Genomic DNA, 65364 nt, shown 5'->3' on the forward strand with positions numbered 1-65364 from the left:
AGGGACGAGGGCGGGCCAGAGCAGGGGGCTGGGAGCCAGGACGCCTGGGTTCTGTGCCCCGTCTCTGGCTGCCCTGTGCAGTGCAGCTCACCCTGTTGAACTCTCCCCTCTCTCAGGGCGTCGATGGGATTCGGGGGCTGAAGGGTCACAAGGGCGAGAAGGTGAGTTCTGCTTCCTGACCCTGCACCACACGCCAGCCGTGACCTGGCAGCGCCGGCTGGGAATGGGGTGCAGCGCGTCCTGCCTGTGGGCTCCTGCCCAGGATTTCCCTCCCGCCAACGTAGTCTGGGGTTTTTGTTGTAAATCTCCTTCCTCTGCCTCCTGCTTCCTCTCTCCTCTTCCAGGGACGCCCCTGGCTGGAGATGGACCCCTGAGCGGGGCCGTGAGGGGGCACCCAGCATCCTCCCGCTGACCCGCGTGGCCGGCTGCGTCTTCCTCATCTCGCAGGGGCTAGCTCTGGGGTGGCCAAACGTCCCGGCTCTCCGCGCCGCGTGCAGCACCCCAGACGCTAGAGCGCTGGGGCGCACCTGTCATGCCTCGGGTCTTCAGCCCTGCAGCAGGGCGGCGGGGCCTGGCGCTTCTGCCCCACGCCTGCTGACGTCCCGAGCCCCCGGCAGGTGCCTCCCGCGGGGCAGAAGCCCTGAGCTCCCCACCTCAGTCCGGCAGGCAGAGAATCGGGGGGTGCTTAGGGGGCTCCGCGAGCTGCACTTTAACTGGCCTGGCTGATCGCCGTATGGGGGGCGGGGAAGGAACCCCCCAGATCAGACTGGCCGTGACTTGGGGGCTTTCACCTGCCCCTGCGGTGTGGGGTGAGGGTCACTGGCCAGGATTTCCTGGGCGTACTCACTTAACCCTTTCCCTGCCATTGCGGGGGCCTCGGGCTCTGGTGCCCCTCGGTCCCACCTGTTCTCGGCCCGTGACAGTTCAGCCGGGACCCCGCGATATCAGCCAGTCTGACCTGTATCTGACCCCTTCCGGCCTTAAACTCTCTGACTAGCACCTGTCTGTCTGCCTGTCTGTCTGTCTGTCTCTGTGCAGGGTGAGGACGGATTCCCTGGGTTCAAGGGCGACATGGGGGTGAAAGGAGACAGGGTAAGTTTGTGCCCAGAGCCCCCCGCCCCTCGCTGCCCACCTGCTCCTGGCGGTGCCAGTCTCACCCTCCGTTCTCTCTGCCCCGCAGGGCGAGCTGGGCGTGCCGGGATCCAGAGGAGAGGATGGGCCGGAAGGTCCCAAGGCCGGACCGGACCCTCGGGCGACCCGGGCCCCCTCGGGCTGGTGGGAGAGAAGGTGAGGATGTGGGGCAGCGTGGGGCAGGGCTGGGCCATGCCCGGGGGCAGGGACTGGACCCTGCTAATGTGTCCTGTTCCCGCCCCCGCCAGGGATGGATCAGCGCCAGCCCCCAGCGGGGAACGGCCCCGTATCCTGTTCCCCTAACCCCACCTCTCTTGCTCTCCTGCAGGGGAAGCTGGGCGTACCAGGTCTTCCCGGATACCCCGGACGGCAAGGACCGAAGGTGAGAGCTGGGAACCGTGGGTCTGCCCCCTCTGCCCCGCCTCTGCCCCTCAGCACAAACCCCCTGACCCCCATCTCTCCTCTCCCCCCAGGGATCTCTGGGCTTCCCTGGATTCCCTGGCAGCAATGGCGAGAAAGGCACTCGGGTGAGTAACCCCCCACCCCCGCCCTGGCAGGGCTCCCCCACCCCCGCCCCGGCTGGGCTCCTCCCAATGCCCCCCAGGGGAGCGGGGTCCGTGTCTCCCCCTGCAGGAGGCGTCCCCAGAGGGGAAACCGTTGGGGGACCTCGGGGGAGGTAGGTTCTGCTGGGTGGGGCTGACACTCATTTCCACCCCCCGCGCACCCCAGGGACGGACTGGAACTGGGAGGCCCTGGTGGGGCTGAGTGAAGGGCGGGAAGCCTGTTGGGGGGTGGGGGAGGGTCTGCCAGGGACTGGCTGGGGGGGTTTCTAGGTGGGGGTGTCTGCAAAGCCCTGGATGGGGTTGGGGAGTCCCCGCAGAGCTGGGAGGCGAGTATCTGGGGGATTCCCATAGGTGGGGGGTCTCTGCAGAGCCCTGCACTGGGGGGTCCCTGTGCAGGCTCTGTGGGTTTGGGGCCCCTGCAGAGCCATGGGTGGGGGGCGTCTTTGTGGGGGCTGGGTGGGGGGTCCCTGCAGGGCCCTGGCTGGCTGAGGGGTTCCCCGACGGGCACCCAGCCCTGACTGGGGCTCACTGATTGTCTGTTGCAGGGTCTATCGGGGAAGCCGGGACCCAGGGGAGAGCGTGGCCCCACGGTGAGTGTGGGGGGGAGGCAGGGGGTTAGTGCAGCATCCAACCATCCCTCTCCTCTCCGTCCGTCCGTCCGTCCGTCCATCCACCCATCCATCCATCCCTCTGTGCCCAGCGCAGGCGTCCCCATCCCAGCCACTCTTCAGCATCCCCCGGACCCCGGTGACTGGAGGTCGTGCCCAGGACCCTGGGGGCAGCCGTGCCCTCTGCCAGGGGCTCACCCCCCACCTGGACTAATACATGACATGTCCCCTCTGGCCCCCACCCCCGATTGCCACGGGGCCTTGGGGAACTGGGACCCTCTCTGGTGCGGGGGGCAGAATATTGCCTCTTAGCCTGCCCATTCCCCGGGGGTCCTTCCCCCCCCCCCCGTCCCATCCGGCATTGGGGGTCCGGCGTTCCCTTACCAGAGCTGGGGGTCATGTGCCCATCCCCGTCCTATGGGGCTGGTGGGTCCCCCTCGTCTGCCACCTCCTCCCCTCAGATCTTCATGAACACCACTGGGGCACTGTCTGGGTCGCTCAGGTTCTGCCCCCCGGGACTGGGGGGACTGGGCAGTGGGAGGGGGCAGTGCTGGGGGCGCGGGAATTCACCCGCCTCTGTCTCATTCCTCCAGGGTCCCAGGGGCCAGCGGGGGCCGCGTGGAGCCACCGGAAAGCTGGGGGCAAAGGTCAGTCTTAGTGGAGGGGTGGGGCTCGGGGTCTGTCCGTCCGTCTGTCTGTGTCGGGGTCAGTGTGTCGCAGGGTGAGGTCTGGGCAGAGGTCAATGCGTGTGAGCAGGCCCTGGGGGGTGCAAACGTGCAAGTCTGAGTGTGTTCCTTTGTCTGTGTGTCCGTGTGTCGGGGGGTGTGTGTTGGTGTTTCTGTATGTATCCCCCTCTGTGCATCCACGTGTGTGTGTGTGAGAACAGGGGTGGGTGTGCGTGCGTGCATAGGTGTGAACGTACACGTCTGTGCACGCGCGTCTGTGTGTGTGGGAATGGGGCGTGTCACATCTGTCTCTCCCCGCAGGGCACCTCTGGCGGTGACGGCCCCCACGGCCCTCCAGGGGAAAGGGTGAGTGTGAGCACAGCGTGAGCGGGACCTGGGTGTGCCACACCAACACAGAGCCCGGGCACCGGGCCCTACCCTTCGCTGCACTAGCCGGGCCTGGAACACCCCTGCCGGGCGTTGTACAGCCTGCCATGCCTTGTGCCCGTTCCTTTACTCCTCTCCACGGCCTATGTGACAGCCGTGCCAGGCATGGCTCACGTTAGTGCAACACTCGCACTAGGCTGCAGAGATTCACTAGTGCGAGGGTCGGCTCACTGCAGTGTGACGCTTGCACGGACCCAGCCACGGCTGCTGGGCCTGGCACGGTGCGAGGGGTGGCTCACCGCAGGGCGGCATGGCTGGCTTTGTGCAGTCGGCCCCCCAATACCACGTTAGCCCGGCCCCTGCTCTCGGTGGTTGGCCCTGGCTGTGCGGTGTCCCTGAGGCCGGGCATCTGGGAGGCAGAGTGTAGCCAGGCATCTGTCTTCCTCCCCCAGGTCCCCCTAACCTCCGTTCTGGTCTCTGCAGGGACTCCCAGGCCCCCAGGGGCCAAACGGCTTCCCCGGACCCAAAGGACCACCGGTGAGTAAGAGAAGCTACCCCCCGCCTCCCAGCTCCCTCCTGCCATTCCCGCTCCCCTGCCCCCCAGCTGGTTCCTCAGTCCCCTCACACTGCGATCTCCCCTGCCCCACTGACCTCTCCATTTTTCTCCCTACAGGGTCCCCCTGGCAAGGACGGGCTTCCCGGGCACCCCGGTCAGCGAGGAGAAGTCGTACGTGTCTGTTCCTGCGCCATTGGGTTGCAGATACTTATCTGACCCCGTGTTACTCTGTGGTTACTGCCATGCTGCACTCTGGTTCCTCCTAGGTTACACCTACGTTACTTCCCTGCTACCCCTTGCCTACTCCCATGTCACACTCTGGAGACGCCTTCATTGCTCCTCACATACTCCCGTTACTCTCTGATTACTCTCATACTATACTTGACATACTCCCTCTTTACTCCCTGGTTACTCCCATGTTGCCCCAAATTACTCCCACGTTACTCTATGGATACTGCTGGTTACCCCTCACATGCTCCTGTGTTATGCTTTGGATACTCCCCTTATTCCTCTCTCACTCCTGCATTGCATTCAAGTTGCTCACGTTACTCTTTGGATACTCCTGCATTACTCCTCACTCACTCCTGTGTTGCACGCTGGTTACTCCCATGTTACTCCTCTCTCCCACATTGCTCTCTCTTCACTCCACTGTTATTCTTGGTTACTCCCTTCTTACTCCCATGTTACTCTCTGGGTACTTCCATGGTTCTCCCTGTATACTGTTGTGTTACACTCTAGATACTCCAAGGTTACTCCTCACGTACTCTGATGTTAGTCTCTGAGTACTCCTGCATTACTCCTCATATACTCACTTGTTACACTCTGGATGCTCCTGTGTTACTCCTCGCTCACACCTGTGTGGCACTCTGCTTACATGGCGGGGTTGGGGACAGAGCCATCTGCCTGGGCTTGTGCTAATCCCCCATCTCTCTCTGTCTTCCAGGGTTTCCAAGGCAAGACGGGCCCCTCTGGCCCCCCAGGAGTGGTGGGACCTCAGGTAAGGAGCCCCTCCCTGTAGGGATGCCCGGGTGGGCTGGGGGCGGCTGGTGGAAGAGGCTGAGGTCCATGGGTCTGGGGTGCCCATTCCCGGAAGGGCTCATGTCGTCTCTTGTCTCCCCCGACGCTAGGGTGCTCCTGGGGAGTCTGGGCCGATGGGGGAGCGAGGTCACCCGGGCCCCCCCGGCCCCCCGGGAGAGCAGGGCTTGCCAGGACCCTCTGGGAAAGAAGGAACCAAGGTAAGGCGCTGGCATGGGCCGGTGCGGTGCTGGGGGCGCTGTGCTGCGGGGAGCAGGGTGGGACACCCGCCTCATTCTCCTCCTTCTCCCCCCGCCTCAGGGAGACCCCGGCCCCCCGGGAGCCCTCGGGAAGGATGGCCCGGCTGGACTGCGGGGTTTCCCCGGTGAGCGCGGGCTGCCTGGCACCCCGGTGAGTACCGGCCCCCCCACGATGCCCCCAGGTCCCCCCACGGTGACGGCAGGCCCTGACCTGTGCTTCTCCCCCGCAGGGCGGCTCTGGGCTGAAAGGCAACGAGGGGCCGGCTGGACCCCCAGGACCTGCAGTGAGTATGGGGGGGGGGCCCCACGACAGCCTAACTCTTCCCCTCAGTTATCACCATAGCCCCCCATCCTTCCTCTGCCCCCTCCTGACCTCCCTTCCCTCACCCCCATCAAAACTGCCAGAGCCCTCCATTCGCTGACCCCCCGATCCGCCCCCTCCCACCCCCTGGCTGTGATCCTCGTCCCCCCACGTGCGACTCATCTTTTCTCTCCCCCCAGGGCTCCCCCGGCGAGAGAGGCGGCCCCGGACAGGGCGGCCCCATTGGACCCCCAGGCAGACCAGGCCCCCAAGGGCCACCGGGTCCCGCTGGAGAGAAAGGTGTTCCCGTGAGTAGGGGGCGCAGGGGCCTGGGGGGAGCGGGTGCTAGTAGGATGCAGGGGGGCTGGGAGCCAGAACTCCTGGGTTCTATTCCTGGCTCTGGGAGGGCAGTGGGGTCTGGTGGTTAGAGCTGGGGGGCTGGGAGCCAGGACTCCTGGGTTCTATTCCCGGCTCTGGGAGGGCAGGGGGGGCTGGTGGTTAGAGCTGGGTGGGGGCTGGGAGCCAGGACTCCTGGGTTCTATTCCTGGCTCTGGGAGGGGAATGGGGGCTGGTGGTTAGAGCTGGGTGGGGGCTGGGAGCCAGGACTCCTGGGTTCTATTCCCGGCTCGGGGGGGCAGTGGGGTCTAGTGGTTAGAGCTGGGGGGGCTGGGAGCCAGGACTCCTGGGTTCTGTGCACCTCACTCCTCTGTTTCCCCGCAGGGCGAGAAAGGCCCCATAGGCCCCGCTGGCCGGGATGGCGTCCAGGGCCCTGTCGGGCTGCCCGGCCCCGCGGGGCCCCCCGGGGGCGCTGGTGAGGATGGCGACAAGGTGAGGCCCCGTCTGTGCCCGTGTCCTGCACCACCCACGCGGCGAGGGGCTAAACCCTTCTCCTCTCTCCTCTCCGCAGGGCGAGGTGGGCGAGCCGGGCCAGAAGGGCGGCAAAGGCAACAAGGGGGAGCACGTGAGTATGAGAGGGGGCTCCCCGACCCCCCCCACTTCCCGCCCTCTGTGTCTGACCCCCATCTCCTTCCTTCCAGGGTCCCCCAGGACCCCCAGGGCCCATGGGTCCAGTCGGGCAGCCTGGAGCAGCGGTGAGTACCTGGCACCCTCAGACAGCCTCCTGCCGCACAGGGCGGGGGTCCCTGCGGCTGGTAGCCTGGGCAGTGCCAGTTCTGGGCGGGGCAGCGCGACGGAGCTGGGTCGGCTCTGGATGGGGGGGGGGGCGATGGAGCCGGGTCAGCTCCGTGGGGGGGGGATGGAGCCGGTCGGCTCCGTGCGGGGGGGGATGGAGCCGGTCGGCTCCGTGCGGGGGGGGATGGAGCCGGGTCGGCTCCGTGCGGGGGGGGGTCCCTGTCCCCAGGCCGTGCAGTGTCACGGCCCCCAACTCATGCAGTGGGGCGAGGTGCTGGATTGCAGATCGCGCAGTGGCCCCTGCATTGCACTGATGGAGGAGGGGTCCGGGGGGGTCCCATCAACAGGAGGGTGGCCAGGGGGGTCCTGCTGCTCCCAGAGCGCCGAGACTCCCCCCGCCACCAGCTCAGTGAGCCCCGGGGTCGCCCCAGGCCCATCTCTGATGCTCTCGTGTGTGTCCAGGGGGCCGACGGGGAGCCGGGCGCTCGGGGCCCCCAGGGGCATTTCGGGGCGAAGGGCGACGAAGGAACCCGCGGATTCAACGGGCCGCCCGGCCCGATCGGGCTGCAGGTGAGTGGGGCCCCTCGCTGCCAGTGCAGGGCGGCCCCCCCGTCCCCCATGGAGCCACTCCAGTGCCCTGGCCCTGCCCCCCACGCCCTGCCCCTTCCTCTTGTCTCCGTCCCTGGACCCGGACCTGACCCGAGCTCCCCTGCCCCAGCCCAAGCCGCCCAGTCTGGCCTCCCTAAATAACCCCGCCCCACGATGCAGTTCTAGCTGGGGGCAGGATTCCCCTTCATTCCTGTCCCAAACGGCTGGGCAGGTAACTGCCCCCACGGGCCACTAGTTGCTGTGTCCCACCCCAGAGCCAGCTGTTCCGGGGGGGGGAACTATCCCTGTGTGCCCTCCTCCCCACCTACCTGGATCCAGATGTGCCCCTCTGGCTGGGTCCCCTCTCCCCAGCCGCACTCCAGATGTGCCCCTCCACCTGGGCCACCACCCCATCCCGAATCCAGATGTGCCCTTCCATCTCTGCCCCTCCATCCCCCAGATCCAGATGTGTCCTATGCCTGGGACCCTCCATCCCCCAGATCCAGAGGTGCCCTGCTGCCTGCTTCCCCCATCTGCCTGGATCCAGCTGTTCTCCTTCATCTGCCCCCTCCCTCCCAGATCCAGATGTGCCCCCCACTGATGCACTTTCTCTCCTTAGGGTCTGCCGGGCCCGGCGGGGGAGAAGGGCGAGACAGGTGACGTGGGCCCCATGGTAAGTGACCCCGGCTGCCCCCCGTTCCCAGTCCCCCCTGCAGGTGGGCAGGTCCAAGAACCCCCCTCACCTTGTGCTTTCTCCCCACAGGGCCCCCCGGACCCCCAGGCCCACGTGGGCCAGCCGGACCCTCTGGAGCGGACGTAAGTGCCTCCCCTGCCCCCCAGCCCTGTCAGCCACGCTCAGGGCACCCCGAGGTAACTCGCTCTGCTCTCTCCCCCCTGCAGGGACCCCAAGGCGGCCCCGGAGGCATTGGCAACCTGGGACCCCCTGGAGAGAAGGTAAGTGGAGCCAGGACGCCTGGGTTCTCTGCCAGCTCACGGGGGGATTGTGGGGTTGGTGGATTTCATGAACACCCCCCCAGGCTCCCTGCCAGTCTGTCCTGGGAGAGATTCCATCCCTGCCCCAATCTGGCGACCCCCAGCATGTGAGCCAGACCCAGCAGCCAGGCCAAGGAGTCTCTGGAGCCGCTCAGAGCACCAGGCGCCTGTGTGGTGCCCCGTCTCCAGCTGGGCCGAGCCCTGATGCTTCTGAGAAAAACCCCAGACACATCCGGCCAACGGAGCATCGGGGAGAGCCGTCCTTCCTGACCCCGCAGCCCTGGAGCCTGCGATTAGCTGGGTCATTGTCTTAGCACAGAGCAGGCTGAGGGCGGGGCAGGAAGGGAGGGGACAGACGGGGGGAGGCTCAGAGCCACAGGCTGCAAGGGTGGAAGGCCCAGGGGCGTGGGGACTGTCTTGGATCTGAGCAGGGGGTGCTGGGAGCCAGGACTCCTGGGTTCTCTCCCTGCTCTAGGAGGGGAGGGGGCAGGCTCTAGAAGACAGTGGCGGTCGGGTGCTGCTGTGCTTGGTCCCTGGGTGTTTGTGAGCCGTGGCCCACGGGGACCCTCCAACGGGGGGCCCGGCCGGAGCGCGAGCGCTGACGTCTCTCTCGTTTCAGGGTGAGCCTGGCGAGTCGGGGGCCCCGGGCATCCCCGGGGAGCCAGGAGTCAAGGTGAGTCCTTGGGCGCCCCCTGCCCCTGCTCCCTTCCCCCACCCCGGCAACATGGCCACTGACCCCCCAGAAACCTCCCAGCCCTTTGTCCCTTTTCTACCCCCCAGGCCTCCCACAAGTCCTTGCCCCCACCTGGCGGCACCGCTGCTCTCCCGGGGGACCCACCCCTCACCAAGGGCCCCCCCAAGCCCTCCTTTGCCCCACCAGTGGAGACCCTGGCCCCCACCGTTTTCCCTTTCTTATTAAACCCCCCAGAGCCATCAGCCTCCAGCCAGGGACCCCCTCCTCGGTGGGTGTCTCCCCCCAGGGGCCCATCCAGCCCCACCCCTTGCAGGGGAGACACCCAGGGCCTAGCCTGGTCCCCACCTAGTGAGAACTCGCCCAGGGCCCCTTTCCTCCACCAGGAACACTGGGGCTGGGACCCCTCCCCAAGGGCTGACCCCCTGGAGGTTCCCCAGGGCTCTGCCCCCTGCCAGGCCCCTATTCCTGTCCTCCCATGGACCCCACACTGACCCCCCCCCCCGGCTCTCTCTGCACCCCAGGGCCCGCGAGGAGAGCGAGGGGAGAAGGGAGAAACCGGAGCCGCTGGCACGGCCGGACCCCCTGGAGGGAAAGGCCCCCCTGGAGACGATGGGCCCAAGGGCAACCCTGTGAGTGACGTGGCGCGGAAGCCGGGGGAGGGGTGGGGGGGGTCAGGATGCCTGGGTTTGATCCCTGGCTCTGCGAGGGGAGTGCAGTCTAGTGGGCGAGCAGGGGGCTGGGAACCAGGACTCCTGGGTTCTGTGCCTGGCTCTGGGAGGGCAGTGGGGTCTAGTGGTTAGAGCGGGGGGCTGGGAGCCAGGACTCCTGGGTTCTGTCCCCAACTCTGGGAGAGGAGTGGGGGCTAGTGGGCCGAGCAGGGGGCTGGGAGCCAGGACTCCTGGGTTCTGTGCCCGGCTGGAGGAGGGGCTCCGGCTAATCAATTCCTTTCTCTTCCAGGGTCCTGTTGGTTTCCCAGGGGATCCAGGCCCCCCAGGTGAAATGGGCCCCAGGGTGAGTATTGGCCCCACTCCTGGCCCTGCGAGGCTGCGGGACGGGGTCCCTGCGGTCTGGGGCAGGGGAGGTGCTCTGCAGTCTGGGTGGGGGCGGGTGGGAAGCGGCAGGGCTGCTCTTTGGGCCTGGCTGGGGTCTGGGGTCCCTGCCCTGACCCACGGCTTGTTCTCTCCAGGGCCAGGACGGTGCGAAGGGCGAGCGTGGCGAGGACGGGGAGCCTGGGCAGCTGGTGAGTGAGGGGGGCTCTGGAGCGGAAAAGATCTGCCCTGACGTCGGGACTGGACACCCCGGCGCTCTCCCCCGAGTCCCCTCTGAGTCTCCCTCCCCCCCGCTCCATCAGTCGCCGTGCACCCCTGACGTTCCAGATCGGATCTCGTTCTGGATTCCTTCCTTGCTGACTGCCGGCCTGAGTGACCCCTCTGGGGTTCCGGATCCTGCGCCCAGACGTTCTAGATTTACCCGCCTCCAGCCTTCTCTGAGTTCCCCCCTCCCTGACGTTCTGGATCGGACCCCCCGCCTCTCCGGGTTCCCCGCCCCTGACGTTCCGGATCGGACCCCCCGCCTCTCCGGGTTCCCTGCTCCCCGATGTTCCGGGTTAGATCAGTTCTCCTGATTCCAGCTCTCTGTCTCTCTCCAGGGCTCACCGGGTCCGACAGGAGAGAATGGCCCGCCTGGCCCCCCAGGGAAGAGGGTAAGTGTGGGTCTGTCTGGTTTCCCCTGCCCAGGTCACCCCCTCCTCTGGGAGCCAGGCAGAGGCATCTCACTGCGCTGGGGGGTGTCAGACACACCTGCTATCCCAGCCGCTGTGTGCGACGGGGACTGCGACCGACACAGCACGAATCCCCCCCCCCCTACACCGACCCCCCCACTGCCTGGAGCCCTCACCCCATCTGCGGTCAGGTCACCCCGCCAGCAGGGGGCACAGACGTGCACACACACAAATCAGCTCCCCGGAATCTCGTGGGGGGAGGGGGGGAGGCCTGGGATTCACGCAGCCGCCCCTGGCACCGCGGGCAGGAAATTCCTTCCCCTCGCAGCCGCGCGAAATGCCCAGCCCAGAGCGCGGCTGCTAATGACCGGGGAGCCGCTTCGCCCCAGGGACCCTCCGCCCCGCGCGGAGCCAGCCAGGGCCGGTTCCCCTCGGGGAAAGGCCCCGCGTCACACCCTGCCTCACCCTCCCGTCCCGTCTCGTCTCTCCGCAGGGCCCTGCGGGTTCCCCGGGCCCTGAGGGGCGTCAGGGCGAGAAGGGCACCAAGGTAAGTGACTCAGGCTCCGCGGGCCCGTCCCCTGGGGGGCGTCTTGGGGGGATGTGCCATGTCCCGGATCCCCCGGGGTCAGAGCCGGCTCAGAGACCCAGCCACAGCCAGCCAGGCCGCGGCCCGGCCACGCCAAGGGGTCCTGTCCCATAATGCACGGGGCTGGGGTGAGGGTGGGGTCCCCGGGGTGATCTTGGACCCCGCCGGGGCGCGGTGACTCCCAGGAGCTCCCGTCACTGCTGTGACCGTGTCACCCACCACCGAGCTCACCCTGCCCCTCTGCCCCCAGGGCGAGCCAGGCGCGGTGGGCGCTCCTGGCAAGACCGGCCCCGTGGGGCCCCAGGGACCGGCCGGCAAGCAGGGGCCTGACGGGCTGAGAGGTATCCCGGGCTCCGTGGTAAGTGCCAGCCAGTCTGCATGCCGCAGGATGCCTGGGTTCTGTCCCCGGCTCTGGGTGGGCAGGGAGGTCTAGTGGTTAGAGCAAGGGGGGCGGGCTGGGGGCCAGGACTCCTGGGTTCCATCCCAGCTCTGGGAGGGGCGTGGGTCTATCCCCAGCTCAGCGATCCAGGCCTGTATCTCCCTCCCAGCTGATGGGTCCTTGAGCCCCCGACATATGGGGCTGGGCTGGGTCTTAACTCCCCCACTGTAAATCCAGAACAGCCTTTCCCCCATGCCAGTGGGCTGAGAGGAGAACTCTGCCCCCCAGCAGGCCTGGCCAGAGCCATCAGCGCATGGGACCCCCGGCCCCGGGCAGGGGGGAGCCCCAGAGCTGGGTGGGGCGTGGGGGTGGAGCAGTGGCTGGCCGTGGGGCTCCTGCCCTGGCAGCTGCTGTGCGCATTGCTGTCCAGCAGGGGGAGCCGGTGGCGGGGTCCCCGGTATCTCTGGGCCGTGGGGGGCGGCTCGGGGGATGTTCGGGGCAGTGATCAGCTGTAACCTCTGCCCTCTGTCCCGCGCAGGGAGAACAAGGCAAGCCGGGCGCGACGGGCCAGACGGGCCCCCCGGGACCCGTGGTGAGTGTGGCCCCTCCCTCCCCTGTGTCAATGCCCCCGGCTGGGGAGCCCCCATCCCCTCCCCGGCTAACCCGTCCGCTTGTGTCTCCCCGCAGGGCCCCCCGGGGCTGCCCGGCCTCAAAGGGGACTCGGGACCCAAAGGCGAGAAGGTGAGAGGGGGGCACACGAGGGGCGTGCGGCTGGTGTGTGGACACGCACAGCAGGCCAGCGGGTGGGGGGATGATACAGGACCAGTGCACCCGCGTGTGCCAGGACGTGCCAGGCCCCACGGGCGCACAAGCACACTTGACTGCACAGAGAGACGGGAACGCCCACGCCATGTGCGTCACGGGTGTGGCACCAGCGCGACACAAGCGTGTGCGAGCGAGACCTGTCAGCACGAGGGCCCGCGAGTGCAGCTGGCATGCACGTCCCACAGCCTGCACGCGGGGCACGAGGGGGTGTGAGAGCCGGGCGTGGACCTCGCACGCCGTCTGTGCCGACACGCCCAGCACGCAGCCTGCCTGTCTGTCTGACACACCGCCACCATCTGTCTGTCCGGCACTGATCGCTGTCTGTCTGTCCCCAGGGCCACCCCGGTCTGATTGGTCTGATCGGGCCCCCGGGCGAGCAGGGGGAGAAAGGAGACCGGGGGCTGCCCGGCCCGCAGGGCTCCCTGGGGTCGAAAGGAGAAACCGTGAGTATGGGGGGCTGGGTGGGGGGGCAGACTTCTCCATCTTGCCAAAGAGAGCCCTGTCGCGTGGGGGGGAGTGGGGTCTAGTGGTTAGAGCGGGGGAGGGGGGGCTGGGAGCCAGGACGCCTGGTGACACGTCTCTACGGGTGTGGGTGGGTGCGAGGAGCTGGGGGGAGGAGGAGGCGGCTGTGTTGGACCCAGGGTGGGCGGGGGGTGAACGGGGGAGCCCCTGTGTGGTCCGGGGTACGAGGGGTTAATTGGGGGGCACCCCCCCCGCCCTCGCTCTGATTCCGCTCTCTCTCTCTCTTCTGGCTCCTGCAGGGGATCCCTGGTACTGCCGGCCCCCTCGGCCCTGCCGGGCCCCGGGACTTCCTGTGAGTGACCTCTGACCTGCCCCCCCCCCCGCTGCGTGGGTCCGGGCCGCCCCCCGAGTGTCACCTGTAATGGGCCCATCTCATCACCGCCCCTCGCCCCATGTCTGGCATCACTCGGGGGTGCAGTCCGGACCGGGGGGGCTCGGTCACTGCCTGCCCCCTGCAGTCTGGAGTCCCATGCCTGGCCCTGCCCGCAGCCAGCCCCCCCCAGGCAGGTCCCCCCCGAGGGCTGGGTGCAGCTGGGGGTAGCACCGCGAGGTGACCCCAGCACACACCCCGTCCTGCCCCGGCCTGCCCCCCGAGACGTGAGCCCTGCACAGCCAGCCCTCTCCTGGACAGAGCCGCTGCCCCTCCAGGGCTCAGCGTCGGGGGCTGCCCCAGCGGGAGTCACCCCTCGCCACGGGGCCAGGGTCCGTCGCAGCGAAGCCCAGGAGCCGAGGGGCCGAGGTCAGCCCCGGGCACAGGGAGGGTGAAGAGAAAACGCTGCCTCGGCGGGACCCTCGCCAGCTGGGCCTAGTTCCTGGCGCGGGCCCTACCCGCTGGTCCGGGCAGCATTGCCGGCCACGCGCCGGCTCCGGGTCTGCCCCAGGGCTGGTTCCTTGCGGTCCCCTAGGTGAGAGAGAGCGGGGCAGGGAGTGAGAACGGGGGGCGTTCGCCCCGCACGGGGGTAGCTCCGTCCCCCTGGGAAACGCCTGCTCCTGGGAGCCCCTGGGTATCGTGCTGCCCCACGGAGCCAGGAGACGCGGCCTCGGGGCAGAGCTGTCCTGCTGTCCTGTGCTAAGCACCCGTCTGTCCCTGCCCCGTCCGTGCCAGTCTGGCCCCTTGTCTCTGAGAAACAGCTTCTGCCCCCCGGGCAGATCAGGCCAGCGCCGGTCGCGATTTCGGCCCGGACCCCGCGCCATGCATGTGGGGCGTGACTGCAGGGGTGTGTCCTGGCACGCCACCCCTCCCCCTGCTGGAGGGCCATCAGTGCCCCCCACTCCCTCCCCCTGCCCAGCCCCCCCGCCCCCCGGCCCCGCTGATTGTCCTGTTGTTGCTTTCAGGGCCCAGCTGGTCCCAAGGGCGCGAAGGGAGCCACGGTGAGTCCTGTCCCCGGCGGGCCCAGCCCCGTCCCCCCCCCCAGGTCAGCCCCGCAGCCGGCTGACATCTCTGTTCTCTCCCCCTAGGGACAAGCCGGCCCCAAGGGTGAGCGCGGCGTTCCAGGCCCCCCCGGACACCCGGTGAGTGACCCCTCCTCCCCTGCTTCCCTTCGACCTGCCGCTGCCCCCCCCAGCCGTGCGCTGCGCGCCTCCCCCACCCCTGCCCCTCTCAGTGACCTGCCCTGCCCCTTGCCTGCCCCACTGACGCTCCGTGCCCGCGCAGGGCCCCCCCGGGGAGGTCATCCAGCCGCTGCCCATCCAGCTGCCCAAGAAGAGCAGGCGGTCGCTGGACGCCAGCCGGCTGCTGGAGGAGCAGGACGAGGGGCTGGTGTCGGACGGGGCGGCCCCCGGCGCCCACGCGGGCGGCACGGAGGAGATCCTGGGCTCCCTCCACGCCCTCAAGCGGGAGATCGAGCAGATGAGGCACCCGATGGGCACCCAGGACAACCCGGCCCGCACCTGCCAGGACCTGCGGCTCTGCCACCCCGACCTGCCCGACGGTGAGCGCCGGGGACCGCGCCGGGATCCAGGGGGATGGGGCAGAGCTGGGGGGCTGCGCTGCAGGGAGCGGGGTGGGGTGGCCGCTGTGGGGCGCTGTCCCTGTGCAGTCAGATGCTAGGGGCAGGTGCTGCTGGGATGGCTCGGGGGCGGGGGGGGGGATGAAGGGGATCCTTTGTGCCCTGACCCCCTTGCACATGCTCCCCGCAGGCGAGTACTGGATCGACCCCAACGAGGGCTGCTCCCGGGACTCCTTCAAGGTGCGCTGCGACTTCACGGCCGGCGGGGAGACCTGCCTCCTCCCCACCAAAGAGACGCAGCAGGTGAGTGGGGGCTGGGGCCAGGACTCTGGGTTCCACCCTGGCTCTGGGTGGGGAGTGGGGCTGGTGGGGCAGAGTGGGGGGTCGGGGGGGCTGGGGCCAGGACTCCGGGTTCTGTTCTGTTGTAACCAGCCCAGGACGCTGCTGTCTGATTTCGGAGCAGCTGTGCCTGGCTGACGGGAGAATTTAGCCCCCGCTCTGCCCCCGGCTCCCATCCAGTCTGTGTGTGGGGCACCACCCCCCGTGCAGTGTGTGGGGCACCCCCCCGTGCAGCGCCCCCCCTGAGCCCGTCTCTCTGCTCTGCCTGTCCAGGTCCCGATGTCTGCGTGGGAGCAGGAGACGCCCGGCAGCTGGTTCAGCGAGTTCCGGGAAGGCAGCAGGGTGAGAGCCGGGCCGGGCCGGGCCGGGGAGGCTGTGCTGGGCTCAGGGACAGCGCCAGGGTCGCCCCGAGCGATGCTGCTCCCAGGGATCCTGCACCCCGATAATGCAGTTCGTGCCCCCCCCCCATGGACCCGAACCCCTCGGAATGAGCCCCCGAGACAGGGCCCAGCCTGAGTGCGCATGGGAGCAAACCCCTCCCTGAACCTGCCCTCGGCTCCACCACCGACCCCCCCACCGGCACCTGGGGCCGCAGGGGACTCCGGTGACCGCACAGTCCCCCAGCTAGTGTCCGTCTGTCCGTCCTTCAAACTCATTTGTCATTGTATCATCCCCCCCCCCCAACCCAGAATCTCCTGCCCTGCCCAGCCCCCTGGGGTGTATCTCTCCCCCCTAGATCCTCGCGCCCCCACCCCTGGCCTGGCCTCTGTCTATCTGAGCCGTCAGTCCGTCCATCCGTCCGCCCATCCCGGACCCCCATCCACCCCGTGAGTGGCCCGTGTAATCAGTCTGTCCATCTCCGAGTCTGTCTGTCTGAGGAGAGACAGAGCTGTACCAGGGTCTGTGGATGGAAAGGGAAACTGTCTGTCCCTCTGTCTGTCCTCGGACATGGCCAGCTGTCTGTCCTACCTCTGGTGCCCCTCACCGTGGAGCGTAGCCCCTGGGCCCCACTGAGCCCCCCCCGTGGACGAAGCCCCTCCTGGGAGCAGCAGGGTGCGCCCCACGCCCTCCCCGAGCAGGGGCTGGCTGCACGTGGGTCTCCCCCCAACCGTGTCCCCCCCCCAGTTCTCCTACGTGGCGGCGGACGGGAGCCCGGTGGGCGCGGTGCAGCTGACCTTCCTGCGGCTGCTCAGCGTGGGCGCCCGGCAGAACTTCACCTACCACTGCCAGCGCTCGGTGGCCTGGCGCAGCGCCGCCTCCGGGGACACCAGCGCGCCCTGCGCCTGCGGGGCGCCAGCGAGGAGGAGATGAGCTTCGACAGCAGCCCCTACATCACGGCCCTGAGCGACGGCTGCGCGGTGAGCGGGCAGGGCCCCACGGGAGGGAGGGAGGGAGGGACGGACAGTTGGAGGATGGACAGGTACATCAGGAGCTGGAGAGGGGCTGGATGGACGGACGGATGGGTAGAGACTGAAGACTGACAGAGGGACGGCTGGGTAAACAGACAGACAGACGAGGGAGGGTCGAGAGAAGAAAGGATGGATGGACAAACAGACCAGGTCCTGGAACAGACGGACAGCTGGACACAGCAGGTTTAGGAGGAGACAGAAGGGCCAGGGCTAGGCAGACAGCCTGGCTGGGGAAGGCGGCTGGTGGCCGGGCGGGGCCGGGCAGGCTGAGGCGGGGCGGGGGCTGCCCGGGGAGCCGCAAGGAGAGGGGTCCCCCCAGGGCGCCTGTGACCCTGCGGGTGGTTTGACCCCCCCACTCCCCGCAGGCGCGGCAGGGCCCGGCCCGGACAGTGCTGGAGGTGAGGACGCCCCACGTGGAGCAGCTCCCCTTGCTGGACGCCCGCTTCACGGACTTTGGCCAGCCCGACCAGAAGTTCGGGTTCGAGGTGGGGCCCGTCTGTTTCCTGGGCTAGGACTGACCCCCGGAGCCCCGCCCTGGTCCCAGCCTGGCCCAGGCCCCACCCCCGAGCGGTGAAGCTGCGGGACCCACCGCCCCCCCAGGGGATGGACACAGCACGACCATCCTGCCGCCGTCTCCAGCTGGGACCAGGGACCGGAGAGAGACACCAAAGAGACGCCACCGCTTGGAATCCACCGAGGTGTTCATGTGGGTCCCTGAGTCAGAGCCACACTCCACCCCTCCCCAAATGCCCCAGCTATCTCCCTCAGAGCCCGGGGGTTCCCAAAACCCCCCGGTGTGCACCCTCCCTATCCCCCAGAGCTCCTCAATGCTAACCCCAGCCGGGAGTCACCCTGAAACAATGGAATCGATCCCCCTATTCCCCCGCTGATGGGGGAGCAAAGTCGTTAATGGCTAATTAACGTTGTGAACCAACCAGAGCTAATCAACGCAGCAGGGCACCCATCTTCCCTGTGCCAGTCAACAGCGTGGACAGACGATGTGGGTCAATGTGTGGGAGTGGGCGTCCAGCTCCATCCCCGCAGGGCTACCACAGGTCACAGTGATGACAACTCTCATGCTTCAGGGCACCAGCCGGCCTCAGGGGATGGGGGTCAGGAGGAAACCTCCTCATTGCAGAGGGCTCATTTAATTTCCGGTTTTGTCACGCTCCATGCAGGAGTCTACCTCCATCGCAGGCTTCCTGCCCTTTCCTCCCAAAGCAGCTACAGCCAGGAGGCCAGGCTAGAGGGGCCCATTGGTCCCATCCAGACTAGGGGATTCCTGTACCTCATTCAGTCACAGCAGGGGGCTCCGGACCCCTCCCCGCCGGGTTAATTCCTGTCAAAGGAAGAGGAGATGTTAATAGCACTGCGGTTCTCAGCCCCCATCTCCACTATGTCATTAGTGTTAATTTCCCTTCCCCCACCGGACTAATTACCACCAGCGGAACCAGCCTTGTGAACACCGAAGCCTTCGCCAGACGCCCCGTGGCAGAGGGGGCGGCGCCGAGACGGACGCTGGGTTTTATTGTCTTCGTTTTAAATTAATTCTGTTATTTAAGGGCTGGCTACAGAGACGGGTCTGGGCCCCGCCGCGGCGCGGAGTCGCAATCCCAAACCAGCACGTGCCAGCCGGGTGGGGGGGAGCAGATTCATTCCCTGGGCGCCGTCGGCCCTGCGTTGACCGGGGCGCCTGGCCGTGCTCTTTGGTGGCTGACGAGCCGCGGGCGCCCGGGGCCGGGCCGGCGGCTGTGATGGTGTGTAAGTAATTGTCGAGTTGTGCTGTAATATATCAGCTGTCATTTTGCTGCTTGGCGGGGGTCGTTATTTCTGTCGCCCGGCCCCTCGGCTCGCCCCAACCCTCTCCCGGCCGCGCCCGTCTCATGCGCTGTTCTCCACCAGGGGGCTGGGATTTTTCACCCCCCCGTGACAATACAGGGTATAAATAACCCCCCCTCGCACCGGGCAAGGCCAGGCTGGGACCTGCACCGGCCCCTGCCCGCTTGCTGGGATCGCGAGCCCAGCCGGTGCTGCACGCAGACAGTGGCGGGGGGACGGAGGGTTTGGTGCCCGTGACCACGGTGCAGAGCGGGAATGCTGCGGCTGGTTCTGGCCCCCCCCCAGGCGTGGAGAAGCGCTGCGAGGGGGGGCTGGAGAGCTGACCTAAGGAGAGGAGCCACAGACCCGGGCTCAGCGGTGTCCGGCGGGTGCGCCGCCCTGGCTGTGGGGGAGCCTGGGGTGGGCGTTTTTCGGGGTTGTCTGGTCTCCAGCCAGCGTGGAAGGCGAATGGTGACGGTCGCTGTGTTGGGGGGTTTCGGGCGTGTGGACTGGGGCACCCCAGATCGGCACGAGCCAGGGCTCTGGGGGGTGCAGTTCTGGGATTCCGCCATGCCCCCTGGGCGCACAGAGCCGCAGCGGGCCCGGTTCCGATCAGTGGGTCTGGCCCCCCCCTTTCAACCGGGATCCCTGCGTCCGGCCTGGCGTTGGACCAGCGCACAGCTTGTCCTGGCCTGGCTGTACGTCTGTCTGGCTGCACCCCCGGCTGTCCTGTTTCTGCCCCCTGCTCTGCTGGCAGGCCGGGGGGGGGGGGTCAGCAGGGGGCCCAAAGCCGGATGTTTGGCCTGGCTCCTGCTGGCGTTTGCACAGACCCGGTCTCGGGGGGCAGGGGTTACTGTCAGTGCGGTGCCCCTGGGATGCTGGAGGGAGGCGGGGCTGCGGAGGGCAGGCGGGGGGGCACGGTCACAATCAGGCTGGGCGCGTGCAGGGTGGGAGGCGCTGCCACCCGAATGAACGAGCCCCGGCAATGGCCCCTCGGCCCCTGCCAGCCCATCCCAGCTCCGGGGCACCCCCGTGTCTGAGGGCCTGAGCCGGGCGCCCTGCAGAGCCGTGGTGTCCAGAGAGCTAGTCTCTGGGGGGCCCCCGGTGCCGCCAGGCACTGCTGAAATCTCAGCCGGGTCTGTGATGCTGGGAGGGCCCTGCCTGGCGTCCCCCGCCATTGAGGGGGTTCAGGGGGGATTGCAGGGGGCAGAGGCTGTTCTGAGGGAGTCAGGGCTGGTATTTCCCTGTGGGGGAGGTGGGTCCCCCAGGCCAAGCCCCAGGGAGCCCCAGAGCCAACCAGGAGCTGGTAAAGCTGTGGAGACCCCCTGGGTTTGACCAATCACCTGGGGAGAGCGGGTTTCCCCCCCCCCCCAGCCAAATTCACCAGGTGTTGCTCTGACCCTCTTGAAATCTGGGGGGAGTTCTGTCAGTGGGGCCAGGCCTTCCCCCGCCCCCAGCTGTGTGGACAGACGGACCCGCAGGTGCAGGGAATCGGCGTTGCAGTCAATCGGTGCTGAGTGAGCCCAGCTGGGCTCTGGCCCTGCAGCGCCGTGCACTATAGCCGGCTGCCTAGTGCTGCCCTGTGCCCCACAGCCTGCCCCCTGCCGAGCCTGGAGACCGCCGGAGCCTGCCCCGGACTTGGGGAGCATCTCCCGCCCGCTGGGACAGGTGTGTAGGTGGGGGGAGCCCAACCTTGCTCCCTGCCCCATATCTCCTGCCCCCGGTATGGGGGGTCTGTGCCCTTGCGAACACCCCGCTATAAAGACAAGCCGTGTAGTGGTGGTGGTCGTTGCAGGGTGTGCGTGAGCCGGGGGGCAGGGGAGAGGGATCCCAACCCCCCAGCCCTATGGGAGCAGCTGGTATTTGCAGAGCCCCCGATTCACCCCACTGCTGCTAACCGCGTGTCCTGCTCTCTGACCCCCCCCCCAATGCTGCAGGCTGTGTGGGCCTGGGGCTGGGATCCTCTATGGGGTGCAGCATCTGCCAATAGGGCTGGGGTGGGACAGAGGAGAGGGCTCCCTGGGGCCGGGCTGGGAGCCTGGGGAGAAGCAGCGTTTGGTAAAGGCGGGGAGATGGGGAGAGGTCCGTGTGTCTGTCTCTGTGAGAGGCACCGGGGCCCCCCGTTGCACACACACACTCCCCCCCACACACACACACACACCCAGCAGGAAAGCCGGCCCGGCTCCATAGGGATGCTTGGACAGGGGTGTCTGTATCCCTGCCCTGCCGCCTTCCCCTCCGTCTGCACCCTGAGTCTGAGCCCCCCAAACCTCCAGCCTCTCCCAGGAACCCCTCAATCTGCCCTGGCCCCACTCCTCTGACTGAGCACCCAGATGGACAGACAGCCCCTCCCCCCCCCCCCCGCGGTGCTTGGCTGTAGTGTGCAGGGGGGCTGGGAGCCAGGACTCCTGGGTTCTATCCTGGCTCTGGGGGGGAGTGGGGTGCAATGGTTAGAGCTGGGCGCCCGGACTCCTGGGTTTTATCAGTTCGATGGCTTCTGACAAATCCCTGCCTTAGTTTCCCTCTGTGCGACGGGGCGAGGACACCACCAGGGGGTGCATTTCACTAGGTGTTTGTTCCTCTCCAGCGCAGGGCGTCTCTCCTGGGAGCGTGGGGGCTGGGCGGAGCCCGGGTGCCAGCCTGCAGGCTCGGGTGGAAAGTCCCTGGCACCCTAAATATCGCCCGCCCGCCCACGTGACCCTGGGGTCTCTCTGACGCCCGGACAGGAGCCCCCTGGGCCGGGGTTAGCATCTTCCAAGGCCCTGCCAGCGGCAGCCGGGGACCAACCGGGCCTCACGGGGCAGCGTCCGGCCAGGCGGGCTGGGCAGCAGAGTGTGTTGGTGATGCTGGGCCCCGGGGCAAGGGCGGGGGGCTGAGAATCACCCCTGAGAGGGGGGAAGTGAAACCATGTGAGGGGAAAAGCAGACGTCAGTCCCGTCCGTCTGTCCGTCCATCCACCCACAGGCCGACCCGACGGGGTGTGACACGCCCAGGGGAATTGAACGCTTTCCGGAGTGCCGGGAACTGGCTCCGCTGGGCACGTGGGCGATTGCACGTGGGCGTTGAACCGGATCGCTGGCCCCGGATTGCAAAGGACCCCTGTGACCCCTCCCGCCCCCGCCCCGCTGGGCCCTGATCTGGGTGAGCCAGCCCGGAGCGCGTGAGCGGACGCGCCCATCCAGGGATCCGTCGTGACACCCCTCTGCAGCAGGTGATGGAGGGAGGGGCCCCAGGCCGTGGCTGTACCTGTCCGCAGAGAGCCCGGAGGCTTGCACTGGCCGGGCTGGGCTGGGCTGGGCTCTGCACGTGGGCTGGGTTTTCTGGGCGTTTTCTGACGTCGGGGCCGGAGGCTGCCCACGGCTGTGTTATTGTAGGGTCAGCGCTGGGCGCGGGGGCTGGGCTCACGCTGGCTGGCGTCGTTCCCAGGTCAGATTTGCGCTGGTTGCTAACACCCTGGGAAAGTCGCCCGCATCGTTTATGGCTGCTCTGGAGAGGGGGACACTGAGGCCCCAAGGCGGGAGGGGACTTGCCCCTGCTCAGACGGAGGGTCTGTGGCAAAGCTGGGTGGAACCCAGGCGTCCTGGTGCCAAGGGCTGCGTGTGCCCCTGAAACCACCTGGCCAGCCTCCGCGCCGGTGCTGTGAGCAGCGCATTGAACCGCCTGGACAAGCCTCGGGGAAGCAAAACATGCCAGGGCGGGTCTGCCTGGCTCCGGGGCAGCGAGTCTGCAGATCCCGCCGGCGTCACGGCCGCGGCCGGGTGACAGCGGGGAACGGCTGTAACGCGCTGAACGGGTCACACGCACCGGCTCCGGCCCGTTCGGGGCGTTGCGGCTTTACCCTGCGGCCGGTTTAGAAGTGGTTGTAAAACAGGCGTGTTGGGGGCTCCCCACAGGAGTCTCTGCCTTTTCTTTCCAGCCTCCAGCGCTGAGATCTGCTCGCAGGGCCGGGCCGGGCCGGGTTTGGCGCTTCTTTATTTCCCAGCCCACGGGTTGGGGGCGCAGGGCGGGGCTGGTTTTACAAACCGCGGGAACGTTAAACTGGCGGGTCCGGCTGAATCTTTATTTGACGACAAAAAGGTGCGGCAGCAAAACCGCTGAAACCAGGCCCAGCCCCCAGGTCCGTACCAGCCCCGGCCCTCCCGTCCACGGTCCCAGGCTGCCACGCAGCGCCGCGCACCTGGCTGGGTTCTCCTGTTACGAACCCGAGAGCGCCCTGCTCTGCTAGAACCGGGGCTCCTGGTCCCCGGGACCCTGCCCTGCCTAGGGACACTGTCTAGCCCCTGGCAAAGCGCGACGAGCCCCTCTCAGGGCTGGGCTAGGAGGGGGCTGGACCGTGCTCCCGCAGCGCAGATACCAGGGGCCTACGCCACGGAGCCGCCGGGCCAGGGGCTCAACCCCTGCTGCTGCCCCTGCTGGGGGATGGCTCTGTTCTGTTTGTACAGCGCCCTGCACAGTGGGGTCCTCGGCCCTGCGGCACCACAAACGCCAGCTAACGGGTCGGCTGCGTGGGACTCGCTCAGTCACAGGCCACTTTAACTGGTTTCGTAGCGTGATGCGGCGTAACCTGCGGGGAGAATCCGCAGCACACGCGGCTCAGCGACCGGTCAGTGTGCGAACGTCCCCTGGGCCCGGTCCCACAGGCTGGGACACCCCCAGTGCCAGAATCTCCCTCTCCAGCACCCGCGGCCTGTGCCCCCCGGACGCTCACTCGAGGTCAGGACCCACCTGCCCCTTGGAAAGCCAGGGCCGGAGGGAGCCGCATCTCCGCTCCGCCGGCACAAACCAGCAGCATCTCCGCCCAGCTGCTCCCATTGCTGCTGCTTGGTCCTTCTGCTTCCTTAACCCCCCAGCCCCAGCCTGGCCCGGGGCAGCACGGCTGAGTGTCCGGCGCTGTTTGTTAGGAAATGCGTCTCCGACGGCCCTGGCCAGTCGGCCCAGAGCCACTGGCAGAAAACCCAGCTCCCTCGGACGGTCAGGAGGAGCCGCCAGGGCGGGAATAAACCCCAGCTCCGGCGAGGGGCAGAGACCGATCGAAATCCCGTGTCTAAAGTGACCCGAGGGAGCTGTAACCGCAGGATCCTGCCCCCTGCCACAGCGGAGAGTCTCCGAGTCGCTCCTTGAGTGAGATCAGCCAGGGACGATCCGGGACCCACAAACGCCTTGTTCCTTTCACTGCACGTGAGCGTCCCCCACAGGGTCCCCGAGGGCAGCGGGGTCAGCGAGAGGGAATGTGGCGCTTGGCTGGGGCAGGGAAAGGGTTAACACAGGGGCTGGGGGTCGCCCAGGGTCCTGCTGGCTGTAAGTGGCAGTGACGGGTCCCAGGCGGGGGCAGCGCAGGATGGAGCCGGGCAGAGGCGGCGAGCAGATGGTGATGGGACGGGACCGGCCCAGGTTCTGCTTCCTCCAGGCCGGGCCAGGTGCTGGGAGAGACGGGCGGGAAACTCCTGCCGGCCGGGGTCCGACGCCCAGGGTCTAACTCAGGAGCCCTGCAGGGAGAGGGAGAAAAGTCACCCCCTGGCCGTGGGGCTAGCGGGACGGACGGGGGGATTTTTCTGCCGGGCCCAGGAGTCCCTGGAGACTCTGCCCGGCAGCCGCAGGCCGGGCAATGCTCTGCGGGACCCAGGATCCTCTGCCCCGCAGCAGCTCGGGGATCGGCCCGAACGTGAACCGAGAGAGCCGGAGCCTCCTCCGCGGTGCCAACGCCCCATTGTCCACCTGCCCCGGGCCTGAGCTGGGCGGGTGACATGGGCTGCGGAGCAGAAGCAGCCTCCCCACGGGTGCCCCAGGCAGCCAGTGGTCAGTGGGGGGGGGGGGGTTTAACGGGGGGAGGGAGATTGAAATTACCTGCAGGTTGGGGAAGGGGGCACCCTGAAAAACAAAGAGAAACATGGTCAGAGCCTGGGCCGGGGAGCCGGGTCCTGGGGGTTCAGAGCTCCAGCCCCTGCCCCACGGCACGGACTGTCCCTCACTGGGAACACAGCCCCCTCTGGCCCTCAGACCTGGGGTCACCCCCCTCCTACCCCCATTATTATTGTAAATACCTGACCCAGGATCCCTGCCCGGAGGAGGGACGGGAAACGCTCTGAGCCCCGGGCAGGGGCAGCTCCCTGCACTGCGAGGGGTTGGGGTCTCTGTCCCACCTCGGGGCCTCGGCAGCGGGGGGGATAGTGGGAGCTCCCAGCCTGGCCTGGGGCCCCGCACTCAGATCTGCCCATGGCCCTGCTCTGTCCCTGCCCCTAGGGGGGGAGGGTGGGGACCCTGCAGCCAGGCCCAGATTCTCCAGATCCTCCCCCCAACCCCACATCCCCCTAGAGACACCCCAGTGCCCCGCCCCCGCCCCTCACCTTTCTTGTTCCGCAGGTAGATGGCCAGCCCCGGCGCCAGGAAGATCAGGCCCAGCACGAAGCCCCCGACCCCCGTCAGCATCTTGCTCCGGGCGGCGTCAGACTGCGCCTCTGGGAAAACAGGGCCGGGCCAGGCAGCCGGGTCAGAGCCGAGGGGCCTCCAGCCCAGGCTCCCGGCTGCCCCAGTGCCGAGCGCCGGCTGGGGCAGAGCGAGGGCAGAGCCCAGGGGCAGCGCTGGGACAATCTGCCCCACGCCAGGGCTGCTCCTGGTCTGTGAGCGGCAGAGACCGGCTCAGGCCCTGGGTGCGAGGTGTGAGATCCTGCCCATTGCCAGCAGGAGCTAGGCTGGGCCTGTCCCCACGTCCTGGGCCGGGCAGAGCCGAGCAGGGGCAGGAATGATTTAGCTGAGGACAAGGGAGCGCGGAGCGGATCTGAGGACAGGCAGATTTCGGCTGCAGGTCAGGGCGTTTCTTAGCGGTGAGTCTCCCGGGGGCAGTGGTGGGATTTCTGACCGGCCGAGGCACGGGGGGGGGGGCAGAGCACCGGGGGCTGGTCCAGAGCCGGGGATGCCAGGCCCCAGGGTGACACACACCAGCAATACCAGCGCTCCTGCCCAGAGGGGTTGGGCTGAGATGCACCATGCGGCGTCTGACTGGCTGCAGGTTCCAGCCGTTTCTCAGCGCGAGGGCGGGAGTGTGGGTGATGCTGGGTTCTGCCACGTTACAAAGTTCTCACAGCCACCGTGGAGCTCCAGCGCCGCCGTGACGTGGAGCAGGTCGGCCGCCCTGGGCCAGGGACTCACCACACGTCAATATCCGTCCAGACCCGGCCCGTGACCAGCCCCGAGTCTGGCTTTGCAGACGCTCAGCGCAGACTGTCAGAGTCCGGCAGCTAAATTCTCTGCAGATCCCGTCTGCACTGAGCGTGCTCCAGCCCCACAGAGTCCCACACGCCAGCCGCACTGTGTGTGCCAGCCCCATAACTGGGTGCACAGCGCCCCACAGCGACTGGGGCTGAATGTTTCCTGCCGTGGCTCTCCCTGGCTGGGACTGTGAGGGGCTGCGGCGTGGCCCTGACAGCAGAGACACTCCTGTGCGCTCAGGGCTCTGCCGGCTGCTGCCCAGGCCAGGCCGGGGGGAGGAGACTCTGCCTGGCCAGGGCTGGGTGAGGAGCAGCCGGTGGAGGAAGGAGCAGAGGCTCTTGTGGGGTCCTTGGCAGAGGTGTTTGGTCCGTCTCAGCAGACCCTGTCCCGGCTCCCCGTCCCCTTCTGTCTGCCCCACTCAGAGACCCCCCAGCTGCAGGGCCCAGCACCGCTGTGCAGGGGGGTCACGTCCCTGGTCTCTGCCCCAGCCGTGGGGACCGGCTCTGACCCAGCCCATCCCCCGAGTGCTCCCCACAGCGAGGGGTGCCCCTGCGGCTCAGGGATGGCCCCCGCTCAGAGCTCTTACCCCAGCGCACGGTGAGGGGCTCGGGCAGGCTGACGTGCTGCACCTGGCAGGCGTAGACGTCCCCGCGCCGGGGGCTCATCTCCAGCATCACCAGGATCTGGAAGGTCCAGTCTCCGTTCTGGAGCAGCTCCGTGGACACCACCCCGGCCGTCTGCTCCTGCCCGTTCTTCAGCCACTTGATCTGGATCCCCCCGGGGTAAAACCCCGTCACGGAGCAAACCAGCAGGTGGGCGTGGGACTGGGACCCCGATTTGGTGGGGGAAACTGTCACCTCAGGCTGAACTGGGTGGGGGTGGGAGAGAGAGATGGGAAAGGGGCCGGAGATGGAGGTGGACTCACAGAAAACAGGTATGCCCCACTACCCCCAGGAAAAGGGCCCAGCCCCCTCAACTTCTCCTACCCTTCCCCCCCTCCCCTCCCCCCGCTGTGGTGCTGGTTTCCTGCTACCCCTCGGTGCCTTGCGCAGGTTCAGGCAGAAAGGGCCCGAGGGGAGTCGTGTCCCATCACCCCCATGGGGACAGAGACAGGGACTGACTGACCCCCTGGGCCCAGGGGGACGGGGGCTCAGCCCAGGGAGCAGTAGCTGCTCCCATCTCGCAGCCAGGGGGACCCCAAGAGGGGAGAGGGGAGGTCAGGATGGAAAGTTCTGCCCTGGTTGCCTGCCCCCACCCAGCCCAGGATGGGGGTTGGGGGCTGCAGCAGCCGCCTGCCCTGGGGGGTCTGAGTGGGGGGTAGTGGAGGCTGGGGCCTGAACCCCCTCGGGGGCGCTGGGCACGGGGAGAGGACCAGTCAAACACCTCCCCCCCAGCCCCAGAGATTGACCCGGGATCTGGGGCTCTGCTCCCATTGGGGTGGTGCCGCAGTGAGAGTGGGGGTAGGGGCAGCGGGGGAGATACCCTCCGTCACCCGGCCCTGCCCCCCGACGCTGAGTGACCTCCCCCGTATGACCCCGCCCCCTCCTGCTCTCTTCGCCCCGCGTCGCGGCTCCCCGCCCCGCAGCCAGGAGTCACACAGCCCGTGATTCTAGCCCGGGCGGGACCATGGAGAGAACGGGGGGGGCAGAGCGTCCGGCCCCCCCGCGCCCCGCCCCCGCTCACCTCTGCGGTCGATGGTGTAGGGCTCATCCGCCTTGTAGTTGGTCCGGCAGAACCGTTCCGCCCCGGCCCGTCGGTACGCCAGCTGGGCCGGGTCCTTGTTCCAGGTCTCCACGTCGATTCTGCCCAGCTCCGAGTCCGCCACCTACAGCCCCAGGTCGCTGTCGAAGTGCGAGGTCTGCTGCCGGTTGTAGATGTGCCGGTACACGAACCGGAACCCCTCGGTGCCGTTGGTGAAGTGACACTCGAACTTCGCCTGGTACACGAAATGCTCTGCGGGGAACGGACGGGCTCGGCTCAGGGACCCGCCGCCTGCCCCGGGGCTCGCAGCTCCAGAGCCCGGCCGGACCCCGGGCCGGAATGACCCTAGCTCCGAGCCCAGTGGATGCGCCCTGCCCCGCCCGCCCACATTTTAACAGAAGAAACCTGTTCTGGGGCAGCGCCGCGGAGCGGAGAATGGGGGGCGGGGGCGGGAGACAGGGTGAACCTGGCCGGGGCTCCCCGGGCCATGTGGGGTCCGATCCCCCCCCACACACCCAGCCCCTGCGCAGGGCGGGCTCCCCGGGCGCGGGGTCTCTGCTCACCTTCGGGCTCCGTGCCGGGACCCTCCGCCTGGGAACGTCTCTGCCACGCTCCCCGCGCCAGCCCCATGGCCGGGATTGGGGCCCCCCCTGCCCAGGGGCCAATGAGCATCGGGGCTGGGCGGCGTCATCAGTCGCCAGGCAGAGCCGGCCCAGCAGGGCTGGTTCCCACACTTCTCCCCCCCTCGTAGGGGCCAGAGCGAGCGAGTGGGGTCGGGCTGCAGGACTCGCCCTCCCCCCGCCATGGCCCCGGGCACCCCCCCCAGGCAGCCGGAGAGTGGGGCCAGCCCGGAGAGCAGATGGCATCAGAGCAGGACCCCCAGCAACGGGCCTAGAAAGCGCATTCCCCTTCCCCTGGGCCTGGAACATCCCTGCTTGTGTGTGGGGGGGTGTCCCTGGTTTGTCTGGGTAAATTTAGTCACAGTGGAAGGTTTGGGGCTGACCCCAAAGGTAGAAGTTCTAAGTTTCTGTTCCCCCACCTCCATGGGCCTGTGCCCTGCCCCCCAATGACGCCATAGAGAGGGGGGCTCAGTCTCCATGGGGCAGGCACAGCTCAGCCTCTCAGCTGGTCCCACCCTCCATCTCTCTAAGGAGCTTCTCTGGCCCCCCAGTCTCTGAGCCCCTCCCCCTCTCTGCTGTGTTCATTCACTACCTCTCCCCATGGCCCAGCTGGGAAGGGAGGCCCAGAGAATTCAGTGACTGGCCCAGGGTCACACAGAATCTGGGGCAGAGCCAGGAGCTGAACCCAGGGCTCCTCGGTCCCAGATTCAGACCAAGGCCTGAACGGCTGGGCCAGCCCCTCTCTGGGCCCCCAGCTCCCAACCCCTCCAGTGCTGTGGGTCAGGGTGTCTGTGGCCGGGGCGAGCTGTGTGGCGAGGGGCTGTCCCCACACCGGGGATTAACCCCTCCTGGCAGCGCTGTGTCCACACTGGGCTGCCGGCGGAGCTGCATCGCTCTGGGCCCCACTGCACAGACCCAGCCCCGGGAGCAGGCGTCTGGCCGGGAATCTGTCCATCTCCTCTGGGCGCGCCCTGGGCTGCTGCTCTGCCCGGTAACAGGCTGGTCGGCGCAGGGATCTCTGCCATTGGCTGCCTGCCCCTGGGCCGGGCCCCTGGGGCCAATGCCGGGCGCTGCCCCCCCAGCCCTGCTCTGCCCCGCAGGGTGTGACATGTGTCCCCCGCCCAGCCCAGCTAGTGCTGCCGGCCCCACACCCAGCCCAGAGCCCGGAGAGAGGAGATGGGCGCAGGACGGGGCGTCCCCATGGCCCAGCTGGCCCTGCTCGCCCTGCTGGCCCTGCCGGGCGCTGGGGCAGTGACAGGTACGGGCGGGGCGGGGGCTATGACACATGGACCCGGGGCGAGGGGTGGGGAGGACTCACCCAGCACCAGGGAGGGGACAATGGGTGGGGGGGGGCTGATGGGGCAGGGACAGGTACAGGGGCGAGCTGGATTGGAGTGGGATTTCAGGGAGAAGGGTCTCATGCCATAGTGTGGAGAGGATGGGGTGGGCAGGGAGGGATGCGAGGGGCTGAACTGGGTGGGGGGGCTGCAGGTAGGAGAGTGTCACCCCCATGGCAGGGAGAGGGTGGAGGGGAGGCTGGTGTCGAAGCAGCAGAGGGAATGCGGGAAGGCGTATGGTTTGGGTATGACACAGCCCAGCCCTAGGGGTGCAGCCCCCTTCCCCACTGGGACTCGGAGGCTGACCCCTCCCAAGGGGGCGCCATGCACAGGGGAAATGGGGGAGGGTTCCCCAAAGAGCCGCTCCAGAGCCGGACCTGCTGAGCCGTGAGTGCGTCTGTGCAGAGCAGGGAGCCCCTGGCCCCGCTCCCCGGCCTGTCCCCTTTGTCCTCTGTTCCCCCAGGACTCAGACCCACTCCTTGGCTATTGGTGGAGGATTCCCTCCTTTGCATTTCCTCTGTGAGATCCTGCCACGTGAGCTGGGATCATCCAATGGCTCCCTAGGATGTAGGTGCCCAACTCCCTTGGGCCCTGGGGAATCCCAGCCTCAGCCCCGAGCCAGACCCTTCCCCCTCCCGGAGTGTGTCTGACCCCCGAGGGCAGCTTTACTGTCTGACCGGGGAGTTCCCAGGTGTCCCGATGGCTGGGCCTGGGCTGTGAGTGTCGGGGGCAGGGACTGAAATCACAGCAGAGCCAGTCATGGGACGGCAGGACACAGAGCGAGCCCCCTGCACAGAGGGGCACAAAACGTCCTGCAGTAGCAGCTTCTAATCTAGACCTCTCTGCACTGCAGTCACTTCCCCCTTCACAAGCTAAGTGGGTTGAGGTCTGGTCACTTTTTGGATGGGAGACCTGCCGGGAAAAATGAGCTGGGGTGAGGGAGCACAGTAGGGGGTACTGTCCCATCCGACGCAATGGTGGCCCCTATGCACCAGCGCGATGCCGGGGGGTCACTGTGCTCCCGGTGGCTACTGTTCCCTCACGGGGGGGTGTCCTAGTGCCAGTGCCACGGCTGGGGCCTATGGGAAGCGCCCAGAGACGCTGTCTCCCCAAGTGGCTGGTGGGGGCTGCTGCTGACACCCCTCTCCCCGCAGTGGAACACATGTCGGCCCAGGTGGAGTTCTACCAGCGCATGGAACCGTCCCAGCAGGAGTCCGGGGAGTTCATGTTCGAGTTCGACCAGGACGAGATCTTGCATGTGGACCTGGAGAAGAAGGAAACTGTCTGGCGCCTGCCCTACTTTGGCAAGTTCGCCAGCTTCGAGGCGCAGGGCGCCCTGAGCAACATGGCCGTGGGCAAGAACAACCTGGAGATCATGATCAAAAGATCGAACCGCACGTGGGCCCCAAACGGTACGACCCCTGGGGGGCTCTTCCTTCCCTGCCAGGGACCTGACCCTTCCCTGCCAGGGACCACTCCTCTGCTCATGCACCGGCCCTGATCTCGGAGGGCTCCGGGGCCCAGTCAGCCCAGGGCAGGGCTCTGCAGGGCAGGACCCAGACAGTTCACGCCCTCCCAGGCTGGGGGCCCAGGGCAGCTCCTTTACCAAGGGCTGTTCCTTGCCCCTGCCCCACGCCAGGCCCTGCCCGTGAGGGATTCTCTGTCCTGCACCTTGTGCTCCAGGCGACGTCAGGGCTGGGAGCTTGGCCGGCCCCGGTGACACCCCACAGCCCTGGGGGAGACCCCTGAGCAGGGCATGAGCAGCAGGGCCGGGCTGGCTCGGGGCAGGCGATGGCACCCCTAACCCCTGTCTCCCCAGTGCCCCCCGAGGTGACCGTGATCCCCAAAGGCCCCATGGAGCTGGGGGAGCCCAACGTCCTGATCTGCTTTGTGGACAAGTTCTCGCCGCCCGTGCTCAGCGTGACGTGGCTGAAGAACGGGCAGGAGGTGATGGGGGGCGTCTCTGAGACCGACTTCTACCCCCGGCAGGACAACGCCTTCCGCAAGTTCTCCTACCTGCCCTTCATCCCGCGGCAGGACGAGTTCTATGACTGCCGGGTGCAGCACGTGGGGCTGGCCCAGCCCTTCCTGAAGCACTGGGGTAAGGCCGGGCGCACGGGCACCCCGCGGGGCACAGGGCCGGGAGCCAGGACGCCTGGGTTCCATCCCGGCTCTGGGAGGGGAGGGTGGGAACAGCCCCCTCACTCCAGGCCTGTCTCTCTCTCCCCCCTCCAGAGCCCCAGGTGCCCACCCCCGTCCCCGAGACCACAGAGACCCTGGTGTGCGCCCTGGGCCTGGCCATGGGCCTCATCGGCATCGTCGCCGGCACCATCCTCATCATCAAGGGGATGAAGATGAACGCTGCCCACAACCCACGGGGCCCGTTGTGAGTAGCCGCGGGCCGGGGAGGGCACCAGCTTCACCCCCAGCCCCTCCTCGGGGGAGACCCCCCCACCTGCTGTGCTCCCCCTGCCAGCCACAGCCCCTGGGCCCCCAGCACCCTGTGTCCATGGGAGGCTCTCTGGGGGTGCTGGAAAAGGGCCCCGATCCCTGCCAGCCTCGCGCCGGGGCCCAGGCCCTGGTAACTGACTCCGCTTTGCCTTCCAGGTAACTGAGGGGCGGGGCTGATGCCAGGTGCCTTCCTGAGACCCGCTCGCGCCCCCAGCTCTGCCCCCAGCGTCCCTGCTCTGCTCCCGTTGGTGCCGGCTGCTGTGCCTGGGTGGGGACCCCCGGCCCCGTAACTGCGAGGAGTCAAACCATCAGAGACTCACTGGGGAGCCGGCCCCTCAGGCTCTCCCCATTCCCCTCTGCTGGGCTGGGGAGGGGCCTATGCAGCGAGAGGGCGGTGACCCCATGTGGCTAGTGCTGGGGATCCCCCACGTCAGGGGCTGGGGCAGCAGGGCCCACAGGGCTGGTCCCAGCCCATTGCCCTCACGGGGAAGGTTTCTATTGTCTCCAGTGGGTGCTGGATTGGGCCCCGAGCCCCACCCCCCATTGGTGAGATTTGACTGTCAGTCACCCCAGGTAATGCCCCTCCAGCTGTTACCCAGCAGGCTCTGGGCCAGATTCAGCCATTCCATGTCAATGGGTCCCACCGGGGCAGGATCGGGCCCATGGCTCGGGGTGGGTCAGCCCCAGTGCTAGAGCCGGATAAAGGTCCCTTCATGCCTGTGTGCGACTGCCCCAGGGGCCAGCTCCATGACCCCAGGTGCCCAGTGCGGTGTGTGTGTGTGTGATGGCCCCAGTCCCCTGTACAACCCCCTCCCCCAACCCCCACCCTGTGACCCAGGTACGGTCCAGCCCTGCCCCCCCATCTCGCTCTGCAGCTTTTCTCAGCAATAAAGGGGCGTTTTTGGGACGTTTCTGAGGTTTCGATCATGATTTAAACCTGGCCAGTCTGCGCCGAGCACACGGCAGCCGGGGGTATCGCAGCACGGCCGCCCTCCGTGCAGGGGCTGCTGGGCAGAACGGGCGTTAAGGGGGTTTGGTGTAAGGGTAAGGAAGGGAGCCAGGACTCCTGGGGTCTGTCCCAGTGCCGGGAGAGGAGCGGGGTCCAATGGGTTAGAGTGGGGTGTCGGGGGCTGGGAGCCAGGCCCCCTGTGGTCTCATCCCATTTCTGATTCTGCCTTGCTGCAAGCTGTGAGGTGTTCTGTGCCTCAGTTTCCCCTTGTATGACATGTGGCTGTTCTCTGGGGCTGAGGATGGTCCATGCAGCACTTTGAGATCATCCCATGGCCAGGAGGCCTGGAGAGGGGCAGGGCTCATGGGCCAGGCTCCCCGGGACTGACCCCGCCAAGGGAGCGTGTGCTGAGAGCCGCTGTCCTGTCCTGGTGCTGCGCGGGGACATCCCACAGGCTGGGGTCATTGTGCCGCGAAGGGCAGATACCCCCGAACGTGGCCCTGAGCCCCCAGCCTAGCGCTGCCCCGCACCCCCATTGGCACATGCTGGGGAGCCTCCACCCCACCCGCACCCGGCTCCCGGCCAGCAGGGATTGGATGCTCAGAGCCGCCAATAACCCCCCCCCCCCACTGACCGAGCTCTCCCATTGGCCGCCGCAGCTTTGCGCCGGCCACCTGTGCGCTCCCATTGGCTGCCACCGAACAGCTGTGCCTGGTGGGAACATTCCTCCCAGTTCAGTTCCCTTTAGGCAGCTCCAGACACTGCCCTCCAGGGGGGGTCTCAGGGCCTGGCCCTGGCCCAGGGTTAGTGAATAGCTCAGAGAGAGAGAGAGACGCTGTAAACCCCGGGCTGGGCGCGTCTGCAAGGGACAGCGAGCCTGGGGGGGGGGGGGGGTGTCATGGTGGGGCTGACACCATCCAGGGGCTGGAAGTTGGAGCTGGACAGATTCAGACTGGAAATAGGGCAAGTTTTACCCGGGAGGGGAACTAGCCTTTGGAGCAGGGTCCCAAAGGTCCCGGTGGGTTCTCCACTCTGGCCAATGTTCAGCTCCCGACTGGCTGTTTGTCTCCGAGCTCTGGGGTCACGGTGGGGCAGGGCTCTGCCCTGTGCGTACGGGGGGGAGTCAGGCTAGAGACATCACAAGGGGCCCTGCTGGCCTCGGCCTCTATGACTAATCTAGGAACGTTGCAGGATCCTGGAGCCTGGTCTCCAGCTGGAGCCCGGACGTCCACACTGCAGCGAAACGGCCCCACAGCCGCACGAAGTCAGGTCAGCTGGCACGGGCCAGTCACGGGTGTCTTGTCGCTGTGTAGACAGAATGACCATCAAGGGTGAATGTGACCGTGGGCCATATGAGCAGGGGACTAGCGAGTAGGCGCAGGGAGCTGGTGTCACCTCCCTGTACAGCAGTGGGGAGTCTGTCAGTGGCCGCGGGGGCCTGTCCTGGGGTCTGCGCTCCAGGAAGGACATTGAAACACTTGAGGGGTTCAGAGAACAGCCACGAACTTGCCCTTGAGTGAGAGCCTGACGGCGCGCAGCCTACGTAGCTTATCCCAGAGCCGGTTCATGGGGAGATTTCTGAGCGCCGAGGGCTCCTTCACCCCCAGACAGCGCAGAAGGAAAGCCAGGGCTGTCAGCTGAAGTGAGACACGGGACACGTTTGTAACTGGGTGGGGCACTGCCCCCGGGAACGGCCGACCCAGGGCCTTGGTGGATTCACCAGCATGTGGAGTCGGTACGTCAGGCTGGGACGTCTCTGGCTAACAGACCCGCTTTCGCTCGGCTACCGGCCATGGGCTGGGTGTCGGAGCCCGATGCAACGCTCTGGCCTGTGTAGGCAGGAGCTCAGACCAGATGCTCTGATTGGTGCCCTCTGGCCTCAGCAGCTCTGGCTCCATGACAGGCTGTGGGGAGAAGGCCCCAGCGCCCAGTGCTGACGTACTAGAGACCCCACAGCGCAGGGTCAGGGGTTACCCAGGATCGGGGCTGGGACTGAGGGAGATGCTGGGATCGGGGGGAGGGGAGGGGCTCAGGGAGCACACAGGCTAGGGTCCGGCAGGGTCACAGGTTATCCAGGGTGGGGTCTGGTGCTGGGGAGGGGGCTGGGATTCAGGAGGGTCCGGTGGGGTCAGAGGTCGCAGGAGGCAGGGCACTGGCTGCCCTCTAGCAGGCACAGGGAAGCTGCTGTCGCTCGGGCCGGCCGGGGGCGTCTCTCCAGCTTGGGGCGCGCCCTGTCCCTCGTGGTGGGGATGGAGCAGACGTTGTTCATGCAGAGCCCAGACCCGGCTCTCGCTGCAGCAGTTCCACCCAGTAACCAGTGACCCGGCGGCTGCAGGGCCTGCGATTGGTGCGGCTGTAACCACACCCGGTGCACGGAAAGTCCCTGGCAAAGCCCCGGTTCCCGGGAGCACGTGCCAGGAAACTGCATTTGAGAAAGTCCCTGGCGTTCGCCCAGCCCGGGGGGTGGGGAGCAGCTTCCAGTGCACCATGGAGGGAGCATGGCCCTGTCTAGAGATGCCGTGAGGGCAGCAAAGCCAGATAGGGTGATGGGACCAGCTCAGAAAATCCGACCTCGACCCCTCCATTCTCAGAGCGAGGGATCCTTTCAGCTCACACAGCTCCCCGTCTCACAGACCCCCCCCAGCCCCAGGGTTTCCCCCGACAACTCACAGACCCCTCACAAGCCACGAATCCACAGACACGGAAAAAGGCACCGGGCAAGCAGCCATCCTGGTTAAACAGAGACGTGGAAACAATGATCAAATGCTAAAAAAATCAATATAGGGCCAGATGCAAAAAGGGGGAGTAACTGGCAATGAATATAGGTGACCAGTAAACAAATACAGGTGATTGATAAGGGAAGCTAAAGGATTCAATGGCCAACAGGGTTCAGGAGAATAAGACGAGATTTTAAAACATATTAGGGACAAAACTAACCCTCGCTCAGGGGTTCTCAGTCCATCGCTAGGTGCAGATGGTAAAACTAAAGATGCAAAAAAGGCAGGAATGTCACCGAGCTATTTCTGTCTGTGTTTGGAGTGATGCCGGAGGCTGCGTCCGCCCCTGATGAGCTGTGGACAGAGCAGAACATTTTCCATCTCTAATGCAGGAGGCGGCGAGGCAGCAGCTGCTAACATCAGACACGTTCAAACCAACAGTCCCAGCTCGTTTACATCCAAGGGTCTTAATGGAACCAGCTGAGGAGGCTCTGCGTGTTAATACAGCCAAAGGCCAGGCAGTACACGGGGCACCCAGGACACAGGACGGAGACTGCCTTGGGCAGCCAGGATGCAGAGAAGGGCTTAGGGGTCACCGCAGATCCCTGCCTGAACGTGCGTTTTCAGTGCAGGGCTGTGACACAGCGGGCGCAGGCGACCCTTGGAGGTAGAAGCAGGGGAATATGGAGCAGCAGAAGGGACGTGGCCGTGCCTCTGTACCCTGCATTGGTGATCCCCCTAGAGACGGCCGTGTCCGGTTCTGGGGCAGACGCTTTACAAAGGCTGTGGAAATACTGGAGCGAGTTCAAAGAGGGACCAGGAAAATGCTCCCTGGGCTGGAAAACAAACCTGAGGCTGTGACATTCGAGGAGCTCAGCTTATCGCCGAGCAGGCTGAGAGGGGCTGGCTGATCACTGGGGCTGGGGCCTGACCCACAGGCCGAGATCTGAGAGGGGTGGGGGGCTTCAGTCTTGCTGACAAAGGCAGAACGTGATCCAAGGGCTGGAGCTGAAGTCAGACATCCCTGGAGCTTGTAATAAGATGCAATCTCTGAACAGCATCTCTGGGCTTTTCTTCTGACGTGTCAGGGCTTGGCCCAGCTGGAGACAGGGCACCGCATGGGTGCCCGGGGCTCTGAGTGGCTCCAGAGACTCCTCTGCCAGGCTGCTGGGTCTGGCTCACACGCTGGGGGTCACCAAATTGGGGCAGGGAAGGAACCTCCCCCAGGACAGCCTGGCAGGGAGCTTGGGGGGGTTTCACCTTCCCCTGCAGGGCAGGAAGTGGGTCACCAGCTGGGTTTAGGGGATCGGGTCCCTGCCATTGCAGGGGTCTTGGCCCTTGGGGCCCCTCGGTCCCTCCTGGGTTGTGCCTGGGGCCACAACCGCTCAGTCCCCTGAGGCCTAAAATCTTTGGTCCAACAGGTGGCTGGGCCCGGCACCGGGGACTGGCCATGGGTTCTGGCCTGGGCAGCATGTGGGCCAGGCCACATGATCCACTGGCCCCTACTGGCCTGGCTCTCTAGGGAGCCATGGGTGCTAGGGGCCCAATCCTCGCGAGTGTAACGCCAGGCCCAGCACCTGCCATGAGGGAGTCTCGGCCTACCCTTCGCCCTGCCCCCAGCCCCTGCCCCCTACTGCAGCCCGACCCCCCAGTCCAACCCATCACAGCCGTGCTGGCAGCTGGCCCCGTCCCAGCCCCTTTGCCCTCGGCTGTCCTGGGGTGGCCGGGACCCACATCCCAGCTCCCCAGGGGCTAACCCCCCCCCCGGGGCTCTTGGTGCAGCTCTCCGGGGGGGGGGTGTCCCTAGCAGGGCTGGTGGCCCCCCCGGCCCAGTGTCATAGAATCATAGAATCATAGAAGATGAGGGTTGGAAAGGACCTCAGGAGGTATCTAGTCCCACCCCCTGCTCAGAGGAGGACCAACCCCAACTAAATCATCCCAGCCAGGGCTTTGTCCAGCTGGGCCTTAAAAACCTCTAAGGATGGAGATTCCACCACCTCCCTAGGTAACCCATTCCAGTGCTTCACCACCCTCCTAGGGAAAACGTTTTTCCTAATGTCCAACCTAGACCTCCCCCCCTGCAACTTGAGACCGTTGCTCCTTTTTCTGTCATCTGCCACCACCGAGAACAGCCTAGCTCCATCCTCCCTGGAACCCCCTTTCAGGTAGTTAAAGGCTGCTATCAAATCCCCCCTTATTCTTCTCTTCTGCAGACTAAACAAGCCCAGTTCCCTCAGCCTCTCCTCATAAGTCCTGTGCTCCAGCCCCCTCATCATTTTTGTTGCCCTCCGCTGTACTCTCTCCAACTTGTCCACATCCTTTTTGTAGTGGGGGGCCCAAAACTGGACACAATATTCTAAATGCGGCCTCACCAATGCCGAATAGAGGGGAATAATCACTTCCCGTGACCTGCTGGCAATGCCCCTCCTAATGCAGCCCAATATGCCATTAGCCTTCCCCACAACCCCCCACCAGCCAAACGTCCCCACTGTCCCCCCGCCCTCCAGCGACACTCTCCCCCCACCCCGCGCAGCACACGGGGCTTTTCCCACAGACGCTTCCACTTCACCATGAACTCAAGTAACTCCCCCACGCCGACCAATCACCGCGCGGACCTGGGCAGTGTCATCGGTCTCCGGCAGATTCTGGCCGGGCCGGGCTGCGATGGGGCAGGTTGACGGGCTGGGAGCAGCAGTTATGGGGTGGGGGGGGGCTGAGATGGGGGCAGCGGCTACCCCCGCCCCACACTCCGGCCGGCTCAGGCGGCTCCGGGCAGCAGTGCGGTGCACGTGCCAGGCCGGACGCAGACGCTGAGCCCATGCGCTGACCTTTGCTCCTGCTGAGTTTGGGGTCAGGGTGGGACAGGTGTCTGATGTAAATGGCCCCTTAGAGGGGCAGGAATCCCCAGAGCGCCTCAGCCCAGGGCCCAGCTAACCTGGCCTCCCATCTCTGACAGGCCGGTACCAGCTGCTCCAGGGGGAGGGATGCGATAACCAGCCCTGGGAGAGGTTTAACCCTCGATAGCGAGAGCTCAGCTCCTGTCCCAACACAGGTGGGGTTTGATTCCCACCCCAAGCGCTCTTTAACCCCTGCGGAGACACCCTCACGGGTTCCTATAAACCTCCAGCTCCTGTGTGAGTCCAGCTGAGCTCTTGGCCCCCATGAGATCTTGTGGCAGTGAGTTCCACAGGCCAGCAGCGCAGCTTTCCTTTTGCCAGCTTTACCTGGCCACGATTCAGTGTCACTGACTGTCCCCTTGTAATTATTTCCATTACAGCCTGTCTAGAGCCCCCGGCTCAGGCTGGGTCCCTACTGTGCCAGGTGCTGCACAGATCCTACTCTCCCTGATGTTGGTTCGGGGCCAGCTCTGCATGGGCGGCAGCCCCCACCACTGTGAGGCTGACCCTACCTGGGGTCACAACACGGGGGCCAAGCGACGCTGCAGACACCCGGGGTTTCGCTTCCTCCCCCGGCAGCCCCGTGTGGGGCAGAGCCCAGCGTTGGGGGAAGTGAAAGGGAAGTGAAAGGGTGGGTTTCCATGGCTCGGCGGAGAAGTGGCCCTGGCTGTGCGGTTCCCCGGGCCAGGCAGCCGGTGGCGGGGCCAGTGGGGAGGGAGACGGGCCCCGCATCACCTGTCACCAGGGCAAGGGAAGCGCAGGGCCATGGCGAGCAGAGCTCAGGCTGCTGGCAGGGCTTGTCCCTGCTGCAGCAAACAGCCACTGCCCCGAGAAAGGCTCCGCTGCACCAAAGCCAGTGCCCCTTGGGGGGGGGGGAAGGACCCACAGCTCACTGCCCCCCTCACCAGCCTGTCTCCCCCTGCTGGGGATGTACTGGAGCTGGCGCCCCAAGAGGGGAGAGACCCTGTATCTCCCCCCCCCCCAAACCAGCCACACCAATTCCCCCTAACCTGGAGCTATTTGGTCACTTGAGCCTCATTCCCCGGGTTAGAAACACAGATGATGTGTCTGAGATTAGCCAAGCATCCTGGCCTCCAGAACACCCCCCCCCCCACTCTAACCACTAGACCCCACTGCCCTCCCAGAGCAGGGATAGAACCCAGGAGTCCTGGCTCCCTTTCTCGTTGCCCATAGACGCTGAGGCAAGAATGGCTCATTGTGATCAGCTCATCTGACCTGCACAGCGCAGCCACAGAACCTCGCCCGTCCACTCCGGTAACAGCCCCCGAACCCCTGCCTGGGTCACTGACACCCTCAACTCATGATGTAAAGATGTCACGTTACAGAAACTCCACCATTGACACTAGTTTAAACCTGCACGTGACCTGTGACCCGTGCCCCACGCTGCAGAGGGAGGCAAAACCCCCTCCGGGTCTCTGCCAGTCTGACCCAGGGGAAAATTCCTTCCTGACCCCAAATGTGATGACCCCTCGCTGGCTGCCCCCCAGGTGGAGACAGGAGCCCAGGCCCCGATAACAAGCCCACCCGTCAGGGTCACTGGGAAACAGCCCCCAGCCTGGAGGAGAACATCGCTGCCGTGCTGGGGGCAGGGGGGATCCAATAGTCCATGAACATCCCCGTCCTGTGGGTGCCTTGGAAGGCCGGGGTGGGGGTGCTCAGCGCCTGTGTGGATCACAGCGAGCTCTGTGCTAGCCAGTGCCTGACACCTGCCCTGTGCCTAGCACGGGGGAGATTCTGGCCCGCCTGCCTCTACAGCGTGGGGCACGGGGCACTGGCTGGGGATTCTCTGCACCTTTAACCATGACCAGAGGGTGTCAGTGACCTAGGCAGGGGTTCGGGGCTGTGCAGGAGCTCAGACGAGATGATCATCTTGGTTCCTATGAGTCCTGCCAACGCCTGCCCTAACTAGTGGATACTGGCAGCTGCCTTGGCCTTCGGTGCTCAGCGCACGTCGGCATTTCCCCCCCTCTGGGACTCTGGGAATTCCTGGGCCTGCCTGTTGGGTTGGAGGGGCCCAGCTGCCATGTCAGGAGGTGCTGCAGAGCGTTCAGACACCCGCCCTGCCTGGGAAGGGGGAGAAGGGCCAGGGAGGTGCTGGCAGAAGGGGGGATCTCGGCCATGGAGTGGGGAGGGGCTACATAAAAGCGGAGCCTGCAAAAGTGAAGGCGAGTGAGACCTGGCCCAATCCCCGGCTGAGGAAGCAGGTACAAGCCGTCACCGGGGAGGCAGGGTCTGGCCGGAGGTTGTCCCTCACGTAGGTACCCTGGGTGCCCTGTCACTGGCTTGTGTGAGACGGGGCAGCCAGACATGGGCGTCTGGTCTAACGGGGTCCATGGTCCGGCAGCGAATGGAGGCAGCCTGAGACAGCCCCAGCTCTGGGAGCCCGACTGACAAACCGTGGGGGGTTCAGACGCCTCTGACAGGCTGCACTGCAGGAACGCCGTGAAAAGGGGCAGAGACGCCCCCACCCCTCTAGAGCGCATCTGAGCAAGAGTTTGCTTCCCTGAATGAAAGTCTGGCCCCAGGCCAGGCCCTCTGCAGACTACAGGCCTGTCTGTCCTGGAGACGTCTCCCTGTCTGCACTGACTGCTCCCGGCCCACAGCCAAGGACAGGGGCTGGGGTCACAGGACTCTGACAGAGCCTCGTGCCCCCAGATAACGGTGTGAGGATGATCCATGCGGCTCTCCCAGCTGGTGCCCTGGCCAGGCACTGAGCCATGGATTCCCCCAGGACACCAAGTGGGGAACCTGGGTCCCTGACTTCTCCATGGGGCAGTGTGATGGGCATCGCAGCCACGGACGCTGTCTGTGGGGCCCACGCTGTGTGATGGTCACGAGGGGTTCATGTATCACTGCGGGCTGGGGATTGATCTGCTCCGTGGGGTGTGGGGTCGCCACTCACACGGCGCTGTCACAACAGGCGGGTTGTCAGTCAGCTGCCCCTGCACAGATGGCCTGGGGGCAGCATGGAGGCAGGAAGGTCAAAGCAGAGCCCATCCCGGTCAGCCCAGAGCCCAGCCCAGCCGCAGGGAACCCCTGGGTCCAGCTCTGTCTGTCTCTGCTCCTTCGCAGACACCTGGTGCGAGCCCAGACCCCGTCTAGCAGCCAGCCCTTCCCCCACCCACCTCACCCCTCTGCAGCCTTGGGTACCCAGCTGGGCAGAGAGCAAAGGGGAGTCCCTCGGGGAGGGGGTGTTGGCTGCTTGGTGTCACTGTCCTGTGACTGGATTTGCCACTGTCTTCCCAGCTGCTCCATTGCTCTGGGGCCCATGGCCCAGACAGCCGGCGACACCCACACCTTGTCTCTCAGTCTACCCTGAGAGCAAACAGCCCCTTTCCACCCCGCCGGGTAACCATGCAGCATACGGGGAAACTGAGGCACACACAGGACTCATAAAACATTACAGAAAATTCCCACTTCGTCTCAACTGGCAACTGCCGGCAGATGCTGGACCTCCCAGCCAACCCCCTGAGCCGGGTCTGGGACTCTGCTGGGGACGGGCTCTCACGTGGCTGGGGAGTGAATCTCTGGGCCTTTGGGGGTGAGGAGCTGGGTCTCCCTGAGGGGAAGGAGCTGGAATGCTGGGTAATAACTGCCCCCACTGTACGTGCTGCCCCTGAGCTGCTCCCCTGCCCCGTTGCTCAGCCCCCAGTGCTGGGGGTATCAGACCGCTCGCTGCAGCCTGGACTAGGGACAGGAGCGTCCCTCCTGCTGCATCTGCCTCTCCCCTGGGAAAGGGATTTGGGGATCCCCCTCTGAGGGGCTCCCTGTGCCCCCTCCCTGCTCTCCCCACCCCTGGGGAAGGAGCCCGTCCAGCCTGGGAACAAACCTGCAGCTCCCCCAGGAGTCACCCCCACCTCAGAGACACCCAGTGGGCTCCTGCCCCCTCCAGCCAGTCAGATCCAGCCCCTGCCCAGCACAACGGCCCCGATCTCTCCAGCTGCCAAATGGCCCCACCACCGTGTGTCTGGGGCATCCCCTCCCCCAGGGCTGCTGGTCTGTTCTTTCTCCCATGGGCACGGAGCGTCTCCACCAGCCGTGCTGCATGAAACAGCTGCGCTGCTGCAGCGTGTGCGTACAGCCCAGCCCTAGGCACCGGGTGAGCCGGGGGGACAGCAGAGGACAGAGACTTTGTTGATGGCTCCCCACACGCGGCAGGAGCAGACATGCAGGAGCTGCTCCCAGCCACTGACACTCGGGGAGGAAGGGAATAAAAAATCCCTGCCAAGGCGGGATCTGACCTGGACACTGCGGGGCAGGAATTACTGAGCATGAGTTACAGATCCCTGGGCTGTGCCTGGTCCAGCCCTGCAGGACACGCAACGTTTGATTCTGGTAGGAGCTTCTGTGACCTTCTGCAGCCCAGGAGTGTAACGCACTGTGTGTGTGTGTGTTTGTGTGTGTGCATGCATGCGGGTGCGTGCGCGTGCGTGTGCAGGCATGCGTGTGCATGTGTGTTACCTGCTTTAACCTTGTAAATAACTCCACGTTTCTTTTTCTCAGTTAATGGATCTTTACTTCGGTTATTGCAGGATTGGTACAAGCGGCGTCTGTGCTGTGAGCTGAGGTGCCAGTGAGCTGGGGTAAGTGACGGGTCGTTTGGGGCTGGGAGGAACCCGAATATCGGTCTGATTTTTGGTGGAAGGGACGATTGATTACAAAGGGAGGCTTGCCTGGGTGGTCAGACAGATCGGCCCGGGGCTGTCAGTGACTCCGCGGTGAGGTTGTTACAGGGCCTGCAGCGTTTACACCGGATCCATTGGTGAAATCGCAGTGTAGGACTCAGCTGCCCTGAGGGTGCGACTCACATTCATGAGCCACCCCAGACAGCATGACAGAGTCACCCTGGGGCCCTGCTGGGAGTGAGGGGCAGGGACGGGTCCCAGGCGGGGGCAGCGCAGGATGGAGCCAGGCAGAGCGCGGGGAGCAGACGGTGATGGGGAGGGTCCAGCCCAGGTTCTGCTTTCTCCAGGCCGGGCCAGGCGCTGGGAGAGACGGGCGGGAAACTCCTGCCGGCCGGGGTCCGACGCCCAGGGTCTAACTCAGGAGCCCTGCAGGGAGAGGGAGAAAAGTCACCCCCTGCCCATGGGGCTAGCAGGACGGACGGGGGGATTTTCTCTGCCGGGCCCCCGGGCGTCCACAGTGACTCTGACCGGCAGCCGCAGGCCGGGCAATGCTCTGCGGGACTCAGGACCCTCTGCCCCGCAGCAGCTCGGGGATCGGCCTGAACGGGAACCGAGGGAGCCGGAGCCTCCTCCGCGGTGCAAACACCCCACTGCCCAGCTGCCCTGGGCCTGAGCCGGGCGGGTGACATGGGCTGAGGGGCAGAAGCAGTCGCCCCACGGGCACCCCAGGCAGCCTGTGGTCAGTGGGAGGGGGTGTTAATGAGGGGAGTGAGATTGAAATTACCTGCAGGTTGGGGAAGGGGATGCCCTGAAAAACAAAGAGAAACCTGGTCAAAGCCTGGGCCGGGGGAGCCGGGTCCTGGTGGGGGGTGTCAAAGTTTCAGTCCCTACCCCATGGCACAGACCATCTCTCACTGGGAACCCAGCCCCTTCCAGCCTCACCACCCCCTCTCCCCCGCACCCGTTATTATTGTATATTCCTGACCCAGGATCCCTGCCCGGGGGAGGGATTGGAAACGCTCTGAGCCCCGGGCAGGGGCAGCTCCCTGCACTGCGAGGGGTCGGGGTCTCTGTCCCAACCCGGGGCCTCAGTCGGGGAGGGGAAAGTGGGAGCTCCCAGCCTGGCCCAGGGCCCCGCACTGAGATGTCCCCATGGCCCCCTGCTCTGTCCCTGCCCCTAGGGGGGTTGGAGGGTCTGACCCAGCCCCATGCTGGGGGGCGGGGGACCCTGCAGCCAGGCCCAGATTCTCCAGAACTCTCCCTTGTTCCACATCCCCCTAGAGAAACCTCAGTGCCCTGCCCCCCCTCACCTTTCTTGTTCCGCAGGTAGATGGCCAGTCCCGGCGCCAGGAAGATCAGGCCCAGCACGAAGCCCCCGACCCCCGTCAGCATCTTGCTCCGGGCGGCGTCAGACTGCGCCTCTGGGAAAACAGGGCCGGGCCGGGCAGCCGGGTCAGAGCCGAGGGGCCTCCAGCCCAGGCTCCCGGCCGCCCCAGTGCCCACTGCCGGCTGGGGCAGAGCGAGGGCAGAGCCCAGGGGCAGCGCTGGGACAATCTGCCCCAGGCCAGGGCTGCTCCTGGTCTGTGAGCGGCAGAGACCGGCTCAGGCCCTGGGTGTGAGGTGTGAGATCCTGCCCGCTGCCAGCAGGAGCTAGCCTGGGCCTGTCCCCACGTCCTGGGCTGGGCAGAGCCAAGCAGGGGCAGGAATGATTCAGCTGAGGACAAGGGAGCACGGAGCGGATCTGAGGACAGGCAGATTTCGGCTGCAGGTCAGGGTGTTTCCTAGCGGTAAGTCTCCTGGGGTTAGCAGTGGGATTTCCGACCGGCCGAGGCACGGGGGTGGGGGCAGAGCACCGGGGGCTGCTCCAGGGCCAGGGATGCCAGGCCCCAGGGTGACACACACCAGCAATACCAGCGCTCCTGCCCAGAGGGGTTGGGCTGAGATGCACCGTGCGGCGTCTGACTGGCTACAAGTTCCAGCCGTTTCTCAGCGCGAGGCCGGGGAATGTGGGTGACGCTGGGTTTTGCCATGTTACAAAGTTCTCACAGCCACCGTGGAGCTCCAGCGCTGCCGTGACGTGGAGCAGGTCGGCCGCCCTGGGCCAGGGACTCACCACACGTCAATATCCGTCCAGCCCCAGCCCCGTGACCTGCCCCGAGTCTGGCTTTGCACACGCTCAGCGGAGATTGTCAGAGTCCGGCAGATCCCATCTGCACTGAGCGTGCTCCAACCCCACAGAGTCCCACATGCCAGCTGCACTGCACGTGTGCCAGCCCCATAACTGGGTGCACAGCGCCCCACGGCGGCTGGGACTGAATGTTTCCTGCCGTGGCTCTCCCTGGCTGGGACTGTGAGGGGGCTGCGGCGTGGCCCTGACAGCAGAGACACTCCTGTGCACTCAGGGCTCTGCTGGCTGCTGCCCAGGCCAAGCCGGGGGGAGGAGACTCTGCCTGGCCGGGGCTGGGTGAGGAGCAGCCAGTGGAGGAAGGAGCAGAGGCTCTTGTGGGGTCCCTTGGCAGAGGTGTTTGGTCCGTCTCAGCAGATCCTGTCCCGGCTCCCCGTCCCCTTCTGTCCCAGCTCCACTCAGAGACCCCCCCAGCTGCAGGGCCCATCGCCGCTGTGCAGGGGGGTCACGTCCCTGGTCTCTGCCCCAGCCGTGGGGACCGGCTCTGACCCAGCCCATCCCCCGAGTGCTCCCCACAGCGAGGGGTGCCCCTGCGGCTCAGGGATGGCCCCCGCTCAGAGCTCTTACCCCAGCGCACGGTGAGGGGCTCGGGCAGGCTGACGTGCTGCACCTGGCAGGCGTAGACGTCCCCGCGCCGGGGGCTCATCTCCAGCATCACCAGGATCTGGAAGGTCCAGTCTCCGTTCTGGAGCAGCTCCGTGGACACCACCCCGGCCGTCTGCTCCTGCCCGTTCTTCAGCCACTTGATCTGGATCCCCCCGGGGTAAAACCCCGTCACGGAGCAAACCAGCAGGTGGGCGTGGGGCTGGGACCCCGATTTGGTGGGGGAAACTTTCACCTTGGGCTGAACTGGGGGAGGGAGAGAGAGAGGGGGAAGAGGCAAGAGACTGAGGGGGGCTCAGGGAGAACAGGTGACCCCCCTGACCCAGGTAAAGGTACTGGGCTCCCTCTGCTCTCCCCCACCACAGGCTGGATCTCTCCTGCCCCTCATTGACCTGGGCAGGTTTGGGCCGAAAGGGCCCTGAGGGGAGTCATGTCCCATCACCCGCATGTGGACAGAGATAGGGACTGTGTGACCCCTGGGCCCAGGGAGACGGGGTCTTAGCCCATGGACCAGGGGCTGTTACCACCCTCCAGTCAGGGAGATCCTGGGGGGCAAGGGCAGGGTTGGGATGGGGTGGAAAGTTCTGCCTCATGACCTGGCCCTGCACAGCCCACGAAGGGGGGCTAGCAGCTGGAGGAGCCGCCTGCCCTGGGGTCTTAGTGGGGGGCAGTGGGGAGCCTGAACCCCTCTGGGGGCTGGGACCAGGGGAGGGTCAGTGCCTCGAGACTAACTCGAGTCTGGGGCTCTGCTCCCCCTGGACGGGTGGGGCACTGAGACCTGGGGGGCTGCCTGGCGGGCGGGGAGGGGAGGACGCGCTCTCCCACTGCCAGAGCTGCTGCCCCACCTCCTTCCACTGGGTGACCCCGCCCCCGTGTGACCCCGCCCGCTCCTGCTGCCTTCGCCCCGCCCCGCCAGTTACCCCGTGTCCTGACACCGCCCTTCCCCCCCGCTGACCTCCCAGCCAGGAGCTGCGCGGCCCGCCCCCCCATGTCTGGCCCGGGCGGGACCGTGGATAACGGGGGGACCCAGAGCGTCCGGCTCCGCCCGCCCCGCGCTCACCTCTGCGCTCCACGGTGAAAGGCGCGTCCACCCCGTAGTTGTGCCGGCAGAACCGGTTCGCCTCGCCCCGGAACCGCGCCAGCTCGGCCGGGTCGTTGTTCCAGTACTCCACGTCGGGCCGGCCCAGCTCCGTGTCCGCCACGAACAGACCGATGTCGCTGTCGAAGTGCGCGATCTGCTGCCGGTCGTAGATGTGCCGGCCCAGCAGCCGGACCCGCTCGGTGCCGTTGGTGAAATAACAGTCGGACTTCCACTGATACACGAACCGCCCTGCGGGGCAGCGTGGCTCGGCTCAGGGACGCGCCGCGGGGGGGGAGAAAGAACAGCCAGAGCTCCGCCCCTCTCCCGGACCACGAGGAGCCCGGCGGGCGGGAGCGGGGACCACGGGCGAAGTTGGGGGACATGCGCCTCCCCCCGCAAGAGAGTCCCGGGCCGGAGGGGGATGGTGCTGAGCCGTCTCCTGGGTCCTAGCGCCGAGGCGCCGGTTCCTCCCCGTGTGCTGCACCCTGTTCCCTGGGCCGGGGAGGGGAGCGGGGACAGCACGGGCGAAAGGGGCAGGTGGATGCGGGATTGAGGGGGGCACACGGGCCGAAGAGAGGGGGCAGGGGCACGGGGACGGGACGGGGAAGGAAGCCGGAGCCCGGCCCGGTGTCTCCTCGGCAGCGGTATCTGGGCTCCCCCGTTAAACCAGCCCCTATCCCTAGCACTGGCAGCCCCGGTACCAGTCCCGGCGGGGTCAGAGCCAGTGAGCGCGCACCCAGCCCCCCCCCCCCCCCCCCCCCCGCCGCCCAGCTCTGCCAACCGGACTGCAGCCATGGAGTGACAGTAACAGCGAGCACAGACGGGGAGACGCGGGGCAGAGAATGAGGGGGGTATTGACGGGCGGCACACAAGGTGACGCAGGGCGGGGCTCCCCGGGCCATGTGGGGTCCGACCCCCCCCACACACACCCAGCCCCTGCGCAGGGCGGGGCTCCCCGGGCGCGGGGTCTCTGCTCACCTTCGGGCTCCGTGCAATGAGCCAGGCGCGTTCTCAGCACCGTCAGGGTCACGAGCAGAGCCCCAGCCCAGCGGCTCCCGGCCCCCAGGCTCCGACCCGGCCCCATCGCTGCTCGGCACGGACCGATCTGGGCAGTGCCGGGACCCCCCGCCTGGGAACGTCTCTGCCCCGCTGCCCGCGCCAGCCCCATGGCCGGGATTGGGCCCCCCCCAGCCCACGGACCAATGAGCGTCGGGTCTGGGCGGCGTCATCAGTCGCCAGGCAGAGCCGGCCCGGGCAGGGCTGGTTCCCACACTTCTCCCTCGCCTCGCAGGGCCCAGAGCGAGCGTTCACCCCCAGCTCCCCGTGGGGCGGGGCAGGGCCATTATCCCCATGGCCTAGCTGGGCCGGGAGGCCCCGAGAATTCAGTGAGTGGCCCAGGGTCACACAGACTCTGGGGCCAAGTCAGGAAGTGAATGCAGGGCTCCTGGGTCCTGGGCCAGCACCCAAACTGCTGGGCCCCCAGCCCCTCCTGATGGGCGCAGTGTGAAGATGTAGGGCATTAGATGGAGGGGGTGAGTTGGTGCATTGTGGGAGGCTGGGTTTGGGCCGGGGGCCCAGACCAGCGCACCCCACAGAGGGCCCAGAAGACCACACACGGGGAGGGATTTTGGTCACTAGCAACAGAGGCGAAAGACCCCCTGTCCTGGTCTCACCTGGATAATCCCCCAAACCCCATCCATGGTCTACACTTGATGCTTATCTCAGCAGAACTCCGTGGGGCAGGGGCGTGACCCCCCAGTGCAGAGCTGGGCCGGCTAAGCCCCCCGTGTCCACACAGCCGTGCTGCAGAACAGGGTGTCTGTGGCCGGGGCGAGCTCTGCGGGGAGGTGCTGTCCCCACCCTGGATAAACCCCTCCTGGCAGTGCTGTGTGCACACTGGGTTGCCGGGGGAGCTGCACCGCTCTGGGCCCAGCCGTGCAGACCCAGCCGCGGGAGCGGAAATTTGCAGTATGGCCAACCCCGGATGTTCAGAAAGCAGGAGCCAGGCTCACCAAAAATCCTGAGCGTGGCTTTAACCTGCGATTGTGTAAAACACTAGCCCTGGGCTCGGTGCATTCGCCGTCTGCTCTCCCAGCCACTCGGTGCCCAGCCCTGGGGTTACAGTTGGACGCTTTCTCCACAGCCCGAGGGCCAGACACACCCTTTGTCTCTAAGGAGGCGGCTGAGACCGGCCCAGCTGCACGTGACTCCAGGCGCTGGGGCTTTAAGGAACCCGTAATTGTCACAGGACTGGACACAATCCTACAGCCGGCAGCTCTGAATCTGTCCATCTCCTCCCTGCGCGGCCCTGGGCTGCTGCTCTGCCCGGTAACAGGCTGGTCGGCGCAGGGATCTCTGCCATTGGCTGCCTGCCCCTGGGCTGGGCCCCTGGGGCCAATGCCGGGCGCTGCCCCCCAGCTCTGCTCTGCCCCCCAGGGTGTGACATGTGCCCCCCGCCCAGCCCTGCTAGTGCTGCCGGCCCCACACCCAGCCCAGAGCTCAGAGAGAGGAGATGAGCACAGGACGGGGCGTCCCCATGGCCCAGCTGGCCCTGCTCGCCCTGCTGGCCCTGCCGGGCACCGGGGCAGTGACAGGTACGGGCGGGGCGGGGGCTATGACACATGGACCCGGGCGCAGATGGAGAGGGGATGGGAGGGCTTCACCCTTGGAGCGCCCGGATCCCCCCACCTCCAGGGAGGGGACAATGGGAGGAGGTGATGAGGCAGGGCGGGGTCGGAGGGTGAGCTGGATCGAGGTGAGGGCTGCAGGGAAGAGGCTCTTGTCCCATAGAGGGGAGGGGTTGGGATGGGGGAGGCTGCAGGTAGGAGTGTCTCATCCCCACGGCAGGGAAGAGGCAGGACAGAGGCTGGCCTGGAGGCAGCAGAGGGATCGCAGGGATGGCGTGTGGTTTGGGTACGACACAGCCCTGTTCTAAAGGTGCAGCCCCCCTTTCCCACAGGAACTCGGCTGACCCCTCCCAAGGGGCGCCAATCACGGGAGCTGGGGGAGGGTTCCCTAAAGAGCTGTTCGAGTGCCAGATCCTGCTGAGCAGTGAGTACATCTGTGCAGAGCAGGGAGGCTCTGGCCCCACTCCCCGGCCTGTCCCCTTTGTCCCCAGTCCCCACAGGACTCAGACCTTTGAGTGGGCTCTGTGGGGCAGACTTTCTCCTTGGTTAGTGGTGAAAAATCCCTTCTTTACAATCACTCAGTGAAGGTCCTGCTGGGTGAGGCTGGGGTCATCCAATGGCTCCCTAGGATGTAGGTACCCAACTCCCTTGGGTCCTGGGGAATCTCTGCATCATCCCTGAGCCAGACCCTTCCCCCTCCCGGAGTGTGTCTGACCCCCGAGGGCAGCTTTACTGTCTGGCTGGGGAGTTCCCGGGTGTCCCGGTGACTGGGCCTGGGGTGTGAGTGTCAGGGGCAGGGACTGAAATCGCAGCAGAGCCAGTCATGGGACGGCAGGACACGGAACGAGCCCCCTGCATAGACGGGAACGAAATGTCCTGCCCCCCCCCACTCCTCCCTGGAGCCGCTCTGGATGTGGGTCCTGTCCCCACTAGCTAAGCGGGTGTAGCCCTGGCCACTGCTTGCATGGGAAACCTGCTGCGGGCGCTGTCCCCACCCCCCAGGCAGTGCTGACACCCATGCCCCAGCACCATGCCAGGGTCTCTGTGCTCCCTGTAGCTGCTTCCCCTCATACCCATGTACTGCACCAATGTCAAGGTTGGGGGGGGTGCAGCCTTCAGAGAAGCACTGGGTGACCCTGACCCGAGAGGTGTTGGGGGCTGCTGCTGACACCCGTCTCCTCGCAGTGGAGCACGTGCTCTTCCAGGCAGAGTTCTACCAGCGCACGGCCCAGTCCCAGCAGGAGTCCGGGGAGTTCATCCAGGGGTTCGACCAGGATGAGATGTTCTACGTGGACCTGGAGAAGAAGGAGACGGTCTGGCGCCTGCCCAAATTTGGCGAGTTCTCCAGCTTCGATGCACAGTTCGCTCTGGGCAACGCGGCTACGGGCAAGAACAACCTGGAGATCCTGATCAAGAGGTCCAACCACACGCGGGCCCAGAACGGTACCGCACAGGACAGGGGCACCTCCCCTGCCAGGCATCCCTCCCAAGCCCTTCCCTCCAGCCTCCTCACACAGGCCCAGTACCTGGCACCTAGGCACAGCGCGTCCCCACTCAGATCCCCTCCCAGCCCCAGACAGTTCACACCCTCCCAGGCTGGGGGCCCAGGGCAGCTCCTTTGCCAAGGGCTGTTCGTTGCTCCTGTCCCACACCAGGCCCTGCCTGTGAAGGGTTCTCTGCCCTGCACCTTGTGCTCCAGGAGACGTCAGGGCAGGGAGCTCGGCCGGCCCCGGTGACGCCCCCCAGCCCTGGGGGAGACCCCTGAGCTGGGCGTGAGCAGCAGGGCTGGGCTGGCTCGGGGCAGGCGATGGCACCCCTAACCCCTGTCTCCCCAGTGCCCCCCGAGGTGACCGTGTTCCCCGAAGACCCCGTGGAGCTGGGCGAGCCCAACGTCCTGATCTGCTTCGTGGACAAGTTCTTCCCGCCCGTGCTCAGCGTGACGTGGCTGAAGAACGGGCAGGAGGTGACGGGGGGTGTCTCCGAGACCGACTTCTACCCCCGCCAGGACAACGCCTTCCGCAAGTTCTCCTACCTGCCCTTCATCCCGCGGCAGGACGAGTTCTACGACTGCCGGGTGCAGCACGTGGGGCTGGCCCAGCCCTTCCTGAAGCACTGGGGTAAGGCCGGGCGCCCGGGCACCCCGCGGGGCACAGGGCCGGGAGCCAGGACGCCTGGGTTCCATCCCGGCTCTGGGAGGGGAGGGTGGGAACAGCCCCCCTCACTCCAGGCCTGTCTCTCTCTCTCCCCCCTGCAGAGCCCCAGGTGCCCACCCCCCTCCCCGAGACCACAGAGACCCTGGTGTGCGCCCTGGGCCTGGCCGTGGGCCTCATCGGCATCGTCGCCGGCACCATCCTCATCATCAAGGGGATGAAGATGAACGCCGCCCGCAACCCTCGGGGCCCCTTGTGAGTAGCCGCGAGCCAGGGAGGGCACCAGCTGCACCCCCAGCCTCTGGGACGCACCAGCACCTCCTGGGGGAGACCCCCCCACCCACTGTGCCCCCCAGCCAGCCACAGCCCCTGGGCCCCCCGCACCCGGTGTCCATGGGAGGCTCCCTGGGGGCGCTGGGGAACGGCCCTGATCCCTGCCAGACTCGCATTGGGGCCCAGGCCCTGGTAACTGACGCCGCTTTGCCTTCCAGGTAACCGAGGGGCGGGGCCGATGCCAGGTGCCTTCCTGAGACCCGCTCGCGCCCCAGCTCTGCCCCCAGCGTCCCCACTCTGCTCCCGTCGGTGCCGGCTGCTGTGCCTGGGTGGGGATCCTGGCCCCGTAACTGCGATAGCCACAGCCCTGCCTCCCCATCTCGCTCTGCAGCTTTTTTCTCAGCAATAAAGGGGCATTTTTGGGACGTTTCTGAGGTTTCGATCGTTATTTAAACCTGGCCAATCTGCGCCGAGCACACGGCAGCCCTCCCTGCAGGGGCTGCTGAGCAGAACAGGTGTTAAGGGGGTTTGGTGTAAGGGTTAAGGAAGGGAGCCAGGACTCCTGGGTTCTGTCCCAGTGCTGGGGGGCAGGGCTGTGGGGGCTAGTGGGTGAGAGCAGGGGTGGGGGACTCTGACTCGCTGCATGCTCCAGGTGAATCACCTTCCTGTGCCTCAGTCTCCCTTGTGTGCAATGTGGCTGTTCTCCTCCTGGGTGGGGTTGGGGGGGAGCTCTGGGGCTGAGGGATGGTCCATGAAGCACTTTGAGATCATCCAATGGCAGGCGCCCGGCAGACGGGCAGCGCTGATGGGCCAGGCACCCCTGGGACTGACCCCGCAGGCGGAGCAGCTGCAGAGAGACGCTGTCCTGTCTTGGTGCTGCAGGATGCCCACAGGCTGGGGTCACTGTGACGTGAAGGGCAGATACTCCCTGCCACCCCCAGAACATGGCCCTGAGCCTCCAGCCCAGCACTTCCCCGCACCCTCCATCGGCACATGCTGGGAGACCCGGCCCCACCCACACCCGGCTCCCGGCCAGCAGGGGTTGGATGCTCAGAGCCACCAATAACGGTTCCCTTTGTCCAGCTCCAGACACAGGCCCTGGGCTCCCAGCTGGAGCAGTTCCCCAGGGCCGGGCTGGGCACGCTGCTCCAGTGGGGCTGTTTCCAGGGGGGTCTCAGGGCCTGGCCCCTGGCCCAGGCTAGTCAATAGCTCAGTGAGCCGAGAGACGCTGTAAACCCCGGGCCGGGCGCGTCTGCAGGGGACACTGAGCCGGGGGGGGGGCGGGTCATGGCAGGACAGGTCAGTTACACACGGCCGGCTGAGTCTGCACTGCGCTGGGCCCATTCAAACGTGTTAATACAGCCCCGTGCAGGGCTGTGCACCCAGGCACCGGGGATGTCGGCCCCACAAGGGGCTGCGGGGGGGGGGGGGGGGGGGGGGGGGAGCTGAACCCTGGGACGCCGTGACTCTGTGATGCCCTTGGCAGTCATGGTAGTCGCCAGCTGACGTGAGCTCCCGGCGCTGCTGTGGCTAAGCTGGTGAATGTGATCCTGGACTGTACGAACAGGGGAACATCGAGCGGGCGCAGGGAGATGGTGTCACCTCTGCACACGCCCTGGTGAGACCCTCACCTGCTGCTCTGTCCTGGTCTGGGGTCTGCCCGGCAGAGCGGACCCTGAAACGCTGGCGGGGTTCAGAGAGGAGCCACAAAGACGATGCAAGGTCTGCAAATCCCGAAGGAACCTGTTCTGTGCGGTTTGTACCCAGGCGGGGAGCAGATTTCTGAGCGCACAGGGCTCTTTAATCTCCCTGACAAGGCAGCAGGAGAGCCAGCGTCTGGGCGCGGATGAGAGATGAACTCGCACTAGAAATAAGGGGCACATTTTTAACAGGGCGGTTGCCTGGGCACTGGGCACTGAGCCAGTGGGAGCACGTTGCTTTCCAAACCCAGCCACGACCCTGAGACTGGATCCGCACAAGCAGCCCATGCATTGTTGGAAGCCCCGCCGGCTTCTGCACGCGCACAGGAGTCCACGCTTGGACGTCCCACGGTAGGGTGGAGGCATTGGCTTAACAAAGGCTTTTTCGGACACTGAGTGTGTGGCTGGACCATGCAAATAGCTGAATGGAGAGCAAAGCACGGTGAGTACAAAAGCTGGGAAAAGGGGCAAAGAATATACATGACAAGTAAAAATGTAGGTTACTGATAAGGGAAGTGAAAGGGTTCACAGGCCAATAGTGCTAAGGACAATAAGAAGACACCTCAGGAACAAACATACCCCTCAGTCAGGTCCAGTGCTAGACGCAGCTGGTGAAATTGTAACTAGTGACGCAGCAAAGGCAGAACCGTCCCCTCGCTATTCCTGTCAGTGTTTGGAGTGACGTGGGCGGCTGTGTCCATCCCTGATGATGCTGTGGCAGGAACAGAACATTTAGCATCTCTAACGAAGGTGAAGGAGAGGCAGCCTCAGCTAAAAATCAGACCCTTTTAAATCCACTGTTCCTGGTAATTTACACCCAAGAGTTTTAAAAGAACTGGCCGAGGGTGCTGGGAGTATAAATTCAGCCCAGTGCCAGGCAGCCCAGCTGGGGAGCCGGACCGCTGGTTAGACTTGCATGCTGGAGCCTGCTTTGGAAAGCCGGCACCCAGAGCCAGGTTCAGGGGGTCATGACTGCAGATATCTGCCCCCACAGGAGATGTGCAGCGTGCTGGTGCCGGGTGGGTCCCAGGAGACCAGAGAGCCAAGGTGGGGGAGGGGAGGGCAGCGCTTTGGCTGGACCCACTTTTGCTGGGGGCAGGGCTGAGCTCGCGAGCTGCACAGAGCGCTTCACCCTCCCCCACCCAGCTCATCGTCCCCACCTGCCCCCCCTTCCCAGCACATGTGGTTTGTCCACTGTCGCTTCCTTTTCACCTTGAACTCAAATAACCCCCATCCCGGCCAATCAGCGCGCGGCTCTGGGCAGCGTCATCGGTCTCCGGCAGATTCCGGCCTGGCCAGGTTGTGCTGGGGCAGGTTGATGCGCTGGGCCTGGGAGCAGCAGTTATGGGTGAGGGGGCGGGGGGATGGGGGCAGCGGCTCCCCCAGCCCCTCTTCCCCCCCCTCCCCCCCCCCGGCAGGCTCACTCACCCTCCAACTCAAGGGGACTTTTGTACAAAGCCTGAAATCAGGAAACCCTGGGGGTGGGCATCAGTTCCCGGAAACCCTCCCGTCCCACCCCACCGGGCTGGCTCCCATATCTGACACCCCCCCCCCACCAGCCCTCCCACAGCACCCGGCCTGCCCCAGCACAGCCAGCGGGGGCCAAGACACAGGGATCTGGGAGCCCGGACTCCTGGGTTCAGGTCTCACCTTTGTCACTAACGTGCTGTGTGCAGTGGGGCGACGCCCTCGCTCTCTGGGGCTCTGTTCCCAGCGTAGCAGGGGGCAGATGAACCCACCTTTGTCTGGGCGTCTCAGACTGTAACCTCCTGCAGGCAGAGACCCTGCGTCTGTGCAGCACCCGGCGCAGCACGGCCCCGATCCCAGCCAGGTCTGGACAGCCCCAGGGCGGGGGGACCGGCTGGCTCAGGGGCAATGGGAACTTTCCTCTCTAAGGGGCGCCAGCTCCATTCCTGCCCCACAGCAGGCCACTGGCTGGCTGCGGGGGGGGGGGGGGTGGGGGAGGAGGGGGATGGGACGTGGGCCCATCCCCCTCTGGGGGGCACTGGCTCCGATCCAGCCTGGTTTGGCTCCTTGGCTGCTTGCCCCGCTCAGACCAAACCCCTCCATGGCCAAGGGAGCCGGGCAGGGCCAGCCACAATCCCAGCCTCGCCTCTGAGTTGGGCCCTCGAGGGTTTGGGCCCAGCCGGCTCTGCCAGCCCTGAGCTGCAGGGACAAGAGCCTCCCCTGCCACACCCTGGGTCCCAGCCATGCGCTGAGCTTTGGTCCTGGGCCACGGCAGGATCTGCTCTGAACAGCCCGTCGAGGGGCGGGATCCCCAGAGCGCCTCAGCCCGGGGTCCTCTAACCTGTCTGCCGGCTCCAGGGGAGGCTGTCCCGGGGCAGGCACCCTGCAGGGATGGGATAACCTGCCCTGGGGGAACGTTTCACCCCAGTAACTAGAGTTCAGCTCCCGGCCTGACACAGGTGGGAGCAGAGCTTGTCCCAAACTCCTACGGCCCCCTCACTGCAAACACTCCCTGTCCTGATCAACCTCCAGTTCCTGTGTGAGTCCCCCTGTGTGCCAGTGAGACCTTGTGGCAGTGAGTTCCCCAGGCCAATAGCACAGCTTTCCTTGTGCCAGCTTTACACTGGCTGCCTTCAACGTCACTGACTGGCCCCTTGTTCTTGTATAATTTATTCCTGTTACAGCGGTGTCTAGGGCCCCCGATCAGACTGGGGTCCCTGCTGTGCTGGGTGGGGCACATACCCCCGACTGAAATTAAACCCCCCTTCCACTGCGCCAGGCACCAACCAGACTGCCTCAACTGACATCAGGGGACTCTTTGTGCCAGGTGCTGCACAGACCCCGACTCAGGTTGGCGCTGGATTGGGGAAGCTGTTCATGGGGGGGCAGCCTCCACCACCATGAGTCCAAACCCAGATCCAGCGCGTCGGCACAAGGATCACACTGTGGGGCCGAGTGACGCTGCAGACGCCTGGGGTTTTGCTTCCTCCCCGGCAGACCCTGTGTGGATCGCAGCGAGCTCTGTGCTGCCCCAGTGCCTGACACGTGCCCCCTGCCTAGACCGGGTGAGATCCTGGCCAGGCTGGGAGGGGTATTGGCAGCTGCCTTTGGACTGAGAAGCCCGGCTCCAATCGGCATTTCCCCCCCGCTGGGACGCTTGGAGTGCCTGTCCTGCCTTTTGGGCTGGGGGGCCCCGGCTCCCTTCCAGCAGCTGGTGGATCTGGTACTGGGTGGGCTGAGGCGGGTCCCCTGCCATAGACAGAGGCTGTTCGTTGGTTAGTCAGACCTGGGACAGCCCGTGACCCGTGTCAGGAGGTGCTGCAGAGCGTTCAGACACCAGCCCTGCCTGGGAAGGGGGAGATGGACCAGGGGGCGCTGGCAGAAGAGGGGGATCTCGGCCATGGAGTGGGGAGGGGCTACATAAAAGTGGAGCCTGCAAAAGTGTAGGCGACTGAGACCTGGCCCAATCCCCGGCTGAGGAAGCAGGTACAAGCCGTCACCGGGGAGGCAGGGTCTGGCCGGAGATTGTCCCTCGCATAGGTATCCTGGCTGTCCCGTCACTGGCCTGTGTGAGACGGGGCAGCCAGACACGGGCGTCTGGTCTAATGGGGTCCATGGGGCTGCAGCGAACGGAGGGCAGGCTGAGACAGCCCCAGCGCTGGGAGCCCCGACTGACAAACCGTGGGGGGGTTCAGACGCCTCTGACAGGCTGCGCTGCTGCGGGAACACCGTGAAAAGGGGAAGAGACGCCCCCACCCCTGGGTGTAGCTGACAAGAACAGCCATGGGCCAATACATGCCTGGCCCTAGGATGGGCCCTCTGCAAACCTCAGCCCTGTCTGTCCTGGAGGCATCTCCCTGTCTGCACTGACTGCGCCCGGCCCAGCCAAGGACGGGCTGAGGAGACAGGACGTCAATGGAGCCTGGTGCCCCAGATAACGGGTTGGGGGTGATCCATGCCCCAGGGAGTGCAGCTTTCCTAGCTGGTGCCCTGGCCAGGCAATGAGCCATGGAGTCCCCTCGGTGCCAGCTGGGCAGCCTGAGCCCACAACGTCTCCATGGGGCAGTGACGGGCATCGCAGCCACGGACGCTGTCTGTGGGGCTCACGCTGCCTCCAGCTCACGACCAGCGACTGATCTGCTCCGTGGGGCAGAGGAGAAGGGGTCATCCCAGCTCCCCTGACACTCACCGCAGCGGGGGGTGATCACTGCAGTGCCTGGGACTGTGACCAACTCACAGATGTCCCCCGCGCCCGGGGCGGGTCGCCCAGACTGGCAGGGCCGGGCCAGAGGAGAGGCGAGGTCCAACGAACGAACTGGGGCTAGAGAGACGGAGTTTAACAGACTCGGGGCCGTCCTTTGGCTCCAGCGACAGACAGGCCTTTGGTCCCAGGGGTCCCAATCCTGGTTGGGGGCTGGGCCGGACTCTGCCCATCCAACGCCCTGCGTGGGAGACAGGCGATTCCTGCTGGCCGGGCGCGGTTAAATCTGTTTGTGTTTTTTTTTCTGTTTCTCTCTGAGGCGTTTTCCCCTGAGTGGCTGGTCTCTGCTGCCTGCCAACGGATGGGAACCGGTGTCACAGGTACATGGGGGTCGGGGCTACGGCCCCAGCTTTGGACCAGGCTCGGGGAGGACCCGTCAGTGGGCCAGACCCCCTGAGTCTCACTCTCCATCCAGGGTCAGCCCCACACGGCTTCTCCGCCTCCTTAGACTGGACTTCCAGGCCTGCAGCCCCTGCTCCCCTGACAGCTCCGGTAAGGGAGCCCCCAAGACAGACCCTGAGGGAGCCTTGGCTGCTCTTCGGGGATCACAGCACCTCGCCCGGCGTCTACAGGGACACTCACACGGCCCTGTCACAACAGGCGGGTTGTCAGTCAGCTGCCCCAGCACAGGCGGCCCGAGGGCAGCACGGAGGCAGGAAGGTCAAAGCAGAGCCGGTCCCGGTCAGCCCAGAGCCCAGCCCAGCCACAGGGAACCCCTGGGTCCAGCTCTGTCTGTCTCTGCTCCTTCGCAGACGTCACTGGTAACTGCCAGCAAACGCTGCACCTCAAAGCAACCTGAGCCGGGTCTGGGACTCTGCTGGGGACGGGCTCTGGCGTGGCTGGGGAGTGAATCTCTGGGCCCTGAGGGTGAGGGGCTGGGACTCCCTGGGGGGAGGGAATGCTGGGTAATATCTGCCCCACCCTGCGTGCTGCCCCTGAGCTGCTCCCCTGCCCCATTGCTCAGCCCCCAGTGCTGGGGGTGTCTGGCCGCTCGCTGCAGCCTGGGCTAGGGACAGGAGCATCCCTCCTGCTGCATCTGCCTCTCCCCTGGGAACAGGATTTAGGGATCCCCCTCCCCAGGGCTTCCAATGCCCCCTCCCTGCTCTCCCCACCCCTGGGGAAGGAGCCCGTCCAGACTGGGAACAAACCGGCCGCTCCCCCAGGAGTCACCCCCACCTCAGAGCCACCCAGTGGGCTCCTGCCCCCTCCAGCCAGTCAGATCCAGCCCCTGCCTGGCACAACGGCCCCGATCCCTGCAGCTGCTAAATGGCCCCACCACCGTGTGTCTGGGGCGTCCCCTCCCCTCCCCCAGGGCTGCTGCTCTGGGCTTTCTCCCATCTCCACGGAGCGTCTCCACCAGCCGTGCTGCATGAAACAGCTGCGCTGCTGCAGTGTGTACGTGCAGACCAGCCCTAGGCACCGGGTGAGCCCCGGGGGGACAGCAGAGGACAGAGACTTTGCTGATGGCTCCCCACACCCGGCAGGAGCAGACATGCAGGAGCTGCTCCCAGCCGCTGACACTCAGGCAGGAAGGGAATAAAAATCCCTGCCAAGGAGGGATCTGAGCTGGACGTTGGCGGGGCAGGAATTACTGAGCATGAGTTACAGATCCCTGGGCTGTGCCTGGTCCAGCCCTGCAGGACACGTAACGTTTGATTCTGGTAGGAGCTTCTGTGACCTTCTGCAGCCCAGGAGTGTAACGCACTGTGTGTGTGTGCGTGCGTGTGACCTGCTTTAACAAATAACTCACGTTTGTTTTTCTTGGTTAATAAATCTTTAGTTCGGTTATTACAGGAGTGGTACAAGCGGCGTCTGTGCTGTGAGCTGAGGTGCCAGTGAGCTGGGGTACGTGACGGGTCCTTCGGGGCTGGGTGTGATGTTTGGTGGAAGGGACGATTGATCACAAAGGGAGGCTTGCCTGGGTGGCCAGACAGATCGGCCCCGGGGCTGTCAGTGACTCCGCGGTGAGGTTGTTACAGGGCCTGCGGCGTTTACACTGGATCCGTTGGTGAGATCGCAGTGTAGGACTCAGTCAGTTCATGCTCTGGTTCCTAACAGGCTGCCCTGAGATCAGGACTACCATTCGTGAGCCACCCGAGACAGCGTAACAGAGTCACCCCAGGGCTCTGCTGGGAGTGAGGGGCAGGGACGGGTCCCAGGCGGGGGCAGCGCGGGATGGAGCTGGGCAGAGGCGGGGAGCAGACGGTGACGGGGAGGGACCGGCCCAGGTTCTGCTTTCTCCAGGCCGGGCCAGGCGCTGGGAGAGATGGGCGGGAAACTCCTGCCGGCCGGGGTCCGACGCCCAGGGTCTAACTCAGGAGCCCTGCAGGGAGAGGGAGAGAAGTCACCCCCTGGCCGTGGGGCTAGCGGGACGGACGGGGGGATTTTCTCTGCCAGGCCCGGGCGTCCCCGGTGACTCTGCCTGGCAGCCACAGGCTGGGCAATGCTCTGTGGGACCCAGGACCCTCTGCCCCGCAGCAGCTCGGGGATCAGCCCAAATGGGGAACCGAGGGAGCCGGAGCCTCCTCCGCGGTGCAAACGCCCCATTGCCCAGCTGTCCCGGGCCTGAGCCGGGCGGGTGACATGGGCCGAGGGGCAGAAACAGCCGCCCCACGGGCGCCCCAGGCAGCCTGTGGTCAGTAGGGGGGGGCGGGTTTAATGGGGAGGGGGGAGATTGAAATTACCTGCAGGTTGGGGAAGGGGACGCCCTGAAAAACAAAGAGAAACATGGTCAGAGCCTGGGCTGGGGGAGCCGTGTCCTGGGGGGGTCAGAGCTCCAGCCCTTGCCCCTGCCCCACGGCACAGACTGTCCCTCACTAGGATATCAACCACCTCCGGCCCCAGACCTGGGGTCACGCCCCTCCCATTATTATTATTGTAAATTCCTGACCCAGGGGAAGGATTGGAAATGCTCTGAGCCCCGGGCAGGGGCAGCTCCCTGCACTGCGAGGGGTCGGGGTCTCTGTCCCACCCCGGGGCCTCGGCAGGGGAGGGGATAGTGGGAGCTCCCAGCCTGGCCCAGGGCCCCGCACTGAGATCTGCCCATGGCCCTGCTCTGTCCCTGCCCCTAGGGGGGAGGGAGGGTGTCACCGGCCCTGCCCCAGGAGACTAGAAGCCAGGAGGCCCCTTCTCTGAGCAGCTCCTGCTGGAGGTAGGGGGAGGGGATCCTGTAGCCAGGCCCAGATTCCCCGAAGCCCTCCCTCGCTCCACATCCCCCTAGAGAAACCCCACTGCCCCGCCCCTCACCTTTCTTGTTCCGCAGGTATATGGCCAGTCCTGGCACCAGGAAGATCAGGCCCAGCACGAAGCCCCCGACCCCCGTCAGCATCTTGCTCCGGGCGGCGTCAGACTGCGCCTCTGGGAAAACAGGGCCGGGCCGGGCAGCCGGGTCAGAGCCGAGGGGCCTCCAGCCCAGGCTCCCAGCCGCTCCAGTGCCCACTGCCGGCTGGGGCAGAGAGAGGGCAGAGCCCAGGGGCAACGCTGGGACAATCTGCCCCACGCCAGGGCTGCTACTGGTCTGTGAGCGGCAGAGACCGGCTCAGGCCCTGGGCGTGAGGTGTGAGATCCTGCCCGTTGCCAGCAGGAGCTGGGCTGGGCCTGTCCCCACGTCCTGGGCCGGGCAGAGCCAAGCAGGGGCAGGAATGATTCAGCCGAGGACAAGGCAGCATGGAGCGGATCTGAGGACAGGCAGATTTCGGCTGCAGGTCAGGGCGTTTCTTAGCGGTGCGTCTCCCGGGGGCAGCGGTGGGATTTCCGACTGGCCGAGGCACAGGAGGACACAGCACTGGGGGGCTGCTCCAGGGCCGGGGATGCCAGGCCCCAGGGTGACACACACCAGCAATACCAGCGCTCCTGCCCGGAGGGGTTGGGCTGAGATGCACCATGCGGCGTCTGACTGGCTGCAAGTTCCAGCCGTTTCTCAGCGCGAGGCTGGGGAATGTGGGTGACGCTGGGTTCTGCCACGTTACAAAGTTCTCACAGCCACCGTGGAGCTGGAGCGCCGCCGTGACGTGGAGCAAGTCGGCCGCCCTGGGCCAGGGACTCACCACACGTCAATATCCGTCCAGACCCGGCTCCGTGACCAGCCCCGAGTCCGGCTTTGCACACGCTCAGCGCAGACTGTCAGAGTCCGGCAGCTAAATTCTCTGCAGATCCCGTCTGCACTGAGCGTGCTCCAGCCCCACAGAGTCCGACACGCCAGCCGCACTGCGTGTGCCAGCCCCATAGCTGGGTGCACAGCGCCCCACGGCGGCTGGGACTGAATGTTTCCTGCCGTGGCTCTCCCTGGCTGGGACTGTGAGGGGGCTGCGGCGTGGCCCTGATGGCAGAGACACTCCTGTGCGCTCAGGGCTTTGCCAGCTACTGCCCAGGCCGTGCCGTGGGGAGGAGACTCTGCCTGGCCGGGGCTGGGTGAGGAGCAGCCGGTGGAGGAAGGATCAGAGGCTCTTGTGGGGTCCCTTGGCAGAGGTGTTTGGTCCATCTCAGCAGATCCTGTCCCGGCTCCCCGTCCCCTTCTGTCCCAGCCCCACTCAGAGACCCCCCAGCTGCAGGGCCCAGCGCCGCTGTGAGGGGGGTCACGTCCCTGCTCTGTGCCCCAGCCGTGGGGACCGGCTCTGCCCCAGCCCATCCCCCGAGGGCTCCCCAGAGCGAGGGGTGCCCCTGCGGCTCAGGGATGGCCCCCGCTCAGAGCTCTTACCCCAGCGCACGGTGAGGGGCTCGGGCAGGCTGACGTGCTGCACCTGGCAGGCGTAGACGTCCCCGCGCCGGGGGCTCATCTCCAGCATCACCAGGATCTGGAAGGTCCAGTCTCCGTTCTGGAGCAGCTCCGTGGACACCACCCCGGCCGTCTGCTCCTGCCCGTTCTTCAGCCACTTGATCTCGATCTCCCCGGGGTAAAACCCCGTCACGGAGCAAACCAGCAGGTGGGCGTGGGGCTGGGACCCCGATTTGGTGGGGAAAACTGTCACCTCGGGCTGAACTGGGGGGAGGGGAGAAGAGATGGGACAGGGGCCAGAGATGGAGGGGGGCTCACAGAGAACAGGTGTCCTCACTTCCCGCAAGGAAAGGCCCAGCCCCCCTGAGCCTCTCCTCCCACCCCGCCTGCGGCTGGTTCTCTGCTACCATTCGGTGCCCTGCGCAGGTTCAGGCACAAAGGGCCCAAGGGGAGTCGTGTCCCATCACCCCCATGGGGACAGAGACTGGGACTGTCTGACCCTTGGGGCATAGGGGAATGGGGGCTCAGCTGCTCCCACCCCACAATCAGAGGGACCCCAAGGGAGTAGGTGAGGGTGGAAAGTTCTGCCCGGTTGCCTGGCCCCACCCAGCCCAGGATGGGGGTTGGGAGCTGCAGCAGCCGCCTGCCCTTGGGGGGTCTGAGTGGGGGGGTAGTGGAGGCTGGGGCCTGAACCCGCTCTGGGGGGCTGGGCACAGGGAGAGGGCCAATCAAACACCCCCCAGCCCCAGAGATTGACCCGGGGTCTGGGGCTCTGCTCCCAGGGGGGTGGTGCTGCAGTGAGACTGGGGGGGCAGCGGGGGAGGGATAGTGGGGGCGGGGCGGTGGGCAGGAGATACCCTCCGTCACCCGCCCTGCCCCCCCGCCGCTGAGTGACCCCCCCGTGGGACCCCGCCCACTTCGGCTCTCTTCGCCTCCCGCCGCCCCGGGTCCTGGCCGCTCACCCCCACCGCTGCCCCCAGCCAGGAGCCGCGCGGCTCCGCTGCTCCGTGTGTCTGGCCCGGGCGGGACCGTGGAGATAACGGGGGGCCCAGAGCGCCCGACCCCCGCTGCCCCGGCCCCGCTCACCTGCGCGGCCGATCACCTTCCCCGTCTGGGCCACGCCGTAGTTGTACCGGCAGAACGTGTCCACCGAAGCCCGCTCGTCCGCCAGCTTGGCCGGGTTCTTGTTCCAATACTCGGCCTGGGCCCGGCCCATCGCCGTGTCCGCCACGAACAGCCCCAGGTCGCTGTCGAAGTGCAGGACCTGCTGCCGGTCGTAGATGTGCCGCTCCAGGAACCGGACCCGCTCGGTGCCGTTGGTGAAATAACAGTCGGACTTCGCCTGGTACAGGAACAGCCCTGGGGGGGGGAAGGGCTCGGCTCGGCTCAGGGACCCGCCGCCTGCCCGGCGGGGAAGTCGAAGCCCTTGAGCCCCGCCCACCTCCCAGACCCAGGGGACCCCGGCCGGGGGTGGGCAGGGGTGTGGGGGAGGGGAGATGATAGTGAGGGGCCGGAAGCGGGAGGCCCGGGGGGGCCGAGCCCCCTCCACGTTTAAAAGTGGCACCGCCCGGCCCTGCGACCGAACTTCTAAACAACCCAACCGGAGCGCGCCGGGGCGGAGATGGGGGGGTGAACAGCGGGGGCGGGGGCACAGGGGCCACTTGGGGTCCGACCCCCCCCCCACACCCAGCCCCTGCGCAGGGCGGGGCTCCCCGGGCGCGGGGTCTCTGCTCACCTTCGGGCTCCGTGCAATGAGCCAGGCGGGTTCTCAGCACCGTCAGGGTCACGAGCAGAGCCCCAGCCCAGCGGCTCCCGGCCCCCAGGCTCCGACCCGGCCCCATCGCTGCTCGGCACGGACCGATCTGGGCAGTGCCGGGACCCCCCGCCTGGGAACGTCTCTGCCCCGCTCCCGCGCCAGCCCCATGGCCGGGATTGGGCCCCCCCAGCCCAGGGGCCAATGAGCGTCGGGTCTGGGCGGCGTCATCAGTCGCCAGGCAGAGCCGGCCCGGGCAGGGCTGGTTCCCACACTTCTCCCTCGCCTCGCAGGGGCCAGAGCGAGCGAGTGGGGTCGGGCGGCAGGACTCGCCCCCGCCTGCCATGGCCCCGGGCAGCCCTAGGGCAGCTGGAGAGTGGGGCCAGCCCGGAGAGCAGATGGCACCAGAGCAGGACCCCCAGCAACGGTCCTGGGACCCTGCATCCCCTTCCCCTGGGCCTCGAACCCCCCTGCTGCCAGCTGCGGTAGCCGGGTGTGTGTGTGGGGGGGTTCCTGGTTTGTCTGGGTAAATTTAGTCACAGGGGAAGGTTTGGGCCTGGCCCCCCTAAGTAGAAGTTCTGAGCTTCCCCTTCCCCCACCTCCATGGGCCTGAGCCCTGCCCCCCAGTGACTCCCATAGAGAGGGGGGCTCAGTCTCCATGGATCAGGCACAGCTCAGCCTCCCAGCTGGTCCCACCATCCACCTCCCCAAGGGGCTTCTCTGGCCCCACATTCTCTAAGCCCCTTCCCCTCTCTGCTCCATTCACCCCTCACTTCCATGGGGCGGGGCGGGGCAGGGCAGAACCCTTGTCCCTATGGCCCAGCTGGGGACGGAGGCCCAGGGAATTCAGTGACTGGTTCAGGGTCACACACAGTCTGGGCAGAGCCGGGAATAGAACCCAGGGCTCCTCGCTCCCAGACTCAGACCAGGGCCCAAACGACTGGGTCAGCCCCTCTCTGGGTCCCCAGTACCCAACCCCTCCTGACTGGTGCAGTGAACATCCAGCACATCAGATGGGGAGGGGCGAGTTGGTGCCATGTGGGGAGGTGGGGTCTGGGCAAGGGACACGGACCAATGCGCCCCACAGA

General features: G+C 66.3%; 5 protein-coding genes and 1 pseudogene across 6 annotated transcripts; 3 read left to right on the top strand and 3 right to left on the bottom strand.

The window, feature by feature from the left end:
* Positions 1–116: 116 nt before the first annotated feature.
* LOC137163486 (collagen alpha-2(XI) chain-like) lies at positions 117–18377 on the top strand (the record flags this gene model as incomplete). Its single annotated transcript, XM_067563737.1, is given in 43 exon segments — positions 117–161; positions 1039–1092; positions 1181–1229; positions 1232–1287; positions 1460–1513; positions 1605–1658; positions 2240–2284; positions 2896–2949; positions 3289–3333; positions 3838–3891; positions 4028–4081; positions 4854–4907; positions 5038–5145; positions 5246–5335; positions 5415–5468; positions 5686–5793; positions 6206–6313; positions 6393–6446; positions 6523–6576; positions 7079–7186; positions 7824–7890; positions 7968–8020; positions 8105–8158; positions 8817–8870; positions 9413–9520; positions 9849–9902; positions 10078–10131; positions 10540–10593; positions 11105–11158; positions 11448–11555; positions 12115–12168; positions 12264–12317; positions 12737–12844; positions 13163–13199; positions 13202–13215; positions 14259–14294; positions 14382–14435; positions 14578–14854; positions 15063–15175; positions 15485–15553; positions 16337–16466; positions 16469–16569; positions 16986–18377. Coding segments are annotated over 43 exon segments (3156 nt in total), but the record flags the coding sequence as incomplete, so codon positions are not given.
* Positions 18378–24235: 5858 nt separating this feature from the next.
* On the bottom strand, positions 24236–27975 carry LOC137163479 (H-2 class II histocompatibility antigen, E-S beta chain-like; annotated as a pseudogene).
* Positions 27976–29081: 1106 nt separating this feature from the next.
* On the top strand, positions 29082–31692 carry LOC137163484 (HLA class II histocompatibility antigen, DR alpha chain-like). Its single transcript, XM_067563736.1, has 4 exons — positions 29082–29223; positions 30457–30714; positions 31122–31403; positions 31538–31692. The coding sequence occupies exons 1-4, from the start codon at positions 29142–29144 to the stop codon at positions 31690–31692; spliced, it is 777 nt and encodes a 258-aa protein (XP_067419837.1). The 5' UTR covers positions 29082–29141.
* Positions 31693–43374: 11682 nt separating this feature from the next.
* Positions 43375–47968, bottom strand: LOC137163480 (HLA class II histocompatibility antigen, DR beta 4 chain-like). The gene is made up of 5 exons (XM_067563731.1): positions 47810–47968; positions 46811–47080; positions 45715–45996; positions 44273–44383; positions 43375–43388 (listed from the first exon to the last, which is right to left on the bottom strand). Exons 1-5 carry the CDS (start codon positions 47913–47915, stop codon positions 43375–43377), a joined length of 783 nt encoding a protein of 260 aa, XP_067419832.1. The 5' UTR covers positions 47916–47968.
* A 1319-nt stretch (positions 47969–49287) lies between these two features.
* Positions 49288–52301, top strand: LOC137163482 (HLA class II histocompatibility antigen, DR alpha chain-like). 2 transcript variants are annotated; one of them, XM_067563734.1, is made up of 5 exons: positions 49288–49425; positions 50644–50901; positions 51294–51575; positions 51713–51863; positions 52100–52301. In XM_067563734.1, the coding sequence occupies exons 1-5, from the start codon at positions 49344–49346 to the stop codon at positions 52101–52103; spliced, it is 777 nt and encodes a 258-aa protein (XP_067419835.1). In that variant the 5' UTR covers positions 49288–49343; the 3' UTR covers positions 52104–52301. The 2 variants fall into 2 exon arrangements, with proteins under 2 accessions (XP_067419835.1, XP_067419836.1); XM_067563735.1 differs by lacking the exon at positions 52100–52301 and having other exon boundaries at positions 51713–51867.
* A 7293-nt stretch (positions 52302–59594) lies between these two features.
* On the bottom strand, positions 59595–64427 carry LOC137163481 (DLA class II histocompatibility antigen, DR-1 beta chain-like). The gene is made up of 6 exons (XM_067563732.1): positions 64259–64427; positions 63610–63882; positions 62506–62787; positions 61056–61166; positions 60494–60517; positions 59595–60132 (listed from the first exon to the last, which is right to left on the bottom strand). Exons 1-6 carry the CDS (start codon positions 64362–64364, stop codon positions 60119–60121), a joined length of 810 nt encoding a protein of 269 aa, XP_067419833.1. The 5' UTR covers positions 64365–64427; the 3' UTR covers positions 59595–60118.
* Positions 64428–65364: the final 937 nt, after the last annotated feature.

Source organism: Emydura macquarii, unplaced genomic scaffold (assembly GCF_026122565.2).
Source record: "Emydura macquarii macquarii isolate MOO-44397 ecotype Brisbane River unplaced genomic scaffold, CSIRO-AGI_Emac_v2 contig_2584, whole genome shotgun sequence".
In the NCBI taxonomy this organism is placed as follows: Eukaryota; Metazoa; Chordata; order Testudines; family Chelidae; genus Emydura; species Emydura macquarii.

Coding starts and splice junctions, on each gene's coding strand:
- LOC137163484 (XM_067563736.1), top strand. CDS start 29,142: ATGGGCGCAGGACGGGGCGTCCCCATGGCCCAGCTGGCCCTGCTCGCC. Junction 29,224..30,456: donor GGGCGCTGGGGCAGTGACAG/GTACGGGCGGGG, acceptor CTCTCCCCGCAG/TGGAACACATGTCGGCCCAG. Junction 31,404..31,537: donor GCCCTTCCTGAAGCACTGGG/GTAAGGCCGGGC, acceptor TCCCCCCTCCAG/AGCCCCAGGTGCCCACCCCC.
- LOC137163480 (XM_067563731.1), bottom strand. CDS start 47,915: ATGGGGCCGGGTCGGAGCCTGGGGGCCGGGAGCCGCTGGGCTGGGGCT. Junction 47,081..47,809: donor TCATTGCACGGAGCCCGAAG/GTGAGCAGAGAC, acceptor GCTGCCCCGCAG/GGCGGTTCGTGTATCAGTGG. Junction 45,997..46,810: donor TTTCACCGTGGAGCGCAGAG/GTGAGCGCGGGG, acceptor TCCCTCCCCCAG/TTCAGCCCAAGGTGAAAGTT.
- LOC137163482 (XM_067563734.1), top strand. CDS start 49,344: ATGAGCACAGGACGGGGCGTCCCCATGGCCCAGCTGGCCCTGCTCGCC. Junction 49,426..50,643: donor GGGCACCGGGGCAGTGACAG/GTACGGGCGGGG, acceptor GTCTCCTCGCAG/TGGAGCACGTGCTCTTCCAG. Junction 50,902..51,293: donor CCACACGCGGGCCCAGAACG/GTACCGCACAGG, acceptor CTGTCTCCCCAG/TGCCCCCCGAGGTGACCGTG.
- LOC137163481 (XM_067563732.1), bottom strand. CDS start 64,364: ATGGGGCCGGGTCGGAGCCTGGGGGCCGGGAGCCGCTGGGCTGGGGCT. Junction 63,883..64,258: donor TCATTGCACGGAGCCCGAAG/GTGAGCAGAGAC, acceptor TCCCCCCCCCAG/GGCTGTTCCTGTACCAGGCG. Junction 61,167..62,505: donor GCCCCTCACCGTGCGCTGGG/GTAAGAGCTCTG, acceptor CTGTTTTCCCAG/AGGCGCAGTCTGACGCCGCC.